At 35.1% G+C, this 72,089-nt stretch overlaps 1 long non-coding RNA gene, 1 other non-coding gene and 1 pseudogene across 13 annotated transcripts; all 3 read right to left on the minus strand.

Moving 5' to 3' along the window:
- Window positions 1-23,248: 23,248 nt before the first annotated feature.
- LOC149553553 (uncharacterized) lies at window positions 23,249-43,909 on the minus strand. 12 transcript variants are annotated; one of them, XR_016353115.1, is made up of 11 exons: window positions 42,985-43,481; window positions 38,591-38,866; window positions 38,310-38,451; window positions 34,829-34,948; window positions 29,692-29,768; window positions 28,690-28,815; window positions 25,156-25,271; window positions 24,170-24,188; window positions 23,800-23,988; window positions 23,497-23,542; window positions 23,249-23,379 (listed from the first exon to the last, which is right to left on the minus strand). It is a non-coding gene; the product is annotated as an uncharacterized LOC149553553 (long non-coding RNA). The 12 variants fall into 12 exon arrangements; XR_016353114.1 differs by lacking the exon at window positions 23,249-23,379 and adding an exon at window positions 24,567-24,672 and having other exon boundaries at window positions 23,476-23,542; XR_016353116.1 differs by lacking the exon at window positions 23,497-23,542.
- On the minus strand, window positions 23,311-23,382 carry TRNAV-UAC (transfer RNA valine (anticodon UAC)). The gene has a single exon. It is a non-coding gene; the product is annotated as a tRNA-Val (tRNA).
- On the minus strand, window positions 25,521-27,423 carry LOC149553555 (putative cellulose synthase A catalytic subunit 8 [UDP-forming] pseudogene; annotated as a pseudogene).
- Window positions 43,910-72,089: the final 28,180 nt, after the last annotated feature.

The following is a 72,089-nucleotide window of genomic DNA, read 5'->3' on the forward strand; positions in this document are numbered from 1 at the left end:
TTTAAACAATTCAATAGAATTGTCACCTTGTTAGAAGATTTAAAAATAGTTGTTAAGCCAACTCTATTAAAAGATTTAGATCATTTCTATAATGGTTAGAGAGTAACAATAAAATGACCTAAATGAATGCAACTAAATTACTGATTACAGATCTTTGTTATAGCTTGTAATTGATCCTTCTTGATTGAATATAGCTTTGATGCTCCATAAGGATATTCTACTTATCCTTAACTTCTTCTGATTATTATTATATCTTCAATTTGCTCATACACTCTTTTTCATTCTTACGCACACACTTTTCATTCACAATTTGACCTTATACTTATATCATCCACATTGTCAATTCAACTCAAATATAACTTAGAATAACTAAAATTCATCACCTTAGTCAGCTAGAACACAAGTTTACACAAAATTACAAAGTCAGCCAAAATGTAGAAACTTGGGTTCAAAAGACTGGCTCAGTGAGGTTCTGATACTCGGCATCCACTGTCAATACTTGGCATTGTCATGCACTCAGTAGATGTAGACACTCGTCCCATACTAATCACTTTCAAGTAGTCTCAAACTCGATCTGTATTGGTGACTCAACAAATACTATGAAACTTGATTCATATTACATAGCTCGGTCCATACTAACTCAGAAAAAATTCTTTTGTTAACCAATAGAAGCTTGGTTAACACTAAAAACTTGTAAAAATCCTTTGGCAACTGAGTAAGCTCAATCAGCATTAGTTCCATCCAACTTTCCTTCATTAACCGAGTGAACTTTGTTAACACTCATCTTCAACACACTTTCCTTTTTCTCCTGAGTCAACTTGGTAGACACTAACACTGCTTGGTAGACACTACCTTCTGAAATTGGCAAACATAGGAATGCTTAGTAGACACAAGAAACTATCTTCACTGCCTCAGTGAGCTTGGCAAGCACTGATTGAAATTGATATGACATTTGTGTAACATCAAAGACAACACACAATTAATCAATTGTATCCAACAATCTCCCTCTTTGGCATTGATGGCAACACAACATGTCATAGCACAATAAAATTTCAAAGCAAGCATAAACTAAGGAACATATCCTTAGTTTCATTCTAATTCTTATCCATTAGAATTCCCTCTGTCAGTGTGAGCTCTTCCTATCTGATAACTTCTCCCTCTTTGACAACACATGCCAAAGACAAAAACTTCTTTTATAATATCAATATACCTCAAGTACTGATTCATTTGCAATAAGTTCTTGCCAATTCTACATCAACTGATTGATCTTTAACATGCTCTAATTGATGCATCACTAAACTTCATTTATTGAACTTCTAATAGGGGAATGATACCTAGCTTACCTCTTAGATACAAGAATGCATCCTTAGGTAATGGCTTAATGAATATTTCTACAATTTGTTCCTTTGTATTTACATATTCTAGTCTAACTTCTTTATTCTGCACCAATTCTCTTAAGAAGTGATATTTTATAGCAGTGTGCTTTGTTTTAGAATGCATCACTGAGTTTTTTGATATATGACAACTAGATCCTTGATCTCTATCTTCATACCTACCAATAGTTTCTTGAACCAAACAATGTTTGAACAATTAACTATTGTTGCCCCATATTCTACCTTTATTGTGGATTGAGATGTACAATTTTGCTTCTTGCTTGTCCAAGAAACTAGTCTTTTACCAAGAAAGAATGCTCCACCACTATTTATTTTTCTATCATCAATACTTCTTACCCAATCAGCATCGGTAAATACCTTTAAGTTTAGATTGCCTCCAAGTTTTTACCATAAGCTATAGTCTTGAGTACCTTTGAGATATCTCATGATTCTCTTGATTACCATCATGTGATTTTCTCTTGGATTTTCTGAGAATCTTGCCACCATACCAACTGCTAATGAAATATCAAGCCTTGTATGTACTACATACTATAGTTTTCCAATCATTGATCTGTATATGGTCTGATCTACTTCTTTGGAATCATCATTTTTGAAAATTTTATGTCCAATAGTCATAGGAGTTCCAACAAGCTTTGAATCTTCCATTCCAAATTTATTCAGTATTTCCTTGATATACTTGGATTAAGTAATATAAATACCATTTTGGCTTTATTGCATTTGCAACCCCACAAAGAATTTTATCTCACCAAACATAGACATCTCAAACTCTTTGCTCATTTCTTTTGAAAATCCCTTGCATAAATCATCATTCCCTGTGAATAAAGTATCATCAACAAATATTTTAGCCAATACAATTTTCTTGTCTGGTCTTTCTTTGATATACAGACTATTATTATCATTTGTTCTTTGAAAGCTAATTTGTACCAAATAGTTATGTAGCCTTTCATACCAAGCTCTGGGAGCTTGCTTGAGATGATATAATGCTTTGTTTAATTTTCAAATCATGTCTCTCTTATGAGGATCCACAAAACCTTCTGGTTGCTTAATGTAGACTTCCTCATCAAAAATTCTATTCAAGAATGCAAATTTCACATCCATTTGATATACTTTAAATCATTTATGTGTTGTATATGCTAGTAAAGTTCTAACACCTTCTAATCTTGCAATGGGAGCAAAGGTTTCACTATAATCAATACCTTCTACTTGAGAATAGCTTTTACATACTAATCTTGCTTTGTTTCTTGAAACTTCTCCATCTTCATTCAACTTATTTCTAAATACTCATTTTGTGCCAATTACATTTTTATCCTTGGGTCTAGGAACAAGAGTCCAAGTTTTGTTCTTCTCAATCTATTCTATTTCTTCATTCATTGCCTCAACCCAACTTTCATTTTCCAATGCATCTTTAACATTTCTAGGTTCAAATTCAGAAAGTAAGCATGTACCTTTCAATTTACTTCTTGTCATTGTTCCATCATATTTGTCTCCAATTATCTTGTTAGTTGCATGATGCCTTCTGACATATCTTGCTAACACAGACATTTTGGATAATGAATGAGTTTCACTAATTTCATCATGAACTTCATTTCAAGCTCAGGTCCCACTATCTGTGACTCGATCCATCAGACTCGATTTGAACTAGCTCAGTAGCCTCTGACTATGGCTTGGGTCCTTTAGACTATGACTCAGTTTGCATTCTATGCAACTCGGTAGCTAATTGTGATTTTGGAGACTCGAGAGGTGAAGCTTTATTCCCTTCAGATGTGACTAGTAATGTATCAGGTTCATAGTAAATGAATCTTCTATAGTCCTCTGGCTCTTTGCAGCTTTCTTCTTTACTCCTTTCTGCAAACTCATCAATTCTAACATGTGCACTTTCTATGGTTTTATGAGTAGATAGATTCAAACATTTGTATACTTTAATTTTGTAGAAATATTCTAAGAATATGCCTTCATCATCTTTTACATCAAATTTGTCTTTTCTAGATTCTTTCAAGATATAACATTTGTTGCCAAATACTTTTAAGTAACTTACATTAGAATTGTAGCCATACCATAGCTCATAAGGAGTTTGATTTGAGTCTTTCTTCAACTGTACTCTGTTCAACGTATAAACTATAGTGTTGATAGCTTCCTTCCAGTATTTGAGAGCAACATTCTTTTCGATCATCAATGTTCTTACACAATCCATGATGGATCTATTCCTTCTTTTAGCTATACCATTCTATTGAGGTGTACCAAGGGCTAATACATGTCTTTTAATTCCATTTTCAATGCAAAAATTATTAAATTCATTGGAGTTGAATTCACCACCTCTATCTGATCTCAAGCATTTTAATTTCTTTCCAGTTTCCTTTTCCACTCTTGCCAAATACCACTTGAACTTTTCAAAACCTTCAAATATTTCTTTCAAGTACATTACAATCATCATTCTAGAATAATCATCAACAAAAAGAATGAATAATTTTTCTCCACCATAACTCTCTATTCCAATAGAACCACATAAGTCAATATAAACAATCTCTAAGACTTCTTCGAACTGATAGTTTTTGCTTTTAAAACTAGTTTTTTCCATCTTTCCAATTTGGCAATTCTTGCACAGACCCATGTCAGGTTTCTTCAAACTAGGAAGACCTCTTACTTTCTTATGTTTTCTAATCTTAAATAGATTATCAAAGTTTACATGACATAGCCTTTTGTGCCATAACCAGCTTTCATCTACTTGAACAATAAAACATGAATTTTCACCAAGATCAAGATAAAATAGATTACTTTAGTTTACTTGCTAGATCCAACCAGATTTCTTTTCCCATCCAATAATTTGGCCTTGCCTATGATGAATTCCATCTTGAATCCAATGTTGTTCAACTATGCCACACTCAGTAGATTATGCTTTAATCCTTCAACCCAATAAGCATTGTCACATACAAATTCATTGGTGAATGAGATATGCCCTTTACCTTTTATGCAACAAGGTTCATTATTTCCAAATCTTACACTACCTCCATCATAAGGTTTCATATTCTCAAATTTTGTTTTATCTCCAGTCATATGATGTGAGTAGCCACTATCAATAATCCATGTATCAATTTTGCTAACATGAGAGATAAGTGCTATCTTATCTCCTTCATCATCAAATTCATCCTTTATAGCAATGTATACCATTTCATCTTCATTGTTATCAGAATCTTTAGCTATAAAACTGTTGGAAATATAGATGAAGTAACTAAGAGGGGAGGGGTGAATCAATTACCACAAAAATAGTTCCAAAAATCCCTTAGATGTCTATAATATTTACTTACTGCTAATACTTGATAAATAGTGCAGGAATACTATAACTCGGTAGGTTAACTAATTACTGATTATCTAGCATTCATAATTATTATTATGCTTGCAAAGGTTAAAATAAATGAACACAAAAGACACCAGATTTGATGTGAAAACCCAATATGAAAAAAACCACCAAGTAACTAGTCACCAATTTTCACTCTTCTGAAGTGAGCCCTGTTAGGAGCCAACCCTGTTAAAGGTTACAATGCACACTATTAGGTGTGACCTTTTTAGAGAATTTAATCACCCTGTTAGGAGTGGCCTGGTTAGAGGTCTTTAAAACAATTCAACTGAACTGTCACCTTGTTAGAGGATTTACAAAATGGCTGTTAAACCAACTCTGTTAAGAGATTCTAGATTCACTGTTACAATGATTAGAAAGCAATAATGAGGTGACCTGAATGATATGCAACTTATCTTTTGCTGATTATAGATCTCTGTTTGGCTTCATTGGATCCTTACTGATCGAATACAACTTTGCAGCTCCTCTAGGATATCTAATCCTTCATTAGAATTCGCTCAATATTCGCTTATTCTATCCTCATCCATATATTTCACACTCCCTTTAATTCACAACTTGAACATCTAAATATTTACCTTTCAGATTATCAAGTCGGCTCAAATATAAGTTACAACAACTGAAAAAAATCATTACATCAGTCGGCTGCATGAAACAATTGAACTTAATATTAAAACAATAAAATCCTTTGCTAGCCGACCCAGCTCAGTGACCACTGCTCCAGAATGGTTTTCTAGTGTTAACCAAGTGAGGCTTGGTAAACACTGCAAACCGTGCAAAAATCCTTTGGAAACCGAGTGAACTCGGTTAGCACTGACCTTCCTTTGCTAACCTTGTGATCTCGGTAGAAGCTAACTCTCTGCCACATTTCTTTTGATAACCAAGTGAGCTCGGTAGACGTTAACTTTTCTTTGTTAACCTTGGGAGCTCGATTAACACTAATTTTTCTTTGTTAACTTTGGGAGCTCAGTTAACACTAACTTTTTGTTACGAAATCCTTTGATGCCCAAGTGAGCTCAGTAAAAATTAACTTTTCTTTGTTAACCTTGGGAGCTCGGTTAATACTAACTTTTTGTTACAAAATCCTTTGATGCCCGAGTGAGCTCGGTAAAAATTAACTTTTCTTTGTTAACCTTGGGAGCTCAGTTAATACTAACTTTCTGTTACAAAATCCTTTGATGCTCGAGTGAGCTCGGTGAATATTAACTTTTCTTTGTTAACCTTGAGAGCTCGGTTAATACTAACTTTCTGTTACAAAATTCTTTGATGCTCAAGTGGGCTTGGTAAGAACTGACTTTACTGAGTAATGTTCAAGAACGTTCGATAGACACTGTAAATTGCTTTGTTGGTCATCTGAGCTCGGTAGACTCTGTCTGATGATTCATATGACATTTGTGTAACATCAAAGATAATACACAATTAACAATTGTATCCAACAATCTCCCTCTTTGGCATTGATGGCAACACAACATGTCATAGCAGAATAAAATTTGAAAATAAGTTTAACAAGTCTTTTTCTATCAGAACAACCTTTTATATTAGATAGAAAACTCTCCCTCTTTTAGTAATCTCCCTCTGTAAAGGAATTTCATAGCAAATTTTTTTTCTCAAACAAATTTCAGAAAGATATGATAGTAAAACTCTCCCTCTTTGACAACACAATTTGAATGAATTTTAATGTACTTTTAATACTGATTCATATGCAACATTTTCTGATTGTGTTGCATCAACTAATGGATCTTCAACTTGGCATGCATTGATGCATCACTAAAACTTCATTTTAGTGAACTTCAGATAGGGGAGTGACCCCTAACTTACCTCTTAGATAAAAGAATGCATCCTTAGGTAATGGCTTTGTGAATATGTTAGCAATTTGTTCCTTTGTATGAACATATTCCAATCTGATCTCCTTATCTTGCACCAATTCTCTGAAAAAATGATATTTTATTGCAATGTGCTTGGTTTTGGAATGCATCACTGGATTCTTAGATATGTTTATTGCACTTGTATTATCACAGAACATAATAACTAGTTCTTTGATTTCCACCTTCATGACTTCCAACAACTGTTTAAACCAAACAATATTAGAACAGTTTACTGTTGCAGCAACATACTCTGCCTCTGCTGTAGATTGGGATGTACAATTCTGCTTTTTGCTTATCCAAGAAACCAACCTCTTTTCAAGAAAGAATGCACCTCCACTTGTACTTTTTTTGTCATCGAATTTTTCTACCCAATCAGCATCAGTAAAGACTTTCAAATCTATATTAGCTCCAAATTTGTACCATAAACCATAATCTTCAGTTCCTTTCAAATATCTCATTATTCTTTTGATTGCCATCATGTGATTTTCTCTTGGTTTTGCTGAAAATCTTGCTACAATACCAACTGCAAGGGAAATATCTAGCCTAGTATGAACTACATACTGCAACTTTCCAATCATAGATCTATACAATGTTTGATCTACTTCTTTTGATTCATCTTCCTTGGTAAGTTTTAATCCAATGCACATAGGAGTCCCAACTGGTTTACAATCTTTCATACCAAACTTTTTCAATATCTCATTGATGTATTTTGATTGAGTGATGTAGATACCATTTTTATTCTGCTGAATTTGAAAATCAACAAAGAATTTGATCTCTCCAAACATAGACATTTCAAATTCCTTGTTCATTTTCTCTGAAAATTCTTTGCAAAGATCATCATTCCCTGTGAAAACAATATCATCTACAAATATTTTTTCCAAGAAAATCTTATTATCTGGTCCTTCCTTTATATACAAGCTATTGTTATCATTAGTTCTTTGAAAACCAATCTAAATAAGATAGTTGTGCAATCTTTCATACCATGCTCTAGGGGCTTGTTTTAGACCATACAATGCCTTGTGTAATTTGCAGACCATGTTCTTCTTATTTGGATCAACAAAACCTTCAGGTTGTTCAATGTAAACCTCTTCATCCAGTATACCATTGAGAAATGTTGACTTGACATCCATCTGATAAGCTTTGAATCCTTTGTGAGCAGCATATGCTAGTAAGGTTCTGACTCCTTCCAATCTTGCAACAAGAGCAAAAATTTCTCCATAGTCTATTCCTTCTTCTTGAGCATATCCTTTGCATACTAGTCTAGCTTTTTTTCTTGATACCTTACCATCTTCATCTAACTTGTTTCTGAATACCCACTTAATTCCAATCACATTTTTATCTTTAGGCCTAGGTACAAGAGTCCATGTCTTATTTTTCTCTATTTTCTCTATTTCTTCAATCATAGCCTCAATCCAACTATCATTTCCTAATGCATCTTTGATATTTCTAGATTCAAAATCAGCAAGTAAACAAGTACCTTTCAACTTACTTCTTGTCATGGTTCCTTTAGATTTGTCTCCAATGATCTGATCTGTTGAATGATGTCTCCTGACATATTTTTCTAATACAGGTTCCTTGCCTCTTAAAATAATTTCATTGTTATCTTTTTGTGCTTCAACTTCAAGTTCTAGCTATTTTGGCTCGGTAGATATTGGCTCGGGTCTTTCAGACTCAGTAGACACTTTCTCGGTAGCATCTGAATGTAACTCGAGTTGCTGTAGCTCGGTTTAAACTTCCTATAACTTGGTTACTGATGACTCAGGAGTAGAAGATTCTTGATTTACTGGTACTGTATCAGGTTCAATGAAAATGAACCTTCTATAATCTTCTGGTTCCCTTTTGCTTTCTTCTTCAGTCCTTTTTGCAAACTCGTCAACTTTCACATGTGCACTTTCTATGACTTTGTAAGTAGACAAGTTCAAACATCTATATGCTCTACTTTTGCATGAGTATCCAAAAAATATTCCTTCATCACCTTTTACATCGAATTTTTCTTTTCTAGATTCTCTCAAAATGTAACATTTACTTTCAAATACTTTTAGATAACTTACATTAGGTTTATAGCCATACCATAGCTCATAGGGAATTTTGAATGAGTCCTTTTTAAGTTGTACTCGGTTCAAGGTATGAACTGCAGTGCTAATAGCTTCCTTCCAATATTTGATAGCAATGTTCTTTTCAATCATTAAGGTTCTTGCACAATCCATGATAGATCTATTCCTCCTTTTAGCTATTCCATTTTGTTCAGGAGTTCCAGGGGCTGATACTTGTCTTTTTATTCCTCTTTCAATGCAAAAATTATTGAACTCATGTGAAATGAATTCTCCACCTCTATCTGACCTCAAGAATTTCAATCTTTTTCCTGTCTCCTTTTCTACTCTTGCCAAATACCATTTGAATTTCTCAAATGCTTCTGATTTGTTCCTTAGATACATGACAGTCATCACTCTTGAGTAATCATCGACAAAAAGAATGAAGAACTTTTCTCCAGTGTAGCTTTCAATTCCAATGGGTCCACATAAATCAGTATGCACAATTTTTAATATATCTTCCGACTGATAGTTTTTATTTTTAAAACTTGTCTTTCCTATTTTACCAATTTGACAATTCTTGCATAGACCAACCTCAGGTTTCTTTATATTAGGAATGCCTCTTACTTTCTTGAATTTTCTTATCTTCACCAATTATCAAAATTGACATGACACAATCTTTTATGCCATAACCAACTTTCTTCAACTTGAGCAATAAAACATGAACATTCACCAAGTTCAAGATAAAATAAGTTACCTTTTGTTTGAGTGCCTGATCCAATCAGTTTTCCTTTTCCATCTAGCAATCTTTCTTTTCCATGCATGAATTCTACTTTGAATCCATTATTGAGTAGCTATGCCACACTTAAAAAATTATGCTTTGGTCCTTCTACCCAATAGGCATTATCACATATAAGTTCTTTGGTTAGAGAGATTCTTCCTCTTCCTTTTATACAGCAAGGTTCATTGTTACCAAATCTTACACTGCCACCATCATAGTCTTCAAAGTATTCAAACCTAGTCTTATCACCAGTCATGTGATGAGAACAACCACTATCTATGATCCATGTATCATTTTTTCTCATATGAGAAATGAGTGCCATTTTCTCATCATTATCAGACTCATCTTTCACAGCAATGTAGACAATTTCATCTTCTTCTTCATCATTAGAATCATTACAATTTTTAGCCATAAAACATGTTTTCTTACTTTTATCCTTGAATGATTTGAAGTCTTTCTTGCCATTGTACTTGTAACCTTTCTTCTCATCTTTGTTCTACTTGTTTGGGCACCTAGCAGCAATATGACCAATTTCTTCACATGAAAAATAGATTAGAGGAACTTTGCCTTTATATTTTCCTCTGCCTCTAGAATATTTTCTTGCTAGTAGAGCTTCAATCACCTCAACATCACTGTTTGAAATTTGGTCTGATTCATCTTCACTTCCTAACTGAGATTCCTTCTTCTTTTTACTTTTCTCCTTGAGTTAAAGCTTGGCTTCAAATGTTGATTCAATAGTTTTGGAAGCTGGAACATAGTTGTCAAAGTTGTCTAGTTCAAATGTAGTTATTCTTCCAACTATGGCCTCTAGATTTATCTTATGATTTGCTTCACATCTTCTTTCTTGAATTGCAGAATCTCTGATTGCATAAATGGGAAGTAGATTTTTAAGAACTTTACTTATAACTGTCTCCTCCTTGATATCTCCTCCAGATGCTTTGATTGCACTGACACATGCTTTGACTCTTTCAACATATTTTGCAATGTTTTCATCCTCTCTCATCCTCATCTAATCAAATTGTCCTCTCAGACTTTCTGCTTTGGCTCTTCTTACATTATCATCTCCTCCATAGATTTCTTTCAGCTTTTCCCACATTTCAAAAGCATATTTGCAGTCCTTGATGTCATCAAATTCTTCATAACTCAGAGCAGATGCTATATATATCATCATAATGTTGTGGGTCTTCTTTTCAGCAATATCATTGACAGATAGTGTACTAGATGGTTCTGCATATTTTTCGTCAAGGTATTTTAGTCTTGTATCTCCAATAGAAGCTAGATGAAGTCTCATCAACCCTTGCCATGCTGAGAATTTGTCCCTGTTAAGTCTTGGAATTTCTCTCTTATAAGACATCCTAATCTTTGACTTAGATCCTTGAAATCTTGTCTTGCAAGCACCAAAAGCTATGATACCAATTGTTGAAAATATAGATGAAGTAACTGAGAGGGGAGGGGTGAATCAGTTACCACAAAAATAGTTGCAAAAATTCCTTAGATGTCTATAATATTTACTTACTGTTGATACTCAGTAAATAGTGCAGGAATATTGTAACTCGGTAGGTTAACTAATTACTGATTATCTAGCATTCATAGTTATTATTATGCTTGCAAAGGTTAAAATAAATGAACACAAAAGACACCAGATTTAACGTGAAAGCCCAATATGGGAAAAACCACCAAGTAACTAGTCACCAATTTTCACTCTTCTGAAGTGAGGTCTGTTAGGAGCCAACCTTGTTAAAGGTTACAATGCACACTATTAGGTGTGACCTTGTTAGAGGATTTAATCACCCTGTTAGGAGTGGCCTGGTTAGAGTTCTTTAGAACAATTCAATTGAATTGTCACCTTGTTAGAGGATTTACAAAATGACTGTTAAACCAACTCTGTTAAGAGATTCTAGATTCACTGTTACAATGATTAAAAAGTAACAATGAGGTGACCTGAATGATATGCAACTTATCTTTTGTTGATTACAGATCTTTGTTCGGCTTCACCAGATCCTTACTAATCGAAAACAACTTTACAGCTCCTCTAGGATATCTAATCCTTCATTAGAATTTGCTCAATATTCGTTTATTCCATCCTCATCCATATATTTCACACTCCCTTTAATTCACAACTTGAACATCTAAATATATACCTTTCAAATTATCAAGTCAGCTCAAATATAAGTTACAACAACTGAAAAAAATCATTATATTAGTCTACTGCATGAAACAATTGAACTTAATATTAAAACAATAAAATCTTTCACTGGTCGACCCAGCTCGGTGACCACTGCTCCAGAATGGTTTTCTAGTGTTAACCAAGTGAGGCTCGGTAAACACTGCAAACCCTACAAAAATCCTTTGGAGACCGAGTGAACTCGGTTAGGACTGACCTTCCTTTGCTGACCTTGTGAGCTCGGTAGAAGCTAACTCTCTACCACATTTCCTTTGATAACTGAGTGAGCTTGGTAGATGTTAACTTTTCTTTGTTAACCTCGGGAGCTCGGTTAACACTAACTTTTCTTTGTTAACCTTGGGAGCTCGGTTAACACTAACTTTTTGTTACAAAATCTTTTGATGTCCGAGTGAGCTCGGTAAATATTAACTTTTTTTTGTTAACCTTGGGAGCTCGGTTAATACTAACTTTCTGTTACAAAATTCTTTGATGCCTGAGTGAGCTCGGTAAACATTAACTTTTCTTTGTTAACCTTGGGAGCTCGGTTAATACTAACTTTCTATTACAAAATCCTTTGATGCCCGAGTGAGCTCAGTGAATATTAACTTTTCTTTGTTAACCTTGGGAGTTCCGTTAATACTAACTTTCTGTTACAAAATCCTTTGATGCCCGAGTGGGCTCGGTAAGAACTTACTTTACTGAGTAATGTTTAAGAACGTTTGGTAGACACTATAAATTGCTTTGTTGATCATCTAAGCTCGGTAGACTCTGTCTAATGACTGATATGACATTTGTGTAACATCAAAGACAATACACAATTAACAATTATATCCAACAAAAATAAGATTTCTTACCTTTGTCCTTCTTGTAGTTCTCAAAATCCTTCTTGCCTTTGCATTTATTATTTTTCTTTTCATCTTTGCTTTCTCTATTTGGACACCTAGCAGCAACGTGACCAACTTCTTCACAAGAAAAGCATATCAAAAGAACTTTACCTTTGTACTTTTCTCTACCTTTTGAATATTTCCTTGCAATTAGGGCTTCAACAACTTCAAGATCACTATTTGAACTTCCTTTTGATGTTCCATCTTCACCACTTCCTGATTGTCTAGATTTGACTTTTTTCCCTTTTCCTTGAGTGAAAGTTTAGCTTCAAATGCAGACTCAATATTCTTTGAAGTAGAAACATAGTTATCAAAATTATCTAACTCAAAAGCTATCAATCTTTCAACTAGAGCATCCAATGACATTTCACAATTTGGATCACATCTCATCTCTTGAATAGCAGATACTCTAATTGCATAAATAGGAAGAAGAGTTATGATCACTTTACTTACAATAGTTTCCTCCTTGATGTCTCCTCCAGATGCCTTGATTGCACTTACATAGGCCTTGATTCTTTCAACATATTTAGCAATGTTTTCATCTTCTCTCATTTTTAGTTGATCAAACTATCCTCTAAGACTTTCTGCTTTAGCTCTTTTTACATTGTCATCACTTCCATAGATTTCTTTTAGTTTGTTCCACATTTCAAATGCAGTTTTGCAGTCCTTTACCTCATCAAATTCAGCATAACTGAGAGCAGATGCAATATCAATCATCATGATGTTATGGTTCTTCTTTTCAGCAATATCTTCAACTGATAATGTTCTAGTGGGAGTCGTGTATTTTGCATTAAGATACTTGCAACCTAAATCACTGATACTACCCAGATGTAGTCTCATTTCCTTTCTATGCTACAAAGTTGTCTCAGTATAGCTTGGGAATCTCTCTTTTGTAAGACATCCTGATCTTTAGCTTAAGTCCTTGAAACCTTCTCTGCAAACACCAAAAGCTCTGATACCAATTGTTGGGCATATAAGAGGAGTAACTGAGAGGGGAGGGGTGAATCGGTTACCACTAAAATAAATCCCAAATCCCTTAGATGTCAGTACAAAAACAAATTCTAAAAATTGAATACTGTTGATGCTCAGTAAACAAAGAAAATGTTGTAACTCGGTAAACACTATGTTTTCTCAGTAAATATTAACATGCAAGTCTTTAGATATTATCTTTGATTACCATTACTTTAACTTAGTTTCAAACACATAAAAGTAATTAACATGAACACATTTGACACCCAAATTTAACGTGGAAACTCAATTTGGGAAAAATCACCAATTGCATCTAGTTACTATTTTTCAACCTTCTGAAGTGAGCTCTATTAGGAGCCCACCTTATTAAAGGTTACAAAACACACTGTTAGTTGTGACCCTATTAGAGGATTTAATCACCTTGTTAGGAGTGGTCTTGTTAGAGGTCTTTAAACAATTCAATAGAACTATCACCTTGTTAGAGGATTTAAAAATAGTTATTAAGCCAACTATGTTAAGATATTTAAATCATTGCTACAATGGTTAGAGAGTAAAAATAAAATGACCTAAATGAATGCAATTGAATTGCTGATTATAGATATGTGTTCTGGCTTGTACTTGATCCTTCCTGATTGAATATAGCTTTACTGCTCTGCAAGGATATTTTGCTTATCCTTAACTTCTTCTACTCATTATCAGATCTTCAATTCTCTCATACACTCTTTTTCATTCTTACACACACACTTTTCATTCACAACTTGACCTTATATCATCCACATTGTCAAGTCGGCTCAAATATAACTTAGAATAACTAGTATTCATCACCTTAGTCAGCTAGAACACAAGTTTACACAAAATTACAAAGTTGGCCAAAATGTAGAAACTTGGGTTCAGAAGAATGGCTTGGTGAGGTTTTGATACTCGACATCCACTGTCAATAGTTGGCATCACATGCACTTGGTAGACGTAGAGGCTTGGTCCATACTGATCACTTTCAAGTAGTCTCAAACTTGATCTATATTGGTGACTTAGCGAATACTATGAAACTTGATTCATATTACATAGCTTGATCAATACTGACTTAGAAACAATTTCCTTTGTTAACCAATAGAATCTCAGTTAACACTGCAAACTTGTGAAAATCCTTTGGCAACTGAGTAAGCTCAGTCAACACTAGTTCCATCCAACTTTCCTTCATTAATCGAGTGAGCTCAGTTAACACTCATGTTCAACACACTTTCCTTTGTCTCCCGAGTGAACTCGATAGATACTTACACTACTCGATATACACTACCCTCTAAACTTGGCAAACACAGAAATGCTTGGTAGATAGAGAAAATTGTCTTCACTACCCAAGCGAGCTCGGCAAACACTGACTGAAACTGATATGAGATTTGCATAACATCAAAGACAATACACAACTAATCAATTCTATCGAACATGTGTATATGTATGTATGTGTGTATGTACACATGCATATATGATGATGATGATGATGAATACAATATATATTCTTGAGCATGGATATGATCAAGAAGAACATAGGCCCCTACACACAATGGTGTGCTATTAGAGTAGTTTACACATAATGACACTTAATTTTGTAACAAATGTGATTAGATAAATAAAGGCTTCAAAAAATTCATTAATTACACCTATCCTTAAACAATGTTTAATGTAAGATTTCTTAAAGATGAACCAATATTTAGATTCATTGTGATAAATGAATATCTTTTTATACTTTATATCTAGATTTTTATCAAAATATTTTGATGCCAATCCTCATGAGGAAAATAAATAAATCTCTCTTATAAGGTATTTATTCTGCGTAAAACATAGGAAAATATTGAATAAGAAAAATGTTCACATAATTAATTTAGACAAGCTTTTATTCTCTTTTTTCAGAAAAGAGTTTTCCATATTTAACATTTTACATTATTGAGTGAGCGAGTTTTTTGGTTTCCACAACTTTTTCTTTACATTCTTAGCATTTTTTATTAGGGTTTGTTTGGTTGCTAGTATTAGAAAATGTTGGATTTGGTTAATTCATAATTGAGTTTTTTTTAGGGGGAAAATGGAAATAAAAAATTGATTTAATTCCAATTCCACCTCTTGAGGTGGAATTAACAAATTCGTGTTTCGGATCAAAATGAAAATTCAAAACTCATATTCCAATTCCAAACACATCCAAAGTGATGATTAATTATTTTTGAACTTATTCCTACCAATTCTAGTTAATTTCATCCAACAAATGGACCCTTATTAAATTATTGAACCATATTAATTACATTATATAGTTAAACATAGTGTTTCTAGTTACTTTTGTTTCATATTCACAACATCTTTGTTAGTTGATCTAAGAATACATGTCTATACATTGACACAATGATGACCATACCAAGTTATCCTTCAATATCTTGCATCTTCAAATCTATAAAAAGTCTAGAAGGACCAAAAGTAGACCCATAAAAGTAAGAAGTTGAGTTTTACAATTCACTATATCTAGTTTTTAGATTCAATGCATTTCTATTATTGTAGACTTCAATCACAAAAACCAAAAATTAATAGAAAAATTAAGAAAAAATACAATTATTTACAAAGGAATTAGACAATAGCCACTCATATTTAACAATTCATTTTTTATTAATTTAACTTATTATAAATATAAATATAATTCTATATTTATTTATTTATTTATTTATTTATTTATTTATTTATAAATAATATAATATATTTAGTATTGTAAGGCTTAAGTGTGTTAAAGTCTACAGATATTTCGAGAGTTTGAGTCTTAATAAATAATTTCTATATTAGATATGATTAGCCTTACATACTAAATAAATTAATTTGCAACTGGTTCATTAAATAATTTATTTTTAAAAATGTAAATTAACTTTACATTGATGACCATCTCACACTGCTTGGAATATAATAAATGAAGGAATATATTAAAGTAGGAAGATATCCACGAAGTTTTGCCACAAAAAAGTACCACGTTGGCTAGCTGAGGCTCGGCATCATTTGGGGTTATGATTGTTGGGTGAAAGAGCATATGTAGTTGCCTTTGTGCTTTGCAGTGGGACGTGTTGGGTGAAAGAGCATATGTCCAACAACACAATTTTGGGTTTGATGGGGTCACTCGATGGTTAATTTAATTTGGCAGAATCCATATATAGAAATAATTTTTAATATGGTCTGAAGTCACATCAAACTTTGTCTCTCCATTGCAATCATAGCATTGAATACATGTTCTGAGAGCTTTCATACTCATATTTTGAATTCTGGAACCGCTATCAGTAGTTGTGACTATAATAATGAAGCTGCAAAGTAATGGCCACCTTTAAATATCACACACTAAAGAGGAATGTATGCTTAGAAAAATAAGTCAACTTTGACTATTGAACACTTTTAGTTAAGTTGAAAGCGAAATGATTAATCCATTTACCAGCGTAATAATTCTTAACATCCTCAAATCTACCCTACCAAATTTTAAGCTCAATAACAACAAAAACTGAACAAATTTATCCATTCACTAACCAATTCAACCTTCTCAAAATTTGAGCTTATTAGGTAGGGGTCCGATGGGGGGCTTGGGTTCTATATTTAAAGAGCTAGAGGTCCCATGATTTTTGGGGGGGCAGCTAAAGCTTTATTTAGAATCTTTTCCTATTAGCTAGGACCCCCACTTTTTTAGTTAACCGGATGAAAATGGAGTGGGGTTGGAAATAATTCCACTAGCTTAGGGAAGAATTTTGCCGAGTGTATAGAGGAAAATGACCACAAAGTAGAAGAAAAGTACCATTGTTTTTAATAAAAAAGCAGCCAAAAACTAAGGGGCTGGCCCTTTACAACTATGGTGGAACAACTAGCACAAAACCTATTGATGACCAGCCAAAGACCAACTGGCAACCAACAAACAACCAAACAGTCCCCCTAACGGTTCATATCAAAAACATAATAAATAGTAGCACAGTAATTAAATTTACTAGTATTCCTACTTCTAAAACTAGCAAAGTTTAACAAGTTAACAACCTCCATGTAGGTGGTTATCACATCGTACCACCTACAGCCCATAAACAAGTTGAGCTTAAAAATGAAACCATCAACAGAAGATGAAAAGAGACTAGTAGAGTACCAAAAAAACAACAAACACTAGTGAGTCACTAACTAGCATCCTTTATCTTTCCCTTCCTAGCCATCAGAACCTTGGCCCAGTCATCAGCAAGGAAGCTATAAAGGAGCTTTGTGTCCTCCTTTCCAAGGTTCTCCTCCTCCGAGTTATTGGCCAATAGCTGAAGAGTGGTAGCAACTGCATGCATCACTTTAAGAGTGAACTTGGAGAATAGGTTGATTCCCTCCTCCACCACCATGCACTTGTCGTTCAGTTCATGGTGTTCCTTGCAAGTATTAGGTTCATTCTCCTTGTTTTAGGGTCCTACTACAATTCGCCAGGGAGTTCCTCTTATCTTGCACATCAAGATTGTTAGCTTGGCCTTTCAGGTTCTCCTAGCCCTCTTTACTAACCAGAGAGGAAATAGTGTCAAGGGAGGCATCGATCGTAGTGGGGTTCTCCTAGTTAACATCTGAAGGTAGGGTGATGCTAGCAGGGACACGTGTGGGGTTAGGGGAGGGGTCATTGGTAATGTTATCTAACTCGAAGTCCCAAGTTCCATCAATGGTGTCATCCCATTTCTCCACATCTTTATATGTCTCTTATTTCCCCTTATCCATACCTTCCCCTAAATTCTTGTCACTCTTCTCAAAGTTGGTATCATTCTCCTCCTCTTCCTGAGAGTGACTAGCCATTTGTTTGTATCGGCCCCAAGTCTTAGAAATTCTTCTCGACCTTCTTCTCCCACAAATTTCCTCATCTGAGTCCCCAATTTCAACCTCCACCCTCTTGTCTAGAAAAGTACCATAATTGTTTCTAGTTAATTATTTTTATTTTCTTTCATTGATCTACTATTTTTTATGTATTAAAAAGAAGCCATAGGGGGGTTGACCCTAAAGTACAATAGGCTGGAGATCAGCCAGAGATCATGCCACTATAGTTCAACATATTCATTTTCTAGACATTAAAAAAAATTAACCCAAAAAATATCAAAGTCCTTGCTAACAGTATTAACTAAAACAAACATACTACAATAATATCTAAATCAAAAAATAGTGTAGAAGCACAATCTACGAGTTTTATTATGGAACCAACAGTGTTTCATCTTATACAAATTTGCCTCGCAAGGCACATAGCTCATAAAATACCACTTTATAAAAATAAAAATAAAAGAGAAAGATTAGCACAAGGGTTAACTCCCCTCTTTATCTCCTAGGTTCTCTTAATAAGCCTCTCATTCTCCTCCTTCACAGGCTTATCCAGCAGGGTCTTGAACCAATCAACCACCATGAAGCTATAGAGGGAGCAGGGGGTTTCTCTTTCTTTTCCTACATCCTTCTATTCATTTTTAACTTGTATAAAATATAGAGTAGTGACTGTTGAATGCATAACCTTTGTAGTGAACTCAACAAGGGTCTCAAATTTATAGTACATAACCTCCTAGTTATCTGTTAGATCATTCATAGATTTCTCCACCCTATCCATCATAGTTTTACTTTTCTCTTTTTCCTGGCAGAGACCCCATCTCTCCCCCATCGCTCCCTACCTCCTTCATGAGGGAGGTGATATCCTTACCCAAGCTCTTGTCTGAGGATAGGTTACCTTCCATTGTATTAGAAACATGGGATGGGCTAGGGTTATCCTTATTCTCAGAGCTAGGGTGAATTAATTTTATTTTCCTCTTTCTCATAGGCTTACCTTTTGTCTCTATGGATTTTGAACTCACATCCTTTTTTTGGGGGGAGGCGGTGGGGAGGGGTCCTAAATTTCTCCATTTTTAGCCTCATGTAGATATCCTGGTGACTTTGTTGCTATGCCCAATATCAGTCTCGGAGTCAATAATGCTAATGTCATTTCTAGTTCCAGGAGATTTTTTGACAACTTTATTCAAGGCCATCGTAGGGCTCAGGTCAGTGGAGACCCAGGGAGTAACAATGGCTAGGGGATTAACCAAAGTAGGGGGGTTGAGAGCTTGTTAGAATTTGTAAAGCTTGAACATGAAGGTCTGATACAAGATATAAAAGGGTTTCCCAAAAACTCTGGGTTGCTTATGCTAGCTCTTGCCCTCTAGAGACATGCCATCGATCTTCGATATGAGCTCCTCTATAATTTCAAAGGTAATCCCATTGATGGTCACCTATCTGTTAGCCCAAGAGTCCACAAATTGCAAGGATGCATGCTTGTCAAACCCTTGAATACACTACTTCATAAACAACAAAATGCCACATTCCTGCAAATAGACCCTTGTCGCCTCACTATCTTTGATGCAATCTTCAATTCTATCATGCTCAATACGATTTGGGCAGGATCAATATGATTTGAGCATGCACCCATCTTGCAAGGTGGAGCTTGAAGACAAAGGACTTTTAAGATAATATCATTGAGAATGAACTCTTTAAAATAATCGATTCCCATATTATGATAACAAGGTGTCACATTTTCCAACTTCCACCCTATCTCTACACGTATGAAGGGAACCTTTCCCATCATTCTTAAGGAATGGCAGATGTATCCCCATCCCGTAATATGATACACAAGGGGATTGCCATTATTATTTTTCAATACATCTGTCTTTGGCGGCTGTAATCCTTTGACAAGATCCTCGTGGATCATCCTCTCGCCTTCATCATAAATATTTTTGGTGGGATTTCCACAAAGGAAAATGATTTCAAAACCCATTCTTTCTTTAAATTCATTACGACACTTAACCCAAAGAGTGTCCTGCAAGATACAGTTATTCCAAAAGATATGGTCATTCCATTCCTTCCAAATTTGCCAACACACAAAAGAGGGGGGTGATTTTCTAGAAGGATCTAAGGAACAAATGGTTGGATGGGCCTTTAAAGCACCACTGAACCTTCCATTTAGAGAGAATCTCCCTCCATATTTCCTAAGCATAGAGGCAATGTATGAGGAGGAAAATCATATAAAAGGCATGAAACATTTTAGTCCTATGAGAGGATGCATGCCTAGAGTGTATGCCTTTGTAGGGGGATGTAAAGGAGTTTGCTTCCCCAAAGGAGAACACAAGTTTAAAAATAAAACATTAATTGTCATGTTCCCTATTATGAAATTATGGAATTGATTAATATCATTTGGCCTTAGGAGAGCCCAACTTTGATGGGGTTGTCGCCCATAAAATGAGTGAGCTAGTAATTCCAATTCTATGAGAGGTATAAATGTATTATCTATGCCCCTTGGTAAATTGACTGAAAATCACTGAACCACTTTGATGAAACATTACTCTTTACCAAGATTAAGGTATCATTTTTTATGGTCTAATGTTTCCCTCAAGGTATATGCTAATTTGGTACTTGTTATTCCCCACATTGTGTCATTCCTTCATCTATTTTGGGAGTCAAAAATATATTATATATGCCCAAGGATTGGTGAAAAGCTTGGGCCCTATCATTGGAAAAAAAAAGTTTCTTGAAATACATATATATTACAAATTGAATCTCTTATGCAAATTTCAATTGTTGACTATTATAAGATTATAGCCCTAGTTAATTTTTAGACTTAAAAGTACTAATTGTTGGTTTGTGGTGACTGATGAAACAAGTATTGCATTTGTCAAGTATTTTTTAGTTGACTCATCAAGCATTTCTTAAGGTTGAGTTGTCAAGTATGTTTAGGGTTAACTTGTTGACATAAGTCATATAATATTGGCTTATTATGTAGAAGGATGTAATCCAACAACATATAATATTGACACTTTCCTAAATGAATTATTATATAAAAGCAATATCTTTTGCGGAAGAAAATAAGCCCCCTAAGAAGATAATGCCCTCTATTTATGACCCATTATTCCATTTTTAAGACTCATAAGTTGTGGTGGGCTAGAGAAAGGTCAAAGAGATTTGAACATAACCACAAGGATTCTTTAAGATCAAACTCAAGAAAAAGACACAAGGCACAACACATTTCAATTAAGAGAATTTACAGTTTTAAACAAAAAGAAATAATAATATTATCTTATATAATTTTTTCCTATCAGCATACCCCTTCACCTCCTTTGATACAAGTGCTAGTAAATATTGTCTTACAGAGCCCTTTTTCCACTATGACATCATCAAGCGTTAAAGTATGCTCTCGGATAAATGTTGCAAGGTGCATTCAATTTCCTTCATTCTTTGACTAAGAATTTATCCTTTCATGTAGGTATTAAGTGCCATGATGCAATGGTGAAAAATACATGAGTTTTGTTTTCAAAGAGAGCCCATTTTTCGGTATTTCTTTCGAGCCCGTCACCGACTCACAACGAATCCAGCAAAGTTTATAAACATTAGATTTCTAAAACTTTTCTGGCAAAAATCTCGCAACATTTCTGGACATCAAAATTTTCGTAGCATTTTCCGAAATTAATGTTTTTACAGCATTTTCCAAAATCAATTCTTTTAACAGCATTTTCTGATAGCAAAATTTTGACAGTATTTTCCGCAACAAAAATTTGTTCTGCCAAATTTTCATAGTAGGAGATGGTATGGGACTTGTTATCTCCATGGGCATTCAAGAAATGTTACACTGCCGACATTACATGTGAAGCTCAACATCAATTTCAATGGATGTATGCAATGAGAGGAGAAATATAGGATGCTTTAATATATAAGTTCTACAGGTAAAAATAATAACCATTGCAAGTATCACCTAAATTGATTAACTCCAACAGGTACTAGTGAGTAACATCAATGCAGCTATCCGAAAAACCAAAAAGATTATAAGGAAAACTCAACTTCAATGCAGCCTTCAAAACATAAATAATTTGAGAGAGAGCATTCCATCGATTAGAAGAAGCTCAATAATGTTGGAATTTATTAGGCGAGAACTCTCCTGTTCGGATTTTATTTGCAACTATGTTCATAGATCGTCTTTTGCCAGATTAATAGTCCACCGTGACATCATCAGGAAAAAAGTAAGCTCTTTGACAAAATTCATTTAATCATTCAATTTCCTACATGATAACAAAGAAAAAAGAACATTCTTTTAATGACCAAGAATGTATCCCACTCATTTAGGTATTCAATGCTATCATGCAATTGTGAACAGTGCAGAACCCCTTTTTACGGGATTTCTGCCGACCCCGTTACTGACTCGCAACTAATCCAGCAAAATTCACAATTACGACCGTTGCTCTGCTATTTTGATTACAAAGTTTTGTAATCCAGTGAAAAATTTACAGCATCCTCTGACAAAAAAAATTTCGTGGCATTTGCCGACATAAAATTTGTTTCAGCATTTTTGGACATCAAACTTTTCTTCTGCCAGAATTTGGCAGTAATGAGACGGTACGAAACTTCACATCTCCACGCACATACGAGAACATATGAAACTCAAAATCAAATTCAGTATAGCTATGAAATTAGAAAAGGAAAAAGAAAAAAGATTTTTAAATGTTAACCAACGAATAAATCAGAGAAATTACTCACTACAACATAAAGGGGGGCTTTAAGACAATATTAGAGAGACAATTTTTAAGTGAATTGTCATAATTCGAGACAAAAGAAAAGTTGGGTATTGTCTTACATATTGTCTTTAAGCGAGTGTCTTAAACTATTGTCGTAAATTATTGTCTTATAAAGACAATAAGGAACAATACTATTATTGTCTCTTAGAGACAATTTTAATTTGTCTTTATAAATACATTTGTCTTTAATTTCACTTATTGCCTTTCTTAAGATGATTAGATAGAAGATAGTACAAATTAATAAATTAAAAAAATCATATTATTTATTATAAACTACAATATAATTAATTAATTCATGTTAAGGTACGATGGAATTGAACCATCATCCCCCTGCTTGTAAGGCAGGTGCTCGTCCATTGAGCTAGCACCTTTTTAAAAAGAAAAATTAGAAGTTTAAGCTTTTGCAAATAAGAGCTACAAGAAAGGAGCAAAACAAAGTAATGAGCTCTGAAACTCTAGTCATATGTATATCAAATATTTGGCACCTTTTATTGCTTTATATATCCCCTTAGCTCCCCACAACAGTTCATCCTAAGAGAACACCCAAGAAAATTAATTCAACTGATTTTTTGCTACAATATAATCTGAAAGCATACCACATTTATTTACGTTTACTTCTGACCCAGAAGAAGAGCAATAGAATGGATAGACTGCAGACTTAAGCAAGTTACTATAAGATCCTCTAAGTTTATCAGCAAAATCAAAAATGTAGAATAAGGAGGTTGATGAGGTACTCAGCAAAACATAGAATTTAGTAAGATTGAAGCCGTAAAGCTGCTAAAACTTACCATGATGGAAGCATGATTGAGCCTCCTGGAAAAGGAAGGGCGTGTTCTATAGAACACTAGGGATGTAGTTGCAATTGTTTCAACAGCAACATCTAAGCCAGGATTCTAGCCATCAATTTTATAAGATCTGACAATGTCCATATCCTCTAGCCTCTACCAGCATTTGTGGTCATTGTAAGGATCTCTGACCTGCAGAAGTTTCATACAAACCTCAATAATGTATAAACCCACTTGACACAAAAATAGTAATTCATGAGTGAAAGCATTAACATAGTTTATGCCTCAACAAATATGGTGCCTGGGTGAGCAATAGTCTTGAGAAGATATTATGTGGCCCAATGTATGGAAGTCTTTGTGTTGGAGAGCTCACCTCCCATGAATCTACCAAACTGCAAACAACCCCAAGAGAGCATTTAGTTATTTAAGTTATTGTTGGGCAGGCAGTTTATTGAGCTCAAAGAGAAGACATTCCTAGCCACTATGGCTTGCAATAACCTTGAAAGTTAGTTGATTGGGTTAATGGGGTGTGATGGAAGAATTGTGAGACTTGACACTATATTTTTCCTAGATACATCATAACAAGCTTGGGTCAGTGTTTTTTCTCTTTGATTGGGAATGGCATGAGGAATATTTATCATGTATCTCCTTTAGAAATGAATGTCTCCCATGCTATGAGAAACTCCTTGGTCAAAATTTAAGTATTCTATCTAAATAGAAATATATGACAAAATAATAGACTTTGCTGAAAGAAATGTTGGAAGACTTACTTCAAAGACTACGAACAATCTCTGCATAGATGTCTAGAGATTTTATATGGTCAAAGTATGAGACAAGTGAGGATGATGTCAATACTCCTATTTCTCTGTGTTGATACTTCAAACAAAATCAAACAGCCAACAATTTATAACCAATATCACAGGTGAATTAATCAGCATTTGAATAATAATATTATCTTCATAAAATTTAGATTTGTTTAAACAATACATTATAAGTTTGTATTTGTTTAGGTTGTTCAATTGAATGATACTAATAGGTAGAATATATTAGAAAAGTTTGTACAATATTAGATCAAAATAGAAAACTATATTAAAAAATCAAACATTAAAATGCGATGTTTAAACATGACCCAGAATTTTTTTTTAAATAAAAGGATATTTGTTGAAGCATTCATGGATTAGAGGAGTTAAGAGCCATACATAAATAAAAGGAGATATGGAAGGGACATTATAGGAAAGAACTTGGTCTAATGAAAAAAGATAATACATGTGCAGGGGTTTGTTAAATCATAAACATTTAATGCAAAAATTAACACAAGTTGCCGAGGTTAAAGAACCCAACGTGAGATAAAGAGATCACCAAATCAGCTCTTCACTGATTGTACTCCTTACAACCCTTTTGCGAATTGGACAGTGAATTTTGAACAAAGCCTTCAAATTGCCATTTGTGACATGTTGGATAAAGGGTTATGCATCCTGCAAGACAGGAAGAACAAGGACTGGGTTAAATGACCGATATTGTATCTATCTTCTCAAATAAATGACACAACCTTTGCAGCCAAGCACTAGCCATTAATAGAGTCCCTTAGTTTAATAGTGCTTACAAGGCATCTCACCACTACGATAGGTTGATAGGAATGTTATTCTCGACAGATAATATAACTGCATCCAAAAACTTGCACAGTAAGAGGCAATGCCAGAAACAACAATGTAAAGGCAGTTCAACTCTCAAAAATCATGCCAAATTCACATCACTCTTTACTATTTATTCCCAAACAATGTCCAAATAGATCTCCCAGTAAATAATTTAAGATGTTGAATGAGGAAAAATGCATGATCAAGAAATCTCTATGCAACAAGAATATATATAGTAAAAATACTTAGCAATTAATGCCATATTGCATTGGATTTAGTCCTGTCACTCTAGTAGTGAAGGGATCTATCCACACCCATAGCAATGAGAAGATATATGCAAGAAGAATGGACCATACAAAAAAAATTGTGGGTGTCCGGTTCTTCCTTCCTATCAGAGCTTTGAAGAAAGGATAAAGATGGGCAATTACCCAAAAAGTAAAATATAGTTTTCCAAATAGTGGCCCCCATGATGCATAACCACTATTGATAGAATACAAGATACCTAAAACTACTCCTACAAGGTTTATAATAAGCAAAGTTTTAGGTGGAATCAACAGGGTATTTTTACTTGAACATATACAACTCTATGAAATCACCATCTTCATTTTAAGCCTTTGATGTGATAGTGAAGTTTTGTGTCAATACCAGTAAGGACCTTAAACAACCCTTGGACAACTGCAAATACATGAGATGACACACATCCAATAATCTAGAATTGTTCATTCCTCCACCATTCACCTATACCAACTCCACTCCATCTCATTTCCAAAATAACACTTGCAAAAATAGACAGAGAGTAAAATGAAAAAGATGCTCACAAACATACTAATCTATGGGATGATAAACTTTCCAATAAGAAGATACACAACTGGTAGTATACAATACAAAATCAATGGAATAGATGCCACTAGATAAATTATCGTGTTGATCTATATAATTGCCTCTAACCATTTTAGCCTTCCATTGTAACCATTTTAGCCTTCCACTGTAACTATGCCAAATTGGTCAATGATAGATGACAGAATTTCAACAGAACCCAATGCCCACCTAAGCACTTGGTTCAAATAGTCAAAGAGATTTATTAGACCTGAGCCTCTGAATGCAAGGTGCACATGCATGCAGTAAATGGATTTCCAACCACATGCATGCACCTTGAAACTAGTCAAAATATCTTTTGTGACTTAACCATAAATCCAAACAATCTCACTTCTCCTTTATGTCTTGTCTTCATAACCATAGCTAATAACCTGGATAGCTTCTTTTAATAGATCAACAAGAGCAGCTGACTAAGGAACATCACCATGGCCCATCAAGGTAGATGCAACAAATACTGCTGATTGGCCAAGCCTTTTCTCTAAGCTCTTCTGAGACATAAGATGTGATTTCTCATCGTCAAATCCAACACCTTCAACACCCTCTTCTATATCTTTAAGATCACATATTGGAATAATGGAGTCAATTTTCTTAAATGTTTTTTTTTATATTTGCATGCTTTTTATTCCCTTGTACTTTCTACTTTCCCCATAACATGATGAATGACATGTTGAAGCCTTCGAGAGTTTCTCGAGAGGTGGTTCAAAGTCATATGGTGTTATTCTATTAGATATACATCCTATACCCGTGTATAATGGTCTCTAAATCCCATTCTATTTAACATGCTCAATAGTGGTTGCAGAAAAATATAATTCAGTGAAAATGAACAAATTCAAAAAGGGTCACATTAAATTTTAAAGAGAATGCCATCAGGCACAGAATCTATGAAGTATTTTCAACTCCCATCTTGATCCTATTGAAGGCATGGTTGTTTGTGCAGATGGCTTACTCTGATGTACTCTGTATAGATTTATAACATGGACAGATATGGCATGATGGTCATACGTAGCTTACAATTTGTTCATGATACTATTGCGGATATAGAAATTATAACTTATATTCTTACAATAGGAATTATTTTCATTAACAGATATTTCCCCTTCCTACATTCTATTACCATTTTTTAGATGTTTCCTTGTGAGCAAGGGTAATAGGAGTGTGAGTAGAAAGGAATTTTATTCACTATAATCTGAACCGGGTCATTTGATCATTGAAGTAAGAGAATATCTATACATCTTCCACGGATTCTCTGTTCAATACTCATGGAAGACAGAATGGCATAGAAAGATTGAAAACTCCAAGCAGTAGCAACACTATAATGGATGACAAGCCTCCTCAGTCTCATTCAAATTTTTTGTACATCCAATGATATACTCAACAATCTTGCCCAGCCTCAGGAACAGCCTTGCAATGCATTTGATCTTACTCTGGAAGTAATGTTAATCCACCACAGAGATGTTGATTATATTTTGATTGGGCAAAGCTATTTTTCTATGATCTTCAATCTATAAGTTTAGAACCAGCACTCCTGCACGTTTGTGGAATGTCTATCAAATAATGGAGCTATTGGCATTAGCATGATTCGCACTCAGGAGAGATTCATGTAAATGAGACAACTTGAAAATGGCAACCTATTGGATGGTTTTGAGGAATTCTATTGTCATGCCTGATGGAAATCTTTTCAGCTTCCATAGCCACTTGTCTTGGAGTTTGCATCGTTTTCATTCTTTAGTAATTCATATCTAATACTTCCTTAATGTTTTGCAGGTTTAATGGATGTGCTTGTTGGACGAAAAGCCTACACAAATTTGGATTATGAAGAATGACACTCAATGGGCAAAATAACAAATTGGATACAGCTTGTGATCATTCTAATCATCAGAATGAAGAAACGGAAGTCATTCGTGTGTCCAAACTCATGCACGCGTACAATCTCCTCATATCGTATTCATTACATCTTGAATGCATAAACAATGGTTTAACTTGTTTTAGATTCATCAAATACAAATGATGCTAAGAAAAACTCCATATCAAACAGACTCTTCAGTCAATATTTTTATGTTAAAAATATAATGATTATTAGGTACAAAGGACTTTTGAAAATATCGCATATCCCCTTATAAAATATGAGTGAGAAGAAAAGTATTTATGAATCAAGATGGATAATAGTGACAAAAAAATAAATAAAAAAGAATTAAGCAATGTTGTGTCCAGATTTAACAATTTTTTGACAATAATTTATCATAAACCCTTAACCTAGACATGAGCCTGAAAACCATAATTTAGAAAGACCTTTCTTCTCTACTTTATTTATAGAATGAAATACTTCAAAAGTCTAAAAAAAATCCTCCTGGAAAATAAGATATAAGCAATGTAGAATTAGTACCGTAACAATCACAGCTCCAGCTTTGTAATAACGATTGAACAATGGCCTTTTTCCTCTGGCAACTTATATTAAGAGTGGGAGAACAAATTCTTCATTTCCTTGGCCTTCTTTGTTTTTCATGAAGACCTGTACGTACAAGTAAGAAATGTCTGTTGTTAGAATTCAATATAGCCACAGGTCGAAGAAATTTTGAAAAAGAATAATAGTATTACAAAAGATTCTTTCATAGCACTGATGTTTTTTATAATTTATCATCACCTTCACTATACTCGAATGGTTTTTAGCATCTGAGTTTTTGCACTTAAAATCATTGAAACCATTCCCAGATATCAGATTAAGTGCATCTTTGGAAACTTCCTAGGAATGTATTAGAAAGGAATACTACAAATAAGAGTTCATTAGGATGTCCTTGGAACTACTGTTGGCAAAAACAGAAAACCCGTCAATATTTTTTGTGAAAAAGGAAGCAACAAATCATCTGCTTATTTCTGCTCTCCAATTGCAAGAAATATTATTTTTGTTAATTGATTTAAAAAGTTCAAATCTCAAATATTACTTTCTATTTCATATATTTTCTTTATCCCCGGATAATTGGAACAAAAGACTCCATCCTTTTTAGGGATTGCTGAGAAAAATAAGAACAAAAGAAGCATCATTGAAGTATAGGGAAAATTTTGATTTTATTAGATGTGATCTTCTGGATGCAAAAAATGTTTAAATAGTTACACCCAATCCATAAGTACTTCTATCCAACAAAATAAAATGTTCCATTTAGAATGGTAATAACTATAAAATTCGATATACAAGTTAATATTCCAAATTAGCTATGGATAGGATGATCAATTGCCAAAAAAGAATTACACTCTAAGACCACAACCTTCATATGCAAGAAATTAAATTTCCAAATTGATGAGAGGTAAGAGAATAATATCTAAAACTCTAAACTTTTGAAGTTTGACTGTAAAGTGACTGCATCTATTAAATTTTAGAGGAGAAAATTACATATAACGGGACTGAAATTCTTGCATGTCTTTACAATAAAATTCTTCAAGATAAATCTTCCTCTTCCTCATGTACTCCTGCAAATAAATGAAGCAATAAAAAGAAAATCCACATGACTTCGTGATCAGAACATGAAAAACAATTGCATACACTCTACCATGATTAGTAAACACCTGCAACTCCTTAATCACTACACAGCACAAAGTCTCTTTGTAACTGATCAGCAAAAACTAATACATTTGTTGTATCTCCTCAGAAACTAGCTTCTAACTCAATGGCATGTTTTTTTTCAGTGGAATTGAGATGTAAGATTAATGACCCGGCTCCAACATTGTAGAAAACAATTCTCATAGATCTCCATACAGACAAAAATTTCTAATCACAACATCATCAAAAAGAAAAATGATCTCAAGAATGAATTATTTTTGGTTCAAGATTTGTCTTTTTATTTTGATATATAGGATAATACAAACACAATGACTCTTTTTTTTTACTAAGCTTTGTGTAAGGATAATAAGGTAGTAATCTGTACTAACAGTGGGAATTTTAGTTTCTTTTGGGAAATAATATGAATATAAAGTTTCATAGTTGATGTTGTTAATATTATATAATGTTTAAAATATTAATTTCAAATCAGTTATTATTTAAAAGCTACAGTTTGGATCAGAGGTTATAAGTGAAATTGGATTCAAAATTAGAAATTATAACGTTTCTGAGCTCAAATATAGTTATGACTAGTTTACAAAATACAACTGAAATTGCTATTCCAATGTAAATTTTGCAGCGGGCAATTTGATATCTTTGACGATGATCAGTGTGACAACCCTACATGGAAAGAATACCTAGACATCCCTTAGTCGTCACAGGGAGTGCTCCTTGTTCCATAATGGCCAAGCTGAAAATCAGTTCATGTAAAAATATATACACACAAATAATAGCATAAACTTGCATCTTTTTTCCGCAGCATGTTGCAGGCTACAAACTATGGATTCCCACATGCTCCTATTTAATGAATCCAAATGAATAATAGCCTTTTACCTTGTAGGCTCTCTCCAGCATATCCATTGCATTGAATCTCAATAAGGATTGAAATCTAATATTAAAAAAGCCCATAAATAGAATAGCTTCATGGACTAAAATGTGTCTGAAATTTCCATGTGTGGATTACAATTGAAAAGCCTAGAAATAGTGAATCCCTCTAGCTCTCCTCTTAAAGGATCCTAATCCTACTTAGCCACCAAATTTAGGTGCATGTTAGTGGCAAGGTTTGTGCTGAGTGTATCTAGGGCATTTAGAGAATGCAGCCTAATCAGGGTTTTCTTTTTACATTTTTGCCATTGCTTTTTGTTCACAGCCTGATGCAACAGGGGTTTATTCTGCTTCCTACAATTGTTTTAATAGCTGGCCTCATACCATTTTTTTTGGTAAAAAGCACCCTTTGATGCATATATAATAGGAACATCGCAAGTTATGTATACACACCTAGGAATGGACCGAGCAAAGGTACCACCATAAGAAACAAAGGCAGTTTCCCTAATTGAATCAGCAGCTGACCTCACACTCGATCCTCCAGAGCAGTTTCACCAGCAGCATATTCTACATATCCAGATGAAAATGCAGTAGATCCGGTTCTAGATTCCCCTTTCCAGGTTCCATATCTAATAGTGGACCCCATAGTATCAGACGCGAGAGAAGCTAAGGTGGGAGCAAAACAAGGTGGCAACATACGCAGCTTAAGCAACATCTATTATATCAGAACCATAAACGGAGGAGAAAGCACTAGCGGCATGCAGTATCTACCATAGGTAGAGGCAATAGCACAGGCAGTTTTGGTGAATCTACCCAATGGCACACATATTTCATAATCAGTTCAAGTTACCATTGATGCCCCACCAGTATAGGTATCAGTGCTTCTTTTTTTTAACTTTCGACCATCCATTACTAGCTTTTTCCTGGTGGAAAATACAAGCAAGAGGCAAAGGTACCTATCAGGTTCTTCAACACACTATTATGGGAAGTCATCCATAGAGAGTGCTTTGACCATCTTGGGTGAGGGTGGTCCAGCTCAGGTTGTGAAAAGGGATGCTTGGGTGAAGTTCAAGCAAGAGATATTCTCATCTTATCCATCTCCCTGCGCTAGGGTAGGCCAGTTCAGTCAGGTCTTCTTTATTGGATCAAATGATAGAGAAAGTATATCAATATAAGGCATTTCCCCTTGTTTAGGAGCCAGCCACAGTGCAGTAGGAAAAGGGATTGCTCAACAACTCCCCTCTTCTAATGAGATCTACGCTCACATTGATTGATGGATGGGAAGGAGTAGGGAAGGGCACATCCAGAGATACAGGGAAAAGGCCCAGATATTTGTTGTATAATTAAACTAAACTATACAAATGGGGTGAAAGCGAAAATAATGAAAAAAAATGGTAAAAAAGCACTCATGTTGAGTTTGAATGTTAGGAAAGAAAAGATTAGCATTACCCTGTCGATGAATGTGGCAGTGGCTCCATTAAGTGTTGCAGCCAACATGGAGTGTAACATTAATCAAAATAGTGACATTGTTGCCAATAACTACGTTCTCTCTGATGACAATTCCTGTCCATGATAAAAAAACACACCCTCCCCAATGCAAGCAACAAGGTGGATGTCCACAGTGAACATTTCAAAAACCTACACTGGATAACCAGAGCGACCGAGAATCGATCCTGAGCCCACAAGGAATGCTCCACATAGGTGTGCTTGGCAGGTGAGGAAACCCTTGAAGGTGAGCATGGCGTATTTGAGGGTTTTATGTAAAGACGTCAAGAAATAGCTTGCAGAGCTCCATGATAGGAGCAAAGAGGTGATTGAAAACTTGTTCACCAAATGAAATGCTAGCATGCTCTCAAATGTGTACTTGTGGATGAGAATGGTGGAGCTGAGGTACTTTACAAGGATGGGCTCTACCTCTGCCTCTCCTGTCACCTCTTGTCGGAGTTGCCTCCATATCTCTTTCTATTCATCATACATAATCCCCATCCTCTGTGCAAATTTTTAGTTTTTGTCCCGTCAAGTGGAAGCATCCTCTGATGCTGCTTCTTATTGGCATCAATTCCCCTGCCATGACCACCCTGGTTGTATTCGTAGAATATGTGAGGAGATACTAACTGTATCCTCCCTCCCTAGTTCTCCTAAGCGCACTCTACCATTTCCAGGCTCTTCCATTGGCTTAACTCTAGCGGCTGTTTTCCAAAATATCTTTCATTTTTTAATTTATTTTTAACCAAACAAATTTCGTTTCCCGCTTAATTATTTTATGACTTTTACGTTTTGTCGTATATCGACAAAGTAAATATTTTATTTGAAAAATTAAAAAAACACTAAAAAGGCAAAAGGAGAGTTAAAGAGTTTGTTTAGATCATGCCTCACTAGTTGCATTGTGCTCCATATCTGTGAAAGATCAGAATATATTGAATCAGGGGATGTTGGAGGGTCTGCTCAATACACAAATTAGAAATGGCCCACTTGTGGACCACACAGGAATACCCATCACCTGATCTGAATCCATACCAGACTTGTAAATGTTCACGTGGGGCATCATGAGGGCGGAGGGGACAACAACAACTATCTATAGCCCATGTACATCCCTGCCTCATGACCACAAAACCGAGTTTGAGGAAGGGGAAATCCACAAGGGCCTTTATCCACCAGAGGCATGCCAAAATAATGAAGAGGTTTTGTTTATGCAAAAGGAAGAACTATCAATAGAGACAGCTCCCCATTTCTTGGCATATAAGGCCCAAGTGGTAGATTCCCTGCTGATAGAAAGGATTGAAAATGCTGATTTGCTTGCGGAATCAAAGATGGGTAATAAAGGACACGAACTTCTTCCCCTTTTGAGTGGTAGTTAGGACGAATTAGATTCCCCTGCAAAGGAATAGGTTGCCGAAAGCAAAATGTTAAGAGGAGGTGGCGCCCATCCTGAACATGGACCCCATTGCCCAGATCATTTCAGATTAGGACCTTTGTGAAGTAAATTTTAAGAATCAACCGCCTTATGTTTCTGAAACTTCAGTTAATCTTTTCCCTCATGAGTTTATCATAGATGCACATTTAAATTTTCCTAAGAACCTAAAGGGAAATGACAATCTCCTGAATGAGCAGGGTGGTGTTGATCACGTACCAACAAACATGGTTAGTGACTTCTCAAGGGAGGACCAGCCAATACATCTGCATTCCACTCCCGAAAAGTTGCAATCCACAGTTTTTCTCCATTTCTAAAGACAATAAATTTATCAGCCACTATTATCATTACAAAGAAAGCTTTGGAGATCCATTGGGATCTTATCATTAATATCCCATTCAATTTTTAGCTGAAAATTAATTCCTAGGTTCACTAGTTTGTTCACCACATAGTTACCCTCACGATACACAAGAGATACTGTAAAACACGTGCAAAAATCATGATAAAACTACAAAAATATTAGTTTTGTAGTTTGTTTTCTATAAATCTAAGTAATTGTGAGAGATATTTTCAAACACTTGTAAAAATCATGATAAAACTCCAAAGCACACAAAAAAATAACTATAGAAAATATCATAGTAACACGGGGACGCGTCCCCCCCCTTTTTGCCCGACGTCTCGGAGACTTCAACGCACCGGAGACTTGGGGACTCCGTCTCCCCGTCCCCAACGGTGCCACTAGATTCCACCACCTCCACCGAGGATGGGGGACATCCTGCTATTCACTATTTGCAAATTCAACTATTTATGTTTAATGTTCGATGTTCCAATTCAATGCAATGTTTCAAGTATTCACTCTTTTACATCTTTACATCCTATATTGCAATACATATTTTCATAACTAACATTTTTAAATACCATATGCATAGATATATACACCCCTCTTGTCCCCTGCCGCCGTCCCCCCACCGTCCCCCCGCCGTCCCCAAATTAAGGCCCCTCTGTCCCCCCGTCCCGGAAACTTGTCCCCCCGTTTCGCCGTCCCCCCGTCCCCCAGGGTGGTGTAACTATGGAAAATATTTAAATTTGAAAAAAAAAAATTCAGAAAGTGAAAGCATAAATTTCAATGTTAAGAACCATGGATAAAATGATACATGTTAAGAAATATTCTAAAGCCGGTTTATTAAATGCATGTACCTTGTGAACAACATGTTGTCAATTATTTTCCAGCTCATCCTTAGATTGTTGACTTGTAGAAAGTTTTCTGCTCTAGCTTGGAAAATTAATTAGAGGAAAGTGTGACTAGAAATCCCATGTCTGGACATTGATAGAAAATTTGAGATGAGATAGGAGTTTCATGAGAAAAATAGATAACAAAATCAATAGAAGACTAAATCATCATCCATATTAGATGAGAAGTGCCTTGAAAACTCATGTGAACAATATTGCTACATAATAAGAAGATTCATATTTTCTTGGTCAAAATTATGAAACATGACAATAGCACATCATAAATCAAATGGATAACCCATAGACGTATTATAGAGAAACTAACTGTTAGCAAGTCATGCATTTTGTAGGAGTTCAAAACCTCTCTAATTATAGGTTGCAGAATTTTTTGTACTAATACAAGATGATGATGAATAATTTTTGTTTGGAATGTAACTATCTGATAACCTTTATTATGCTGGAAACCCACTCTGAAAAGATTAAAACATCATTAAGCCCTGCAAATTGCCCACTTTCAAAACTTAAGAAATAGAGATAGAAAAATGCAATAAAAAAACTTAACCAATGAAAAATGGGATGAAAGAGTCTCACTTGCAAGGTCAAGAGTCTCAGAGCAGTTCTCATGGCAGGCATGTGAATGTTAAGTAGCTCCCCTGCAGTAGGATACATAACCTTGACAACAATATGTTATTGCTGCACACATGGCATTGATTGCCTGACATGTACAGTATTTGTACATTTTGACAACACTAATATGAATTAAAAAGTCATAATTTGTATGGAAAATTCTTTTGTGTATTGCACGCCCAAAATTTAAAGAAAGTGTGAGGTAACAAAGACCAAATACTGTATATCCTCATCAAATTCACATTACTTAGACTACACATACTAATATCATTGAGGGTTGAGAGTAGATGGTTTTGCAGTTCTGCCAAAGAAATGACATCAGGCATGAGGAAGGTTAATAGGGCTCTTTAATTTAGCTTGAGAATTATTTGACTATTATATGTAAATTATGAAAGTCTCTAAAACAGGGTATGAGTGAACACAGGATCAAAAGATAGAATCAATGAATACAAATTATGATTAAAATTGTATGCATACACCATAAACAACGAGATATTAAAAGAGATGTGGAGAAAGGTATAATGCATAGCATATATGCCCATTTCAGCATACATATACATTGAGCTGATCCCATATAGAGAAAAAACTGTATAAATAGATAGATTCAGTAATTAAATAATCAAGGAGTCTGCATATTTCAGATAGCTCATCTGAAGAATTTGAAACTCAAGGGAAATTGCAAATGATCTATGCTCATTTCAGCATACATATACATTTAGTTGATCCCTAGTAGAGAGAGAACTGTATCTACAGGTCGGTACATATGTTCTTTGTTTCAAGTATAGCAGAGTGAAAAATCCATCAAAGAGTATAACAATAGATAATATCCCGACACTTGCTAAAGTTGCTCTTACATAAGGAAGAAATTCAGAAATATAGCCTAGTAACCTCTTAAAATTTTCCTCAGACATAGCTATTGCAACTCCACCTACTATGGGTACATGCCATGGCCGTGGACCTCTCCTACAACACAATTGGAAAGGGAAGTTGGAACATTTGAATTTGTATTGTAGTTATCAAAGCAAACTTGAAAAAAAATATTGATTTGATATAAAAATTTGGGAAAATACCAACATTCCAACAGAAGCCACAATTTTAACTCTGGAACAAAGCTACAAAACAAAAGATTCAATATTTTTGTGTTATCATAAGCTGATGATGGTTACTGGATAGGTAAGGTTTTAAAAAACCGTTGAATTCCACTTCTTTCAACACCATGATTTTGGTGTAGGTAGTATTGATTTTGATGTATTAAGACTATTAGTATACATCAGCATTTTTTGTGTTTTGTACAGCAGGGTAAACATTTTCGCAAAGAGTGACATTGATTTTAATGTATTCTAATGATACTATTTAACAACATTTACATAATGGCACAGCTCGACATAAAGTGATTTGAACAACATAGGTGTTGTCAAAGTCCATGTAGAAGATCTGGACAAATTCGAACATAAATAAAGGTTCTACATAAGAGCTATTCAGAAAAACTTCTGAGTCTATGCCATACATTCCATTAATCTTTATAGTGTAGAGATGGGACAATAATGAATTCTACATATGTATGAGTCCCTAAGAAATAGTGTTATTGCCAAAATCATGTTCCTTGATGGGATTCCATATCCCCATCCTCTTCCTATATTGTCTTGTATGAATGCTAACACTGTGACTGCAAACATAGAGCCAATGCAGATGCAGAAATACAATCAGCTAAAGAAATAGCTCATTTTTCTCTGCTCCTTTGGATCATCATTGTCAGACGACAATGTTATAAAGAGAGGCATAGACAAAGGTCATCAATTTCCCACTCACTCAAACATAAAACTGGTCATCATCTATGCATACAGGAGCGTGCAAACTTGGCAATGAGGTCAAAAAGGCTAGTAAGTAGAATACCACGAATCTTCTAAATGTAAGTAGTGTACTCTAATCTTGCCTATAAACCATGACATAATTGTAGTCTAATTGTTAAACCATAGAATCCTGCACATCAAATTACAGGAATAGGAAAATGAACTTTTAAATGTTTCTACAATCAGACCTAATCTGTACATAAATGCTCTGGTCTAACGTATGTAAGGATTCTCTTTTGCAAAATACACATTAAGCCTAGCATTAAACTTTACTGCTAATGTTGTGTTCGTAACGGAGTTCACCTATGTCAAGTAAAATCACTTCCTACACACAAGAGCAGCAAAACTATAAACTATTTCCAAATTGCCAAAAACTTACCCATTTGTAATACAAACATAGATAGAGATATAAATATACACATCTAAAATAGTTTAAGTATTATATAAATACAGTTTTTAAAAAAATAGAATCATCCCAAAACTACCAGTCAACTTGTGAAATTGATTGTGAAATTCATTCGCTTTGCTTTGTTGGCTGATTTATTTAAAATTGTAAAATTGGAGCTATTCAGCTAACATCTCCTGAGTAGGTTGAATTCTAGAGATAAGTTTTCAATAATGTAGGAATTGAGTTTCAGGTTACTTATCATATGACAGGTAGCATAGATAGATGAGCCATTCCTTAACAGATGAACAAATTATACAGTCTAAAATGTCAGCTATTTCAGTAAAAGTATAAAGGCACAGCCTAGGTATTAAACCTCGTGGAACTATGTCATGCAACCTTTAAGGGTAGTGCACAAGGGATAAGCTCAAAAGGCAATTTTTAAATGGAATAATTGCTATTACTTCCAATATACAGCTCTATAGCATAAAATGTAATAAATAATACATCATATAATTAAAAATTGAATTCGATGCACCAAAAAGGGTAACACAAAAAAGTTGATTGAAGAATCATTTTGAAGTACCTCAACTTCTGGTTGCATCTTTGTATGAAACTAGGGCAGAGCCTTTTATTACAAAGGAGTAATGTAGGTCATCAGTTGGCCTGGCTAAGGAAGCCCAAGACCATTGATGTGTTCCCTTGGCCTCTACTACCTAGGAATTAATCTGAAGAAGAAAAAAAAAAGATAAGAAAATAAAATAGAACATGATCAATACTAAAAAAATTGCTACTGGTAAAAGCCAATCAAATCACAAGAATGTCCAAAAAAAATGTCAAACTATTCATTCTAAAATAAATAATTACCATAATAATCTTCATGGGTGGAAATCCAAGCCTTGGCCTCCATTCTTCTCATACTGCCATAGGTGGATGCGTGATGTCTTGATGTTTGGGGAATTATGAAGCAACTATTGGAGGAGCGTAGTACACAATCACATACTGAGGAGGGACATCAACTCCTTCTGTGGCCAGATATTAGCTGGGTAATGCAACCTTTCCATTTAGCTTGCATTTGTACATTCCAAATCTCATCCTACTAGGCAATAGCCAGATGGCACGGCTTTCTATGCAACATATAACCTGTAATTACACCAGAAAATAAGATCTGCTCAGTTTTGACACCTTAATGTTATTTAGTAATATAGGAAAGATATTTGATAAAACAATCATTCGAAATCATTGTGTACCCTAATTTTTTAAGAAATCCACAATTCTAAATGGGAATGGGGTAAGGAATGCCTTAACTACCTATTGTTTCTTTGAGCATAAACAGGTAACACCGAAATCATTTTAAAATCAAGAAAAATAAAACCAATTTTTTTTTTGAAAAAATGATCTTGTTGCATGATTATGCCAAGATAAATATTTAAACCATTTCTCCTTTGCACACTACGGTTTCATGATAACTTTCATCTATGGCTTTGTCCATGTGGCTCACCATTCAATTGTATACACAAATCAGGATGCCCATCTCTATCACATCCAACACTAAATTCTAGCCCATCATATTGAAGAGAATTTTCTTACATCCTCAGTAATGTGGAGCATAAATTGGGGCACACACAAATAGTACGAAGGGCAGAAGAAGAAGTAATGTACTAGGGTTATTACAGAGAATACAATCTCTAGATTAATATGATCTCGTTGCATAAATAGCCATTATTTAACCACAGATAGAGAAGGAAAAAGAACCTTATACTGGCATCAATTAGTGAAGTTCACATTCATTATCTAGAGAATGCATGGATGGAGATGTACCCACACGAAGACATGGTACCTTCACATAGGGATAGGAAAGAGTTATGGATGGAAGCGTGGATCTAAAGGATTGAAGAGTTTTTACATGGGAGATAGTGAACATCAACAAAATAATTAAAATATAACATCCACACAATATCATATCTATGCTAGTTGTTGGAGATCGAAGAAATGTAGGAAGATGATAATGGATCTATCTCTCAGTCGTAGTAACTAGTTTCCTTTTCCTTATTTTCAGTTGGATATTTAGTTCTCTTGAAGAAGGAGAAAGCTATAATTGTGCAACCTAACAGGGTAACTATCACTGTAAAGGGACCTACCTTTGGCTTTGTACTAATGATGGACTTCTAGGCAAAACAACCATGATTTTAATTTTTAAGCTATTACCAAGAATATTGTTTGTAGAACAAAGTTAGATTGTCATCATATCACTGCCCAAACGATGTCTATGAAAGGAAAAAAATAAATTTTCTTAACTCAAAAGATGATCAAAGAAGATTGAATTGAAAATAGGCATTTGAATGTTGATAAATCATTACATTATTTGATGCAATGTAACAACAAATATGACATTATTTTTGAAGTTTACTTAAGTAATACATACTATTCCACATCTGTCCACTTTAGGAGCTGGAAATTATAATTACCAAATGCAGCATATCAATATCGGCCATTTCTCCACATATGATCAAATTGCATTATGTTTGCATGGCTAAAGAAACCAATCACATACAAATGCCCTAAACAAAAAAGTATTGACATCTGACTTCAGACAACAAACTCTATATTGGAGTATACAAAGTGAAAGCATGCTTTTACCATAAGCACAACTTAATGATTCTACTAGTGCAATAACTATAAGAATAACTAGATTTTCCACCTCAGTAAACAGGGGACATATTTATTGAATAGAATATCAATAGTAATTGGAAATTTAGCTGGCAAACACACACACGCACACACGCACTCAATGTCCAAAATTCTCAATGATAGAAACCTAGCAAATGTGTCAACACTCAATCATGTTGAACATTCAACAGAAATGGGAATTTTGACCTTTTAAGGTTAATAAATGCACTGTGATTCCTTCTGCATTTGGAACAAAAGCAAGATATTGTTGAGTTTTTACTATTTGTGGGCCAGCAACAATTCTTCATGTGCTACTTTGTGCACTTTCCATAAGCTGGCAATGTGCATGGAGATGCACGAGATCATTTGGGAAAGTGGCAGCTCTCTTATCGAGCGGGTTTCTCTACCACTCTTGCATTGGACAAATTTTCTGAACCTAGATAGCTAAATATAAGGCAAAGGCAAATGAAATTTTATTGCGACACCCCAAACTCAAACACTATCCAACTTAATATAGAAAGATGCTGAAAACTCATTTTGAATTCTATATTATTCAAATTTGGTAGAATGCACAGTTCCTAGATTCAGATTCAAATGCACATTTTCATTTATCATGTATACATGCTTGCACTATTATTCCCTGCTTGCTAAAAAGTCAAATTATTTTTGTACAGCTTCTTTACATTTGGGCCTTCAATGTAAGATGACATTTGAACCTAGAGCCTCACCAGCCACACAAGAAAAAAAATACATAAAAGATATTCACATTTTTTACATGCAGCTATAATGTTTCTATAAAACACCTCAAGAAGGGATCTAAACTCCAACCATCAAACACACGGATCTAAACTGTACAAGCTAAAGAACAACAGCTACAACAAAAAGAATAATTAACAAATACCAATATATCAAAAAAAAAAAAGAGAGCTCTGTATTTTGAATAGAGCATACCCTGTTTTAAAACAACAAACTTAGTTTTTATTACTCTTAACTTTTCATTACATCACTGCTCTCTTTATTTGAGATGTCACCACAAACCTTATGTTGAAAGAAGAAATTACGGAAAATAAACTATACTCCACCACTTGTCGTAGCAGTTTGACTGATTTATGAACTATTTTATCTAAGGCAAACATACGTAAACTACAGTGGACATCAAAAATAAACTACAAGAAAAAGACTATGCATGCCTAGGTTAACCAATCACTAATAATGCATTTGGAGGAGCGGTGCATGATTAATCTAATAAAAAACTATATGTAGATTGAAACGAATGGTGGAGTTGGAGTTAAGGGAAAAATAGTGGAGTGAAGTTGTTGTTAATATTCTTGGTAACTGGTGCATGCATCAATCTTCATAAACTCCGACCATCAAACACACAACATTCTATGGAATGTTATTAAATCATAAAAAAGGGTTTAATGTAAAGTAGTTTACCTAATAACTAGAGAACTGGAAATAAAAGTATTCAACAATACCTTGCCACCAATTTTAGGCACATTGTGACAACAGGGTTTGTGTGTTGTGCGTCTAGGGTATTCAGAGAATACAATCGCTCACACATCAGGGTTTTCTTTTTTCTTTTTTGTTGTTAATATTTATTCATAGTCTCCTTATAGATACCAAATGAGCATTTCTCGTTATGGAACATATTGAAGCAACTTTCGCAGTGAGTATTACCAATGGAAAAAAAATCACTTTTCTCCATAGCAAGTTAAGACATAACCACATGCACGCCCATATGATCCACAGTTCAATGGGTTAGAAGAGCCATCAATGCAATACCTCTTGGAGTAGCAAACCAGTTACCATTTGGATACCCATGAGCTATTGTATAATGAGCATAAAGTCATAGATAGTAATCACAAAATACCTATTTTTGTTTTCTTACTGTGCTATTGCACTTTCTTCTCAAAAACATAGAATGGCTACGCAGGGAGCTCAGTTCTCTACTCTCATATTCTCCATATTTTAGAAGTATATCCACAATGACGAGACATATCAGGACCAAAATTAATGATCTGATTGTAAATACCATTAGCGCTAAGGTCTTATTAAGGATAAAAGTCTATTAAGGATAAAACTCTAAAAAAGCTTTGTTTCTTTTGTCAAATCTCTGATTCAACTCAGTATTTTACAGATTTGATCTAGACCTATGAAGGTAGAAGGGCAATAATCATGCCATTGGAGAGTTTTTCCTCAGGCTATAGATTGGTGATGCTTGCTTCAGTATATGGTTTGTATGTTTATATGGTTCTGAAAATAATAGATTCAGAAATATGGTTTTTTAAGGTATTAAGCTCATATCTAATGGTTGGATGATAACTAGAAGCCAATATGTTGAGGATATTTGAAGCATTCATATAATATTGTCCCGCAAGGCCGTAGTTATATAAAATTACAAGAATGGACATAAATATAGTGATGTTTGCACGGATTAGAGCAATTAAGGACCATACAGAAAATGAAAGATGGGACATTCTAGGAAAGAACTTGTTCCGATGACAAAGATAATACATGTGCAGGGGTCTTTCAAGTCATAAACATTTGATACAAAAATTGACACAAGTTGCCAAGGGTAAAGAACTCACCGCGAGATACAGAAATCACCAAATCAGCTCTCCACTTATTATACTCGTTACAACCCTTTTTCCAAATTGGAGAGTGAGCATTGAATAAAGCCTTTGAATTTACATTCGTGACATGTTCGATAAAGGTTATGCATCTTGCAAGATAGGAAGAACAAAGCCTAGGTTAAATGACCAATATTCTATCTATCTTCTCAAACAAATGACACGGCCTTTGCAGCCAGGCAGTAGCCATTGATAAAGAAGAAAACCCTAGTTAGGAAGAAAAAATCAAAATAAAAAATTTCAGCTGAAACCCTCTTATACTACAATATGTTGCAAACCCAAAGGCCCTCAGCAATAGTTAATAATCTTTAGCATAAAGTGCTTAGATCTGAAACAATTCTCCATCATCTGGCTAAATCTATTTGAAATATAAGTAGGAAAATAAAAACCCCAATATCTGAAAATAAATAAGTACAGTATTAAAAATGTGAAAAGAAAGAACATTTTGGTGTCGGGACTACCATTTGGGTTCTCCGTTGAAGGGCATAAGTCGCGTGGAAATGACGAAAGGAAGCGCGACGGGTGTGAGACCAAAGACAGGCCGCTACACGGGAGCTGAAACCAGATCAATACGTTGATACATGGTTGGAAGAAGAAGAGTTTGCGTTTAGAAAGGTTAAGGAAGACATCTAGGGCATTGAAATATAAAATATGATGCTACATATACCACGATCAAAATATTTAATGGAATGACTTCTCGCCATGGCCATAATGCCCATTTCTGCCGTTGAGCACTGCATTTCCATGATTTTGCAGTAGTTACCGCCCATTCCTGCCACTAATCACTGCATTTCTATCATTTTTCAGCGCAGCAGACGATGAGATCAGAGATAATAACTAGTTCAATGCCGTAATTAGATGAGGAAAATGAAGTAAAAGTTATGTAACCCAATAATACTGCCTTTTGTTGTCTTGTTTTTTTCAATTAAAATATATTAAAATACGTTATTTATATAAAAACGTGTATTAAAGACAAAATTAAAATAATGTCTTTAAACCCTCTATTGTGTAGTAGTGACTCGATAGATCAGGCCGTGTAGATGCAAGCTTTTCCTTCTGCTGCGATGTAACCATGATTTTTCCCGCACTGAAGAGCTATTTCTGAATTCTAGAGGAGCTCAGTAGAGTGTGAAGCATCTGGTCAGTAATATTTGATGAAGCGGCAACAGAACCTAATCTCTGCATCGCCAAAGCATATTCGCTATTAAAATTCATGCAAATATTCGCAATATCGTCTGTACTGTTAGGGTTTGGTTTGAGACCTGGCTTCGAATCAGCGTAATCTTCCAAAACCTGAACTTGCGCTTTCAAGAATTTAAGGTACTTAATAGCCTCGTCCAACATTCTGGCCGTATCGAGCTTCAATCCTTGGGGTATCAGTTTCTCCAAAGACCGAATCTTTTCCCAGATTTTACTTCTCATGTGACGAGCCGCAATGCTCTGCGACTCTACGGAAGGATATTGATGAGGCTTACGGCAGCTCTGTAACTGTGTCAGCTGATTTAAATGCTCCGTCTCCACCTCACTCGACTGTAACGAAGCCGGCGAGCATGAAACCCTACCAGAAGAGAAGCTCACATTTGAAGAAAACGAAGGAGGAATTACAAAGTGTTAACCTCATAATGGTTTTTGACACTTGAGTGCCAATACACTTACCTACTTTCTATATTGGAGCCGAGTACACCATGCATGCCGAGCCACAACAAATGTCGAGTTAGGAAAGACTTCAAGTGTCGAGTGATCTTCATGTGCCGAGTAGTTTTCAGATGCCGAGTGAAGATCAAATACCGAGTGAAGTGTTAACAAGTGCCAAGCAACATAAGGTGCCGAGTGTTAACAAGTGTCGAGTAACATAAGGTGCCGAGTGATACAATTTTGTTTAGGTGCCAAGCTATCCAGGAAACAGCAAGTGCCGAGTATCAGCAATACTTCAGGAGCCAAGTAACTCAGAATATCAGCATAAGAGTTTGTACTTGCACAAATTATGATGTAAACTGTTTTTACAGCCGACATAAGGTAAATCTTGAAGGATTTAATGATGAGATCAAATCTTTTATTTTTCCTATGCAATCTACATGCAGCCAATAAGAAAAATGATGAAGGCATGCAACAAATAGAAGAAGTGCAAATAATAAGCGGAAAATGAAGATTGAATATGGATTATAGATCCATACCTAACCCTAAATTCTCAAATGTCTTTATAAGGAAGACGAAATTTTATTGTAAAAACAAGAGTGGACATACAAGGGTGCACAAGGAAATCTATTTTCAGAAGCGAGGGTTATCTGATCACAAAGGATCAAGATCAGAGAAAGCGGAAAAGGTGCCTGCATTCAGCAATCAAGGATTGTAATCTATCAGGTTCATTATACCTAATACTTTCTAGCAATTGTATTAGAATGAAAATCCTATGGTGATAGGTTAGCTTAACAGCTACTTCGTAGATCGTTTAATTAGGTGATTAAATCCTTTAATAGGGTAACACTTCATGTAAGTGTTTGTAAATCCTCTAACCAGGTCACTATTAATATAGTGTAGAGCCTTTAACAGGGCAGACCATCAGAAGTGGTTGAACAATATTGCTACAGTAATTTTTGTGGGTATCATCCCCACCCCAGTTTTACCTTCTTATTCCTGGAGGGTTTCTGGGTTACCAAATTCCAGTGTTATGAGTTGTTGATGCATGTCTTAGTTTCATGTTTACTTGATGTATTTGCATGCATGCAATTTACTTTCAGTTAAAAAATTTATTGGATATAAGTGTGATACTTCTGATTCACACCCCCGCCCCCCCCAAGGTACTTTTTCCATTATTTGAATATTCTAACAATTGGTATCAGAGCGAATCCAAGTTCTCACAAGGAAAAGCCTAATAGCTTGGAGGAAAAGATCTAAAGATGGAAGCTTTCAAACTTGGAAAGATCATTGAAAATCAGGTGATAGATGTGCAACTTGCTCTACATAGCTTGGAGGAATTTAGAAACAAGTTGAGAAACTCATTAAAAAAAGGGAAGGATCTAGCCATAGCTGAAAATGATATACACTACAAGGAGATTGATACCACCAACATATTTTCCAACAGAGATACTAAAGAGTTTGATGCAGCAATAGCAGAACTGATGGAGAAAAATAAAATTCAAGCAAATGAGATAAGATCTCTCAAGATGGAACATGAGTCACAGACCATAATGATATGTGAAATCACTGAACACAAGAAAAGAGCAATTGAAGATAAAGTTATAATGGAAAATGACAAAAGAAACCTTGCAAACAAACTTGAAGAAAAATGTACTAAATTGACAAGGATCTCAAATATGTAGATGGATACACTTGCCCAAATGATGAACCTTCATCATGAACTCAATGTAAAAGATATTGAGATCTCTACTTTGAAGATGCAAAATGAACAAATGCAGAATGAATTGAACAGAGAAAAAGAGGTAACAGAGAATCTCAATAAGTCAAGTGAAGCCATCAAGTATTTTGAACAGTTGTTGAGATCCCCAAAATCTGCCCATGATACATCAGGACTAGGATACAATAGCACTGAAGTTGGGGAATCATCAAAGAATGTTGAACAAAGAAGTGACAAAGGTAAGAATTCAAAACTCACTTGTCATTGCTGTAATACGAAGGGGCATACAGCAAATGTGTGCAGGAGTAGAAGATTCAATCAATCAAACACACCCAAAAATAAGAGTTTCTGTCACAAGTGCAACATGCAAGGACATATGACACAAAATTGCAGATCCAATGTCACAAGGACTCAGAGATTTGATGGACATTGTTATAATTGCAAAAAGTATGGACATAGGGCATTTGAATGCAGATCAAAACCTATGTGGACATCAAATCAACTAGCAAAAATAGAAGGGAATGAAAGTCATTATCATTGGGATTACAATACCAGATATAGTTGTCACTATTGTCAAGAATATAGACATATACCACAAAACTGCATAAGAACACATTTCAGAGGAAACTACAAAAGATGGTTGAATCAAACTACATGTTTCAGTTGTTTGAAAATTGGTCATATCAGTAGAAACTGTCATACAAGATCAAAGGCACCGAAGATTGAAGAAAACAAAGGAAAACAAAAGATTGATGTCGAAAAGATAAGGGGGCAAATGAACAAGACTTGGAAAAAGAAAGATGAGTGCAACACATCAAGTGGAGGGATCACTTCACCCAATGGGTCAAGTGATCACACTTCATCAAACTAAGCATGGGAAGTACATAGGACTGATATACAAAGCTATATCACACATCAGTCCCAAGACAAAGAAGCTAAGCAAAGTATAAACCTACATGTTGTTGTCGAGCTGTCTTTGGATACCGAGTTAAACTCCAATAGATGTCGAGCTCCCAACAACGACTGAGCTGATAACTGATGCCGAGTTGGATAACTCCAATGAAAGCCAAGCAAAGTGAAAATATAGTGCAAGCCGAGTTAGGTCAAGATTTTTTCAGAAGTCGAGTTGGCAGTTGAGCATTTAATGCGATGGAATAAGGGTATATTATCACGATTTCAATCAGTTTTACTCATCGCAATCAAGAAGTAAAGAAGAAGAAAGAGAGTCGAGCGACTTCATTGCAAGAATCCAGCAGATTGCAACATCATTCAACACGTTTTTCATCGATCTTGAGGTATTTTCATTTGTGCCGAGCTACATAATTTCGTATCCTTTTGTTGTGAAAACCCTAGTTTGCATAAATGGCATCAAGTTCGAAGAAAACTAAGGTAAAAGAGTCTTTTGAAGTGCAGTTAGTTACAAATGAGGTCAAGCAACCTGATTTTCGTCCTATACCCGAAGTTGCCTACAAAAACGACCCAGCCGAAGCACTCTCCCATATTTCCCCAAAAGTTGTAATGGTCCAAGACGTGAAAAAATGTTACAACTGTAAGATAGGAGCCTTAAGAGACATGGAAATAAGACAAGCCTATGAGAAATTGTGTGTAGATGGAGTCTTGAAAGATGAATTCAAAATCATTGAAAGAAAGGGTTTGACCCGAGTTTTAAGCTTTCCCACCGTATTCAAAACAGAATGGATTAGACTTGTGCTGAGCAGAATTCATGGTGAAAATTTGTGGTTAGAAGATATTCCCATCAAATTGACCAAAGAAATCATACATAGAGTAACAGGGTACCAACCCTAGATCGGTACAAAACCCTGAGAAGTGAATCAAAGGAGGTTATTGAAAAGAACACTGTTGCCCAGTGGAACAAAAGAGGAATGACACTTCACACCATACAGGATCCTCTAGTTGAGTTTGTTGTTAGAGTCATCGCCCATAAATTCTACCAATCCAGTAGACTCAACAGTGTACCATGTATTGCAATAGATGTAGGCTACAAATTGGTGAAAAAGGATCATACTTATGATCTTGCAGAACTGCAACTACAACAGATCAATGAAAACCTAGCTGCCATAAGAAGAACAAAGGGCACTCAATGCAAATTTGGAGCAATCCTAGTTTGCATATTCTTTTATGTTCGGAATGAGTTTCCTTCTTTTGGCAAAGTGGCATGGAGGAATGAGAGAACCATCATTGTCCAAATCAATGAATACATAAAGCAAATGGGAGAAAATTTTGATACCTTGATGACAAGCTATTTTGAGGATTTCAAGAAATCCATGAAGCAAAGATCAAGGATACCAGTTTCTTTAGTAGAAAAACATACTAATGATATAAGTTTCTTAGTTGACATTGATTTTACCTATATTCAAGCAGTAATACCAAGAGTGAGATGGCTAAGGCCATTTGGATATGAAATTAATATTGATGAGGCATCTGCAGCAATAACTACATTATTGGTAGAAGAAATAGATAAAAGTGCTCCACATTTTGGCACTTATGATGTGGTAAGATCAAAGATAAACATGGAATTAAAAATTGCTTCCACATTGAAGAAGAAAGACAAATTATTAAATAAGATTAAGAAGAAATTTGGTAAAGAAATTGAGGCTAAAGAAGAAGAAAAAGAAGATGACAGTGATGATGAAGATGAACAAGAACAAGGGCCAATGGAATTAACCCAAGGTCTTGGAGAAGACAAAGAGGAAGAAGAAGCCAAGGAAGCACCAATTGAAGCTGAGCCAAAGAAGAGAAAGGCAACAAAACAACCTTCAGCTAAACCCAGATCAAAGAAAGTTGCCACGCCATCACCTCAAAAGCCAACAACACGAGCAGCAACAAGGGCCTCCACTCAAAAGGCTAAAGAGGAAATTACAAAGAAGGAACAAATCAAGGAAACATAGGAAGAGCCGAGGAACAGAGGAAGATATGTGGCTCAACCTGACACTGATGAAGAAGACCAATTTGAAAAAGTAAGCCATTCTTCAGTTGATACCTTATGTAAAAAGATTGGAAATGGTGACTTAAGTAATTTAAATAAAGTTGATTTCAATAAATTTACTAAAGAAGAACAAAATAAGATAGAAGAAACAATTTATGGAATGATGGCACAGTTCAAGTACACTCCACTTGAACTAGATGGACAATTGCCAAAAGAACTGTCAAAAATTGTAGAAGACAGATGGCATTTCTGTTTGAAAATGGAGAAGGAGATGAGGGAATCAACCCTAGCAAGTGTATTGTTGGATTTGACTAGGGAACAAGTAAAGAATGCAGTCAAAAGGCACAATAATAGGTTTACACCTAAATACAGGGCATTCTTCATACTCCAAAACAGGATGGAAGAGATTGTTCAAAGAACAATGAAATCATGGAAGAACTTGTACAAAAAGATTGAAGATTTTCTTGAAGAAGAATACAAGGAAGAAGTTGTTGTGCCAATAGAGGAGAGGAGAAAAAGGAAAGAAGATGAAGAAAAGAAAAGAGAAGAAGAAAGGAAAGAAGAAGAACAAAAGAAAAGAGAAGAAGAGAAGAAGGAAGAAGAAAAGAAAGATGGAGAGGAGGAACAGACACAAAAACAGGATATAATGGGAACAGTTGAGCAAGAGCAGCAACCAGATCAGAGTGTGCAAGACACACAATTACCACCTCCTAGCCCTCCTCAAGCATCCATCTCACCTGCAGACACTGTAACTATTACTGATGTTCCTGATACTTCCGGTCAGAATATCAATCCATTAATTGCAGAAGATCTTAAAAGAATTCTTGACCAATCTACACAACAAGCAATATTATGTGCAGATCCAGTATTGGTCAGTATGGATGAATTGCAGAAACTAGTAGAAAGTACAGTCAAAGATAAGGTGAATCCACAAGAACCACCTTGTATCATCTCTACAACTACTAGTAGTCAATTTCAAATGCCAACAAGCATAGTTGATGCTGCAATACAGAAGCCAAGTGCAGCTGTAGAAAAAGGAATAGAACAAACAGGACAGACTATTACATCTGATCCTACAACACAAACACAAGGTGCACTTCCCAAGATTACAATAATTGATCATGGTAGACAGAAGGAGGAGGAAACAGTGAAAACCCCTAAAGAATAGGAGGCAATACAAACATTAATAGATTTTCCTACCTCGGGAACTCCTTCACACCAGCCATTGCAAATATCTGTACCAGGATCTACCTCTACCAGAGTTGCAAGGGTACTTCACTATGGAGACCCTGAATTAGATGAGGAGATAGTCATACTAGGCTATGAATCAAAAACAATAACCATTGATCAAATCAATGAGGTGCAAGAAGCACTGAATGGGAGGAAAAGACAGGAGATACTCAGGAAGGAGTATAAACAAAAGCAAACACTATATGAGATTAAGGACATCTTTATGGAAGCCTTCAGTGTGCAATCACCAGATGAGTCAAAGCATATCACGGAGCAATTAACAGATATTGTTGACCAGGTGACAAATGAAGACCTAGAAACAAATGCAAAACTTATGGAATGGTCAGAAAGAAAATTTCAGGGGAAAGTGAATGAGAAAATATAAAATCAAATTGCACTTTCACAAGTTGAATTGGCAAAGCTTATTGACAAAGTGAAAAAGGTACTTGAGAATATATTCTCATTGTACAAAAAGTTGTGTGATTTTTCATACTTCACACAAGAAACAAGCCAAAATATACTGAGCTTGGAAAGAAATTTAAACATTTCAAGCATACAACTACCTAAAGATCTAGCTCAAAGTGAGAAGCATTTTGCTCAATCGCTTCACACTCACAAAGAAATAGCTATATTAACAGCAGATGAGGCTAATATCAAGGCCAAATTAATACAGCTCCAATCCTCTATTACCCCACATTAGAGCAAGTATATGTTGAAACTGTTCTCAAGAAAGACCCAAATCTTTCTACATCAGATGGACTTATTCATCTTGCTGCCGAGACTGCCATCCAGCATAAGTCATTGAAAATTGCTTTGAACAATTGGGATGTAGCTCTCAGGATGATTATGGAGGTAAACAACACATTTTTGGCTAAATATGGTCTTAACCCTTAAACATTCTTTGACATAAGTGTCAAAAAGGGGGAGAAAAGAGACATAATAGGGGGAGTTACGGGAGATACAGATATTATGAGATGAATTAATGGGGGAGAAAAGATACAAAGGAGGAGCATGATATACAGACAAGGCACAATCAACTTAGGGGGAGTTACAAAATTTTTGAGGTATATATATTGTAAGCTACAAATTTTGATCAAGTTTTCTTTAAACTCTGTATATACCAATTAGATTAGTAAATGTACTCATAAGGTTAGTTAAGTGTTTTTGTCACTCATGTCAAAGGGGGAGATTGTTAACTCATAATGGTTTTTGACACTTCAGTGCCAACACACTTACCTACTTTCTATATTGGAGCTGAGTACACCATGCATGCCAGCCACAACAAATGTCGAGTTAGGAAAGACTTCAGGTGCCGAGTGATCTTCATGTGCCGAGTAGTTTTCAGATGCCGAGTGAAGATCAAATACCGAGTGAAGTCTTAACAAGTACCAAGCAACATAAGGTGCCGAGTGTTAACAAGTGCCGAGTAACATAAGGTGCCGAGTGATACAATTTTGTTTAGGTGCTGAGCTATCCAGGAAACAGCATGTGCCAAGTATTAGCAATACTTCAGGAGCCGAGTAACTCAGAATATCAGCATAAGAGTTTGTACTTGCACAAATTATGATGTAAACCATTTTTATAGCTGACATAAGGTAAATCTCAAAGTATTTAATGATGAGATTGAATCTTTTATTTTTCCTATGCAATCTACATGCAGCCAATAAGAAAAATGATGAAGGCATGCAACCAATAGAAGAAGTGCAAGTAATAAGCGGAAAATGAAGATTGAATGTGGATCGTAGATCCATACCTAACCCTAAATTCTCAAATGTCTTTATAAGGAAGAAAAAATTTCATTGTAAAAACAAGAGTGGACATACAAGGGTGCACAAGGAAATCTATTTTCAGAAGCGAGGGTTATCTGATCACAAAGGATCAAGATCAGAGAAAGCGGAAAAGGTGCCTGCATTCAGCAATCAAGGATTGTAATCTATCAAGTTCATTATACCTAATACTTTCTAGCAATTGTATTAGAATGAAAATCCTATGGTGATAGGTTAGGTTAATAGCTACTTCGTAGATCCTTTAATTAGGTGATTAAATCCTTTAACAGGGTGACACTTCATGTAAGTGTTTGTAAATCCTCTAACCAGGTCACTATTAATACAATGTAGAGCCTTTAACAACGCAGGCCTTTAATAGGGCAGACCATTAGAAGTGGTTGAACAATATTGCTGCAGTAATTTTTGTGGGTATCATCCCCAGCCCTGTTTTACCTTCTTATTCCTGGAGGGTTTCTGGGTTACCAAATTTCAGTGTTATGAGTTGTTGATGCATGTCTTAATTTCATGTTTACTTGATGTATTTACATGCATGCAATTTACTTTCAATTAAAAGTTTTATTGGATAAAGTGCGATACTTCTGATTCACACCCCCCCCCCCCGCTCCCCTCATAAGTACTATTTCCATTATTTGAATATTCCAACACAAAGCTCATCTGCGGGCATGAAACCCTAGCCGAAAATAGTAGGCATGAAGAAGAGCAAACATCTGAAGAAAACTGCGGGGAAGGAAGAATCCAGGGACTCATTGGCAGGCTAGGACTAAGAATAGGAGAAACCATTGGGAGCTTCGCCATTACATCTTCCAGCGTATAAAAGGAGTTGTTCGTTGGCTTCTTGGCAAATACTTCTTCACAAGATAACTCTGAGATGGTTGGTTCATGAGTCTGCCAGGCCGGAAGGTTGAGCTCCGAATAGCCATAATCTTCATCATGCGAATCCAGCATGGGAATGAATTGAAAATCATCAAACCCTTGCATTTGAATCGGCGAGCTCTCCAACTCAAATCCGCACTTTTGCGGCCACTCTTCATCGATTCCATGCATTTGAGTCGACAAGCTCTCGAATTTAAATCCGCTCTCCTCTTGATTAAAGGTAAATGATCCATCTTATTCCCAGCTCGAAGGCGGAGTCATGGTGTTGTTAGTAGCACCATATGAAAGCTCCTGCTGGTTTGGAAGAAGCTGGTCGCATGGCCAAATTGGAGCGGAGGCAGACATAACCTCTTTCTCGAGAAACGAGCTCATGGCGATGGATCTCTCACCATTAACAGGTGAGCACTCCATTTCAAATCACTCACACTGTGTGGAGAAAGGCTACCACACGAGTCAAAACTAACGACGGTCTTTATTATGCCCTATAATTGCAACTGCGACCACGACACGCCCAAATTGCGTGACCCTGTAGCACTCGCTAATGTGGCACTATTGTAGGGCAAACTCAGCGCATAACTTTTTCATATGTTCCTTTCTCCTGAAAAAAAAAATTAAATCTATTAACATGTACATAAGAGGATTTCACAATTCTTTACAAATATTATAATATAATATTCAATATAAATATTTAGTTAAAATTAGATATTAAATTTAATTTGTTAATTATTTGAAAATTTATTTAATTTATTTATTGTTATTTTTTTTGGTAGCTTAATTTTATAGTGTAATATCTAAACTTGAGATAAACTTTATTTTCACATTTACTTTTGTTTCTTATGTATGTTTTTAGAACTTTAATGAACAATACTTGACCAAACCTTACATGCTTTCAAATATATGATTATAAGAGCATATGTGTGTGTACACACATCTCTCTCTCTCCTATTGATATATACAAACCAATTTTAAATTCAAAAATGTCCTAAATAATTTTCAAATTGGTGTTAATCATCAATCAAAATTCTAGTTAGGCATAATTTTTTCCCTTATGTCATTTATGGTGATTAGAAAATCTCCCTAAAGGTGGAGTTAGTTCACCTTCATGTCCCTTCCCAAATGAAGCCCTAATAAAGCAACCTTGAACTTAGCGAGATTGTCCATGGTCTCCCAAAGGAACATTGGTCTTTCTATGAGGATACTCTCACAATAGCCATGTGTTATGCACCCTAAAATATTGCAAAAGGGGTTTCTTTTTTAATCCTTTTCAAAGTTTATTTTGATTGTGACACCTACAACACTCCATTTCACATCAGTCTGAGGGTTCTTGCAAAAAACAACCTTCCTCTCCCCATTAATGACGGGCATAATAGAAATATACTACTATCTCAAATCTTCATTTTATAATAAAAGACCACATGTGTTGAGAATTTATGTTAGATATAATAGAAAGTTCATGACCCTTCCCACCCTTGAAATCCATCTCCACATAAAAATGAATGCAATTTAATAAAAAAATAGAACTAATACAACTTTGTTGTTAAATCAAAGTGCATTATTGAAAATAATAATATCTTTAATGAATATTTAGATGTGAACATTATAAAATTGTATTATCTATTTAATCACATTGTAAATAGTAAAACTTACTAAAACTTAATAAACAATATACCAAATGTACATAATAAAGACTCTCTCAAGTTCAAATATTTCTCAAACATATCCTCTCTATCAAAACTCTATTTAATCCAATAATATTTATAACATTATTGTAGACCCAGAAAAATGATATATTATATTATTTCAAATTATCTACCATAAAAATTATAAATATTTCTTGTTATTTTTAGCAGCGATCGGTGTAGAAGAATAATTTAAAAACAAGAATTCAGACACATATGACTTATTCCATTATTTGTAGAAAGTGATGTGTAAACCATGTCGCTTCATCATGTTTCTCTCCTGCACGCCGCCTTTAATTATAAGCTAAAATGGTCTCCAAAATCATTTCAAAACCAGTTGTAGATACTCTGCCATCGGTAGCAGTTAGAACGTCTAAAATGATTATTTGACGATATAGTTTAAAGCGGGTGGAAGATTAAAAGCTAAGGACTAGTCAACCTAAAAGAAAATAAAAGTTGATGTATGAATAATTTTATATAAAATATTATATATTTAAATATTTTATAAATTTTATTAATCATATATACTAAATATGAGTTTTTTTTCAAAAAAATATTTACAATAAATTCATAGAAAAAAATCAAAGGTAATATTGTTTATAATTATATTTTACTTTGAAAATATTATATATCAATATATATTTATAATAAATATTATGGAATTGTCTTTAATTTAGCTTTTTAAATTATTTATTATTATTAGTTCCTGTCTTAGGCTATAGAACTATACAAACATAATCTAACAAGTGATTAAACATCATGTTTTTAACCAATCAAATTTTATTAATAAATTTAATAATTTAATATTTTAGTATTTTATAAAGTTAAATGCATTTATCACACGTCTCATTTTTTAAAAGAATAAGGCATAAGGACAGATTTTTTGGGATTGTCCATCATGATTGTAAAGTTTAAATATGAAAAAATAATCCATATATATTTGAAGCAAAGTTATATTAGAGTATCGATCAAGAAAAAAAAAGTTATATAAAAGTATCTTAAAATAACAATGACACTAAAAAAATTACATATATCCTAGAAATCTTTTACTATTTATTGATATTTATTTATGCAAGCTGAATCAAAGATTTACCATTATGGAGTTGTTAGATGAAAACTAGAAAGACCATATATAGTCAAAGAGCCCCAAAATAATTCAACTAAAATCACTTGTTATAGAATTCCATTGGCATCCAATCCCCATGTAAAAGGGCAATTTTGTACCTTTTTCCATGCATTTTAACCTTATATTTCACCCACACATCAAAGTTGTGTTCTAGTTTTTATTTCTAAATTTTTCTTCTATGTTTTTTTTTGTATGGTTTTTTGGTTTCTAATATTTCAGCAATTTGGCTAATTCCTCATAGAAATTAGGTTCCATTTTCATCATTACATATTATAGCGAAGAACCAATGTCCCACTTAGCATTGAGACCTCCTAGCTCTTTTCTTTCTCTTGAGACCTAATTTATTTTTAATTATTACTTCCTTGTTCTTGGCTATCTCTAGCCACATATTCAAGGAAAAGTTAGACCTTCAAGAAACAAAAGCCAATTCATTAGCACCAACATTAATATCATCAATAACCACCTTGCTCTATATATTATCAAGGATAATTTGCCAATATGAAAGAGGTGTCCATTGTTGGAAAACCCATGGCCTAAACTGTTCAAACTCTCTCACTCCTTGTAAGTCTTACTTTCAATATATGCATTTTCAAGGGAAATGGCATTAGGTCCCTCTTTCTTAGAGAAAGTAGTCACGAAGGTGTCATGATTTGGATTTATTTTTTCATGATCCCAGTCTTGTGATTATTAATGAGGGAAGTCTTAGATAGATGTCCATTAATAGTGTTATAGAAAGAATTATCTTTCCTCCCCACTTGTTCTAGATAAACATGAGGTTCAATTCTCTTTCTAATTTATTCTATCTTCTTAATTTGTTTCCAGTGTCAATTATTGTGCATTTTAAGAAAACACTTGACCTTTTGACTCTAGACCTCCTACTTTTTTGTTAAAAATAAAATGGTTGATAGGGGTAGCCTAAGAACCAAAGGCCTCTTTGATATCATATTTGAAGCTATCAAACTCTTCAACACTAGGAAAATATCAAGAGGGAAGGGTAGCATAAGCAAGGGTCCAAGTGTCTCAATAGTAGGTAAAGGATCATCTAGAAGATACGGTTAGTAATGGAAATGATAGAGTTGGGAGGGTGATTTATTAACCCTATAACCTTATTTGAATTATGGTGGTGATCCTCTTTAGGATTAGAGCTTGGTTTGTTGAGCTTATTATGCCCTAGCACTAGACACACTTTTGTTACTCCTTAGAAGAGGGAAAAATTATTCTTTAATAACCTCATTTCCTATATAGAAAGTCGACATTTATGCATCCAAAGATCTCAAGTTGGAATTTAAAATTATATTATTCTTCCAACTCAATTCTATGTCATGGGAGGTCAACCAAGGCATTATAAAAATTAGAATACAAGCATTTTGTGGGAAAAAATAGAGTCGTGGGGATTCATCAATGTCAAGAAAATTACAACTTGATTCAAGATTTGAAGAAGCCATTTCCATACAAAAGCAATAACATCCATTTTGGGAAACATAAAGCCGTGATTTCTTGATCATTAACTTCAAGAATCCAAGTAATATAACACTAAAGAAACTATTCACATTCGACCTAAAATCCCTTAAAAATATTCTTCATATTATTGGGATCATTAAAGAAATTAATGAGAAGGCCTTAATTTCTTAATCTAAATCATATCAAGCTAACTTCTCACATAACTCCTCAAAGGTAATTTGAAATGACCAAGAAGAAAATGGAAAATTCCAACATATTTTAATGTAATCCTTCATACATTTTCAGCAATTTTAGAATTAGTCAATTAATGAAAATGATTATGTGAGAGCACTTGCCATAAAGTTCTCCATCTTTAGTACACTACTTTCTCAAACATCTAGAAACCAAGAATTTTTCTCTAATTGTGAATTTCCTCCTTCCACGAAGCACAATCAATTTAAATGATGGACCCTTTTATACATAATACTTTAGTGGAGAACCATGAGAATAGTTTTCCATAAATGGCAAAAGGAATGGAAAATCAAGTGACAACAACTCTTTAGTCAAGGCAACCAACCTTTTCACATGTCAAAAAATATATTTTTTCCCTAGCTAGACCAATTTGTACATTACATATATATTAGAATACTATACTATATTTCTCTATAGTAGATTTTTCTTGTTTTTAAATAATTAAAAGTGTCATTTATACCTTTCATAAAAATAAGCATTTCATATAGTCTACTAAATTCGAATAAGTCACTTAAACCATCAAATTTAAAGCTTCAAATAAATCTTCTATCATTAAACTAGAGTGAGTTTGTGCTATGTATATCAATCGCTTTGTGATCTGCATCAAAAAATTAGAAGCGTAGACTAGATATATTAAGTGTCTTACAAAGTACAACTATTCAATGTTTGATATTTATTTATTTATTTTTATATGGATATCAAATTTTAAAATAATCGGTACTGTAAAATTAATTATTCTATTTTTAATCTAATTATTTATAAAATATTTTAAAAGTATTTTAAAAATTAATTAATTTTTTTCTTTTTAAAAAAAGAATTTTTTTTTTCAGATTCTTGTTTTATTTTCAAATATATTTCTTTATATATATTTTTTACGAGTAAAAGGCCAAGGCCTTGATTTTATTAAAAATAAAATTATTAAATTACAATAGAGTACCTCCATTCAAACAGGTACTGCTAGGAAAGAACAAGGAAGAAAACCTCCAATCTAGCCCGAGACCACGGTCACCATAAAAGGGGCATAACTCAATCAGATTATTGCAATTTTTGTTACTATTATAAAGAAGATCACAATTTGATTGAGTATAAATGATCATATGAATTTTATATGCGGCTGAGACTTGTTATAGCTGAACCTTTCCAGCCACTGCACTTTACTTCCTTCCTTTATTATTTGTTACACTCTTCCCTGCCTTGTAGACTTGATAGTCCAAGTGGTTAATGATAGGACTGCATTTTTCTTCCTGGAAATAAGAGATACCTTGAAACAAAATAAACTACTTCCCTTATCTATTGATAATTATTGCATCATGCATAACTTAAAAAGAGGCTTACCAATTCCTCCAAATGATTAATTATCCCTTCCATATTAACTAAGTCCATGTAAATAGTCATAAAAAATTATCAGTAATCAACCCCTCCTAGAAAATTATATACGTACTTTTGATTGACAATGTTGCTATTTTGAAACTCCCTTGGTATGCTAAACTATAATAAAATACAACAGTCTCTTTACGATTCTTGTAGTATCCAATGACAAAAACTAGACCACAGCTACCCTTAAGGATTGAAATGCATTAATCTCATTATGCCATAGCAACACAAATAACCCCTCAAGATAATATAGGGTGAGTACCAAAGATCAGATAGAACTGGTTGGACTAACCACTATTTGAAACCAACCAAAATCTCAAAAACCCAACACTGCATCCCGGATGTCATTTTTGAACATCAGACAATTGACATGAATTGAGGCTAAGTCCCACACCATCGAGCCCTTCAAATTAGTAAAAAACATAGTGTACCCTACTAAATACAGATAATTAAACTTGCCATAAAGAAAAATAATTTGGTAAAATTCATGAATCTACATAGCTGGAAAATAGAAAACCCTTACTATGTTTCCAACCCAGCTTTGCATGCTAAATGCAAGATGCATTACTCTGATATCTCTAAACTAATTGACACTCCAATTAAATTCTATATTCATACTAAGTATAGAGAATTACAAGTATGTCTAATCATCTAAATCTCTAAAATGCACCTAAACTATCCATATCCTGACCATCATCTGATATCAGTCTTCATTAACTTGATATCTAAATCAAAAACCCTAATGTAGACTAAGAGGAACCTATCTTGAATAATAATAAACATCTTAAGCTTGTATGCTAATTGCATTTTGAATACAAAAAATCCTAACAAAACTCCCAATTTCTGGGGAGGATGATACAACATAGCCTAGTCAACAAACTAGAGCAAGGCAAACTGAGAAACAAAAACCAAAAAAACCTAGACACACCTTACTTCTTCAAAAACACCATGATTACATCTGCAATTTCATTCGTATTTTTTGACTAGAAATGGGGGGAAATTTGAAGGAAGACCTTTCTCTGCTAGACTTCTCAATATTGGGAGTGTAAAAATTGAGCAAATCTAGGTTGTCAAAATCCACACTCAGGTGGATATAAGCCTTAAAAATGCCAAGGTAATTGTTGAGCTAGTCGAGACCTAGGTCCATCGAGATCCTTCTCCATTGAAGGAGGAAATAAAAATAGGCTTCCATCTTGGGCCAAACCATATTGAAAGCTATCATATCCCTTATCATTCAGGTAGGCCTCCTGGGTATGTTTGCCACAACCAAGCTACTTGGTGGATGATTCATATACATCTCAGGGAGTGGCACACATAAATTATCATCCAAGCTCATGATGGCTTCCATAGCTCCTTGACACCAAGTGGAATCGAAAATATTTAAACAGAGTCTTACCATGGCCTATTTGGAGATCTCAGCTTTGGCCATACATCCAATGAATGTGCCAATGACATCACTATTCATCCTCTAGTTGAACTCATAGTTGAAGAAACCTTCAACAATTGCCCTGCTCACCGCAATGTGAGTCATCCCATCAACTGGCCTAAGAATACGATTCCATCTTTTAGATTTGATGTTGAGTCAAAATGCCATCATGTGGGCCTCAAAAAAATGAAAAACACAGACGTTATTGTCCATACTTACAAGGTAACCAACCGAATGACAAAGACTATGCACTATAGCAAGAGAAATAAGACAAAAAAAAATGAATTTTCTAGAAGCTCCTTGACTATCCTACATAAACTAAGAAACATGATGTCGCCAGAGTACTATGAGGTAGACAAGCATCAGTTAAGAGGCAGTACGTGCATCATTGCGAGGAATGATAGACCCTACATATCTTTCTCAATCTTGATCATAATCTATTACTCCCTAGGTAGTAGCATATTAAGAAGAAACTCAAGAAATCATTTATATGACACGGTGTCTTTAAAAAGGAAAGCAGCCCTTAGCCACCTAGCTATTATGTAGCCCATGACATGTTTATGAAGCAAGAGCTATAGTTTACTAATAAGCCCATACAACCTATCCTTATATATGGTAATCCTAAACTATTTATCCTAAGTAATATCTTTATCAAGCTAATAGGTGCACCTTACATATAGTCAAAAATAACTTAAAAATTGAAACTAAAATTCATAGCCCATCTCTGAGTACTAGAAGGTTAACACCATCAGCTCCTTTGTTAGCCAAGAGGTCTACCTTCCGGTTGCCTTCTTGAAAGATATGACAAATTTTGACCTCTTCAAACCTATCCAAAAGAATAATGACTTCTTCTAATTTGGAATTGAGAACCCAATTTGGAGTAACTCTATTCCTAGTAGCATTTAAAACAATTTGAGAATTGCCTTCGATGAATATTTTTGGTAATCCTAATTCATGGTAGAGCTTCAGTCCTTCTTCCATTGCTTTGAGCTCAACCAAGTTATTGGTTGTAGGGCTGATAGACTTGGCTTTTCTAGCAATCCACTGGCCTGTGTCGTCATTGATGATACATCCAATTCCTACTGTCCCTAGATTACCTCTAGCAGCTCTGTCAAAGTTATGTTTTGCCCATCCCTTCAGAGGGGGAATCCATTTGCATCTATCCCTATCCTCCTTGCTTTTCTTGAAATAGACGAGAGGAGGATTGATCAAATTGGACCATACTTTTTTAATTTGGCCATCCCAAAAAGAGAAGGAACCTTCTTCTATTATAGTTTTCCTGAGATGGGAGTTAGTTGTTTCGACTATGCAAGCTTCTATTTTTTGGACTAACTCTTCTGAATTCAATTCCATACCACTAAACGTTCTTCTATTCCTTTCTTTCTAGACTTTCCACACAAGAATGTTTAATGACCCGTACCAATAGGCCAATAAACAAACCCTAAATTTAACACACTGCTAAAATATATTGCTGAAATAAAAGAAATAATAGTGCTAATGTATTCATTCAATGAAAACCAAATGTTTTTACAAATGATATGGCAAATTTCAGCACCAAATCATTATGACATAGCACATTACAAAGAAACCCTAACTAGCTGTATACAATTGAGAACTTGCTGCGACTACAGATTGAAATGAAGAACCTGGATTGATCAAATGGTGGAGACTGAATGCTGTAGATGATATGGTGAAAGTGCAACTCCACTGGAAACTCCAAATCAGCAATTAAGCACAAATGAAAGGACTGAAATATCCTTCCCACAGCTGCAATAATTCAGGTGATCTTTCACACCCTCAAAATTGCGTACCAATTGAGAGTTTTCGTTCTTAATGGCGAATTGTGAGTACTTGCAAAAACCCCAGGCTCCACAAGGCACATAAGTAAAAATCATTAATAAATCTCAATGATAGACAATGAGCCCTCAATGCCTATTTATTCTTTTTTTCCTTGATAGGTCGGCCTCCCTTTTTAATTTTTCTCTACTTCTTCCAGCAACCTCTAGAAGCTTTTTTTAAAATTTAATTTATAAAGTTACCTTATAATATATATTTTTTAATTGATAACTTTATAATTAATTCCTCCCAAAAATAAACAATAAAAAAAATGGGACATTACAGGTCCGCCCCTCCTAAAATTGCTTGGCCTCAAGCAATCTTAATGCTGGATGCTACAAAATCACTTCTCCCTCCCAAGTAGCATCTTCAATAGGCAAATCTTTCCACTTAACTAGATACTCTTTGATTACTCTCCTGTGGAGCTGTTTCTCTCTACTATCCAGAATGAATTCTGGCACTAAGATCAATTTCCCTTCATCATCCAAGGGAGGCAATATTGCAGAAGGCATCACATTCTGACCCAACGCCTTTTTGAGGCATGATACATGAAACACATTATGCACTCAACTATCTGTGGGAAGCTCCAACTCATAAGCCACCTCACCAACTCGTTTGATGATCTTGAATGGTCCATAATAGTGTGGCTTGAGTTTCTCTGTACCACTCTTCTTGAGAGTGGACTGCTTATATGGTTGCAACATGAGGTAAACCATATCATTTACCTCAAAACTATGCTCAGTCCTCTTCTTGTCTGCATACTATTTTTGCTGGTTCTGAGCTCTAGCAATGTTGTTTTTGAGAGTAGCAACTATATCCTTACTTTCCTATAATAGTTCACCTGCACGGGGTACTCGATTGTCTCCCAACAACAAATCTAAGAAACTAGGTGCCTCATAACCGTAAAGTGCCATGAAGGGTGTCATTTGTATAGTCATATGATATGTAGTAGTGTAACAATACTCGCAGAGATATATCCATATGACCCAAGCTCGCTGTTGATCTGCCACATAATTCCTCAAATACCCTTCCACCCATTTGTTTACAATCTTTATTCGACCATCAGTCTATGGGTGATAACTAGTACTAGGTGTAAGCTCAGTCCCAGACAATCGAAATATCTCTTGCCAAAAATGACTCATGAAGCAGCTGTCCTTGTCACTCACAATGCTCCAAGGTAACCCGTGTAATCTAAAAATCTCCCTGAAGAAGACCTCTGCCACCTGAGTTTCCGAGTATGTAGTAGCGATAGGGAAGAAGTGAGCATATTTTGTCAGCCTATCCACCACCACATAGATGCAATCACGCCCCTGGGCCCTAGGCAAGCACATAATAAAATCCATAGAGATGCACTCCCACTTCCTGTCAGGAATAAGAAGTGGATGTAGAAGACCTGCTTGATAAGTGTGCTCTTGTTTGTTCTGTTGGCAAACATGATGCTCACGCACATACTGAAAAACATTAGCCTTAAATCCCTTCCAAGTGAATCTTTCCCGTACTAACCTGTAAGTCTTGAAATACTCAGGATGGCCTGCTCTAGGTGAATTATGGAATGCTCTCAAAATCAACTGCTTCAGTTTCGATCCTGGGACTAAGTAAATCCTGTTCTTGTAAATGATCAAATCATCTATGAGAGTGTATCTAGTGTCAATTTTTGTCCCCTACACTATAGAAGAGGCCCACATGTCTTTGGCATATTCTGATACAATCAAGTGTCGCCAATCCTCTGATATCTGAATCATAGAAGTGAGGTGTGGCCTATGGGATAAAGCATCTGCAACAATATTTTGTGTCCCCTTAACATATGTGATATCAAAATCATATGCCTGTAACTTACTCACCCACTTCTGCTGACGATCATTCAAGTCCCGCTGTCCCAAAAAGTGCTTCAAACTATTATGATCAGTTTTAATACAAAATTTGCTGCCCACAAGATACTATCTGAATCTGGCCAAGGCATGCATGATGGCCAGCATCTCCTTATCATATATGCTGAATGATCTCTCAGCCCTCTGAGTTTCCTACTCTCATAAGCTATAAGATGCTTGTCCTGCATGAGTACAACACCAACTCCCTCTCCAGAAGCATCATATTGAAGCTCAAATGGCTTCATGAAATTAGGCAATTCCAATACTGGGCATGTAGTCATTATTTCCTTGAACTTCATAAAACATTCTTGTGCCTCCCGAGTCCACATAAATGCCCCTTTCTTCAACAAGTCTATCATGGGTGGTGCATGTCGTGAGTAGCCACTAACAAACTTGCGATAGAATCCACATAGACCAAGGAACCCTCTTAACTGTGTAAGGTTCTCTGGTGGTGGCCAATCAACAATAGCACAAATCTATTCAGGATCCATTCGCACTCCTTCCGTACTAATGATGTGTCCAAGATACAAAAATTCTGTCATCCCCAAATCACATTTGGACTCCTTGGCATACAAGGACTCACTCTGTAAAATGCTTAATACTATCTCCAAGTGCTCTAAATGTTCCTGCCATGTCCTGCTATATATCAAAATATCATCAAAGAACACTAGCACAAATTTCCTCAACTGATGGTGGAAGACCTTGTTCATAGTGGATTGAAAAGTGGCAGGTGCATTAGTCAAACCAAAAGGCATGATTACAAACTCAAAATGCTCGTAATGACATCTAAAAGCAGTTTTTTCAATATCCTGCTCTCGAACTCTGATCTGGTGATAGCCTGATCTCAAATCAATTTTTGTGAAATAACAAGCCCCATGCAATTTGTCTATTAGCTCATCGATGCGTGGAATGGGATACTTGTTCTTTATAGTTCTCTTATTCAACACCCTATAATCAATACACATTTGTAGAGTTCCATCCTTCTTTTTTACCAAAACAACAGAAGATGCAAAAGGTGACTTACTTGGTCTGATGTGTCCCATTGCTAGCAACTCATTGATGGTCCTCTTGATCTCATCTTTGAGTTATTTTGGGTGCTGATATGATGTGATCATGATAGGCTTAGCACCTTCCTTCAACTCGATAATGTGCTCAATACCTTTATCTGGTGGCCTGCCTGGTGGAATCTCATTGAATACCTTCCAATACTTGATTCTCAATTTTTGAATATCTGGATGATATTCAGTCTTATGTTACTCCCCCTAGGTAGGCATCAAGGCACATATTGTTGCCCACTCTATATTATTATGCCTGGCTAATCTCTCCAACCGCCTAAATGAGATAGTCCTAACATCACCATTACGGATAGCCTTCAGTACATGAGTCCTGCCATCCACCACGAATCGTATCTCCATATCCCCCAATCTCAGGGTAACCTCCTTCAAAGAATGTAGCCATTACATCCCAAGTACTATGTCCATGTCACCCATGTTGACCACATGATAGTCTGCCTTAAACTCATAGTTGTTTAGGTGCAAAGGTAGATCTTGCACCATCCTATCAGAACAAAGAGTATATCCATCAACTACCTTAACTCTTAGTCAGGGTCGAACTCCTTAGTAATGAGTCCACGCCTCTCCACAAATCGTGCATCAATGAAGTTATGCATGGCACCTGTATCTAACAGAGTAATACTCTTTTGTCTTGCCAAGACTCCTCGAAATCTGAAAGATCCCTCTCTTTGAATACTAGACAGACGTGCCTCCTGTAAATGTATCTCTGGAGCCTCTTTTTTCTTAGCACTATCTACCTCTTGTTCACCCTCTACCTCATCAGGATCCTCATCAGGGTGCTTTGAGATGTCTGAATCTGAACCTTCATAATAAGCCCACATCACCCGCTTAGCCTTCCCCTTAAGCTTCATAGGACAATCATGACCAAACTCATAGGGACCTTTGCAAAAGAAGCATAGCTTCTTCCTACGTAGGTCATTAAGTGTTTCCTTATCCCCAGGTGCAGCTAGCTTGTCTTTTGAGTCATTAACCTTCTCTTTACCCTTGTTGAATTCCCCTTTGTTATCTCTAAATGGTGAAGAACTCTTTGAACTAAACCGATTTGCTGGAGCTGCAAGTTCCATACTGTGGCCTTTCTTCATGGCTTCCTGTAATTTAGGAGGATCGAAGGCCTTTACCCACCCCTTGAGTGGTTCAATTAATCCCTCCGTGAATAAAATAACTAGCCTCCTTTTTGAAATGTCAGGCACCATCACTGCAAGCTTCTTGAAGTCATTGATAAATTGTTCTAAGCCTCCTGACTGTCTCAACTGGGCTAACTCCCGGAAATAAAATTCAGGATTTTTTTTATCAAACCTTTCTATCAATCTATCCACAAACTCTTGATAAGTGGTTACCTGATTGTGTTGCAACATTTGTGATCATGCCATGTGTCCACCAATCATGTGCTGCCCCATCTAAGTGTAAAGAGGCATACTTGAGTGCTTCAATTTCTGTCATAGTCTTCAAAGATAGGAAAGTATCCACCTTATGAATCCAAGCACAAGCAGTCATTTTTCCACTGCCATCAAATGTGGGTAATACCAACTTGTTGGTGACCTGTTGTAACTCACTGTGTTTATCTACTTGCTTCTGCCTGGCAGCCCTATAGTTCAAGTACTTGTCAAATGTCCATCCATCCTATACATATTCTGGTAATGAATCCCACTCATTCCTCACTTGTCAAAGTTCATCTACAATATCTGTTACCATAGCATCAGGTGTGCGTGCTAGAGTTTCTTCTCTAAATGTAGGACGTGTGGGTCTATCAGCTGTTCCAGACCGTGTCCTATGTTGTGATCCTGCTATGCTTCTATCATCCTGATAATGATTATTTCTCCTATTTTCCCCAATCAAATGTTGCATCATAACCATCATTGCCTGTGTACTTGCCTCTATTGACTGTAGAAGCCTCTCCTGTTGTTGTAAAGTCTCATCATTTCGCACACTTTTGGATGGACTTCGAGAATGTCTCTCAGCCATATTCTTAGTTATGTTGGTTCCTTTGTAAACAAAATTAAATGGTGGCTAGGTAACCCTATCAAGCTGGTAGGAAACCACTCTGATACCAGTTTAATGACCCGTACCAATAGGCCATTAAACAAACCCTAAATTTAACACACTGCTAAAATATATTGCTGAAATAAAAGAAATAATAGTGCCAATGTATTCATTCAATGAAAACCAAATGTTTTTACAAATGATATGGCAAATTTTAGCACCAAAACATTATGACATAGCACATTACAGAGAAACCCTAATTGGCTATATACAATTGAGAACTTGTTGCAACTACAGATTGAAATGAAGAACCTGGATTGATCAAATGGTGGAGACTGAATGCTGTAGATGATATGGTGAAAGTGCAACTCCACTGGAAACTCCAAATCAACAATTAAGCACAAATGAAAGGACTGAAATATCCTTCCCACAGCTGCAATAATTCAGGTGATCTTTCACACCCTCAAATTTGTGTACCAATTGAGAGCTTTCATTCTCAATGGCCAATTGTGACTACTTGCAGAAACCCTAGGCTCCACAACGCACATAAGCAAAAATCAATAATAAATCTCGATGATAGATAATGAGCACTCAATGCCTATTTATTCTTTTTTTCCTTGATAGGTCGGCCTCCCTTTTTAATTTTTCTCCGCTTCTTCCAACAACCTCTAGAAGCTTTTTTTTAATTTAATTTATAAAGTTACCTTATAATATATATTTTTTAATTGATAACTTTATACTTAATTCCTCCCAAAAACAATAAATAAAAAAAATGGGACATTATAGAAAGGAAGGAAAAATATTCCATAGTTTATTATAGACACCCTTACATAGGTTGGTGGGCCAACCTTTAAGACAATTAGTTACATTTTCAATAACAGAGTGAACCATCCTAATCTCTATCTAAGCCAGTCCCAACAAACTTGAGAGTATGGGCAGCTATATAGTAGATGGTTAGCATTCTCACTGTCACACTTGCAAAGAGCACATCTCAAGGGGCCTTCAAAACCTAGTTTAAGAAGTTTGTCTGCCATCATAATCCTATTTTGAAATGCCAGCCATAAGAAGAATCTTGCCTTCGGCAAGCAAGTAGGATCCCAACAAAGTTTAAGTGGGATTTCCACTTCATCCCATCTCTTTGAGTTTAACAATGCTTTGTATCCATTTTTCACACTATACTTGCCATTATTTGAAGCCTCCCAGATGAACTTGTCATTCCTCTCAAGTTGCTTAACTTTCCTGTCTTGTGTGATCTTTTCATATGCCTTTATAGTGGCTGGATCCACCTCTATATCATTCAAAGGTTTCCAAATCCACCTAGAGTGTTCTTCCGTAGAAATCTTAATTTTATAGTCACTCACTTTACTACCCCACTGATTAATTAATTTTTCTTTAAGGTCTCCTTTGAATAGACTACTGTCTATTCGTGGGTGTCCATCCCAAGAATCTTCCCAAAAAAGGGCTTCATCACCATTTCCAACATCCCAAGTCAGATATTTACTGATGAGGTGGCGACACTTAACCATAAAGTTCCAAATTTTTCATCCTCTAAGAAGGGTCTTCATTCTAAAAACCAAATTAGGGTCTTCTGCCTTTAGGTACTAATTATACATAATCTTGGCCCATTTATGCTCCCTTTCTATGTAAAAGCGCCAACTTAATTTAGCCCCTACGACTTCATTTTGCCATTGCAAGTTCTTAATACCTAATCCTCCACAATCCTTAGGTTTGCAGATATTATCCCATTTAATGAGGGCCAATTTTTTAGTTTCCTCATAGTCATTTTAGAGGAAATTTCTGAGTTTAGACTCTAACTTATGATGGAGATGCTTGGGAAGAGGTAGGCAAGAGGGTGGGTATGTAGCTATTACTAATAAAACCAAACTAATCTTGATCCTCTTTCCTACTTTTATGAGCCACTTATCTTTCCAGCAACCAATCCTAGCTTCAAATTTCTCCATAGTATTATACCAAACCATATTGGACTTCACACCCTTTTCTAACTCGATGCCAAGGTACTTGCATGGGAATGAACCTTTTTTGTATCCCATAATATGACAGATTTTTTTTCCATCATAGAATTTGTATTAATAAAATATATCTCCAATTTTGAGACATTCACTTTTTGGCGAGTTGCATTCATGTACTGCTCTATGATGGATTTTAAGGCTACCGCTTCTTCAATTGAACTTTCACTTGGAAAAATTGTGTCATCTGCTTATTGTTGATGAGTAATATTAGGGATATTCCTTGTGACGATAATATATTTAATCTCATATTTGTTATAAGCCTTAGTGAGAGATCTCGAAAAGGCTTTAGCCATAATTATATATAGAAATGCGGATAACAGATTTCCTTGTCTTATGCCCCTTGAGATTTCAAAAAAACCTTCATGGGGACCATCAATAACAACAAAAATTTTGGTGGAGGAAATGCATTTGAAAATAATATTAATCCATTGATGGGAAAAATCGAAAGCTTCTAGGGTTTTGCAGAGGAGCCGCCAATCCACCATATCATATGCTTTTGGATGTCAAGCTTCATGAACATATACACCTCTTTATTCTTTTGGGCCAAACAAATAGTTTCTTGAATGGTAAGAATGCCATACAGGATAGATCTACATAGAACGAAACATGTCTGTTCCTCGGAGATAATCTTTGAAAGGATTAATTTTAGTTCATTTTCTAATATCTTTGAAAATATTTTATAGATAGTGTTGTATAGGGAAATGGCCATAAAGTCTCCTGGACTCTTAGGCTCTTGCTTTTTGGGGATCAGAGTGAGAAAGGTGTGATTAAGTTCAGATAACAAAGATCCACCCTTCCTTGATGCTTCAATAGCTTCCCAGAGATCTATACTAATGATGTTGCAACATTTCTAATAGAAAAAGGCCTGAAATCAATCTGGACCTAGAGATTTGTTAGGGTTCATACTAAATACCACCATTCTGACTTCTTATAATGTTATGGGCTTATTTAGTGCTCTGTTATCTTCCACTGTAACCAATTTAGGAATAACTTCAAGCAAGTTGGTTCGGGCCACTCTGTTTGACCCTTCAAAATTATTTAATGCTTTCTAGAAATGGTTCACAAAAATCTATGATATTTCATTTGATTTATCAGTCAAAACACCCAAGTGATTTCTAATACTTGATATTTTACTTTTGGCTCTGTTATAGAGGGTAGAGTTATGGAAAAATTTAGTATTTCGATCTCCCTCCTCTAGCCACCTTTCCCTTGACTTTTGTCTCCAAAAAATTTCTTCTTTGGAGAGAATATCCTATTGTTTAGTGAGCGATTCTTTTTCTAAAAAGTAGCTATTTTATTCATACCTTTCTTTATGATTTCGAGATTTAATTCCTTTAATCTGTCTTCGATGTACTGTTTTTCTCTAAAAATGTTATTGAAGTGTTCTTTGTCCCATCTGAGAATCTTTTCTTTTAGCATCTTCATTTTTGACATGAAGATAAACATCATAGATCCTTCAAAATTACCTTTTGACCACCACACCTTTATATTATCTAAAAAACTAGAATCTAAAAACCACATTATTTTGAATTTAAATGAATTCCTAGTAGGTTTATGAGGCTCAAAAAATTCAATTTTGACTGGGAAATGGTCAGAACCAATAATTAGTAAAATAAAGGATTTGACTGTTTAAGTTATTTACGTTTAGATCTCCTTTAATAAAAAACCTATCTAGTTTTTCAGCTATATACACAAAATCCTTCCATTTGTTGTTCCATGTAAAGTTCCCATTCTTGGAAGGGATATCTATCAAACTGTGGAAATTACACCATTTTAAAAAATCTTTTGAAGATTGAGGGGTCTATTGGGATACCCCTAATTTTTCATTCAGGTCTAAAATAGTATTAAAATTTCCTCCTAATAAGATAAGACTATTTTGTTGATCCTTTATGAATTGGTTGATTTCTTCCCAGACTAATTTTTTTCTCTTGATTGTTGGTTGGACCATAAATATTAATTAGAATGAACTTGAGATTTGATTTCAAGCTTTTGATTGAACTGCTAATCCAATTATTGTGTTTGCTTAAAATGTCTAAGGTTAGATTCCTATGATTCCAAATAAAACCTAAACCCCCTAATGCACCTACAAATTCTTGCATAGTGATACTCCAGTTACCTAACTTCTTACCTAATCTAATACCTTCTGCTTTGTTTTGTTTGGTTTCCTATAATAAAATGATTTCAGATTCAAATAATTTTAAATTTTGTTTTAGTAATCTTTTTTTGCTAGGGGCATTTAAGCCCCTAGCATTCTACATGGTGATCTTCATGGATCCTTGGGAAGGAACTTCCCCTTCCCTACATTAAAAAGCTGATTGATTTTTTTCTACTCACGAGGCTAACCATCTGCTTCTCTGAGTTCCTTGAGTGATTTTCTTCCTTTTTTGAGTTTTGTCCTACCAAAATTAGGAGAATTAACCCCTTCTTGGTTCATTTTTAAGCCCAACCGTTCCAAATTCTCTTGTGTGTCTTTAACTGTCTCAGATTGATTATTCTCCTTGACCTCCTTTTCTTTATTGACCAGCTCTTGTAGTATCTGTTCTATTATGCTTTGGTGATCCAAGGTGAGTTTGTCCTCAGCCTCACTTAATCCTCTAACTACCATATATCAATGTCTTTGTTTGACTTATTTTCTTTTTCAAAAGATAAGAGGTCCCTTTTGAGGTCTTCAAAAGTGTAATTTTCTTCTCCCAATTGTCGTACTTGCTACAATAGTTCTTCTTTCTATGAGATGCTACAATTGTCCTCATTTTTGAAGTCAAAAACTCAGGTCAGTTCCTTTGAAAG

This window comes from Cupressus sempervirens, chromosome 6 (genome assembly GCF_028749045.1).
Source record: "Cupressus sempervirens isolate cs-2001-9-10 chromosome 6, ASM2874904v1, whole genome shotgun sequence".
Classification (NCBI taxonomy): domain Eukaryota; kingdom Viridiplantae; phylum Streptophyta; class Pinopsida; order Cupressales; family Cupressaceae; genus Cupressus; species Cupressus sempervirens.